Below are 71274 nucleotides of genomic sequence, written 5' to 3'. Positions count from 1 at the left end.
CTATGCTGGAGTAGGACATCCCCGCTGAAATGCCGTGCTCCAGGGGCAGGTGGCTACTGGCCAAAAGCTCCACATGAAGCAACCCGTCCTGTCTGGACCAGCTCCGAATGGAAAGTGGAACCAGATGACTTAGCTATTTCCTTAAAAAAAATAAATAAATAAAATTGGCCAGCAGTGTTCACTGATAGGACTTTGCATCAAAATATGCAAAGAAAGCTCAAGGTAAGATTGAAGTTCAAGGAGGCGCCCTGTGAGTGAAGATTCTAGCGGGCATACGGCTCACACATTTTAAATAATTGCTGTTTCTTATTGATCTGGTCAGTAGCAATATCACACACGCTGAGTTTCAGAGAGCGTCTTATTTAAAATCTTGCCTTCTGTGGCTCCATGGGGGAAATCTTATTGTCTAAATTGTGTTATTTATTATTATTTGTAAACTAATAAAGTCATTGCTAATGCTGGCCTCTCCTTGGAGGTCTAGTGGCATGGGTAGATGTGGAAGATATGTTTCTGACTCTCTGGATGGACTGTGGGCCTGGGGATGATTTGCAGTGCCTTCCCTGTCTCCGCAGCCAAGCAGGCTCCTGACCCCCCTGATGGTATCGCCAGGCTTTGACTGGGTGGGGCTCATGGGTAGAGCCTTTGCCCACATGTGTGCCAACTGGGTTTGTTCTTCAGGATGGAGAAAAATTAAAGTGTTCGGGTTCTGTGTGTCTCAGTGACTTTTCTATTGTGGTGACAAAAAGCCCACAACCAAGGCAACTTATGAAAAAGAAAGCTTTCCATCGGAGGCTCACACAGTTCCAGACGGCTAGAACCCGTGGCCATCAGAACAAGGAATGTGGCAGCAAGCAGGTGGGCATGAACGATGTTCGTAACATCTTGTGTTTGTGCACATTCACATGTTCATGTGTGTGCAGGCATCAGTGTGTTGACTGCTTGCGTGTATGGGCCAAGTGTCAATTTGAGTGCAGGCCCTGCTCACCTTGGTTTTTGAGGCAGGGTCTCTTGCTGGCCTAAGAAACAAGCTGACCAGTGGACCCCAGGGATCCGCTGGTTTCTGCCTTATCAGCACTGAGATTACAAGTAACATCGTCACATCTAGTTTCTTCTCTCTCTCTCCCTCTCTGTCTCTGTCTCTGTCTCTCTCTCTCTCTCTCTCTCTCTCTCTCCCTCTCCCTCTCTCTCTTGAGACAGGGTTTCTCTTTAGCTCTGACTGTTCTGGTCCCAGAACTCACTCTGTAGACCAGACACCAGGCCAGCCTCGAACTCACAGAATAAGAAATCCATCCACCTGCATCTGTCTCCTGAGTGTTGGGATTAAAGGCATGCACTACCACCACCTGGTATATTTTTCTGATTTTTATACACCATAGAGGCCACGATAGCCAACCAATAAAAACATTATTTGGGGAGAACAGGCATTGGCTGTTGTGATGGTCAGTGCTGGTTGTCAATTTCAGACTCTGGAACCACTCGGGAGATGGGAATCATGTTAATTTTGTTTTCTGATGTGTGAAAACATCTTAAATGTAGGCAGGACCCTTCCTTGGACAACAGATCCTAGACTGTATAAAGTGGCCTGAGAGCTGGCCTGCATGCATTTGGTTGCTGTCTCTTGACTGTGGGTTCGGTGTGACCCCATCTATGATGGACAGCAGCCTAGAACTATGAGCCTAGTAAACCCTTCTGAACTGGGTTGCTGTTGTTGGGCTATTTTACAACAGCTATGAGAACCCAAGATATGTGCTTCTAAAGGAAACACAGGGCCTTTCATGTCAGTCTCTCTGTGTGTATCCAGTTAGTCGCAGTTGCCACTTCCTCTACAACTGACCCAGGCTCTGGGCTCAGTGCAGCCCGTTTCCTGATGGTGCCTTGTGTAAGGACTCAGGCACTATGCCGGCCTGCCCGTCACCTGGCAGAATGCACTCAGGCAGGACCCTGGTCAGCCCAGGTGCAAAGGACCCCTTTAAAAGAAAGACCCCCCCCCCCCCCCGGCCTGCATGGAATTGGCCAAGGTCCCTCTAGCGTTATCCGTAACACCTTGTAGCTGCTGGAACAAGAACCCCACGCTGGCTTAAAGGGAAAGACCTCCCCAGTTGTCTTCACTCACAGGCGATGCCTAGAGTTTCCCACGCAGAAGCGATCAGCTTTCCCTCAGCCCCTTTTATCACAAGTGCTAACGAAAAGTTTCCCCATCACTTGACCTGAGGTTTTCCAAGTATTGCCTGAAGACAGCAACTTCATCAAAGAAGCCTTTGGTTGTGGAGTGTGTGATGGGGAACTGACCCTCCGTCACATGTCCGGCTTCCCCGGAGGAGAGCATGAGTCTCCATCCTGCTAAATGGCGGCAGTTTGGTTGGCAAGCCCATCCATCGCGTGAGGGTGATGCTGCCTCCCTCTCTGATACGGCTTGAAATCTTTTCAGTTTGTACGCCTTGGAGAAACTAAACCAGCAGCGCTGTCAAACAAGTTTCATTGACAGCGCTCCCTCTTTAGGGCCGAGGCCTGTGGGTCTGGTCTGGGGATGTGGTGCCCTTGGTGCCATTGGTTAAGTAGAGTAGTCTAGCATGCGTCAGACCCTAGCACCGTATAGAGTACATGTAAACCCAGCACTTCGAGCTCTACAATCTCAAGGCCATTCTTCACTACATAGCAATTTTAAGGCTGGCCTGCATGAAGTAAGACCCTGTCTCCAAAAAAAAAAAAAAAAAAAAAAAAAAAAGCACAGAATGACAGGCATGACAGTGAGATGTCTTTGGTTTATGAAAACACGTTTCCTTTCTTTTTATAAAATCAAATCTTACATCCTTTTAGCCTCAATTAATAAAATTACCTCAGGGAAATTAATTATCTCCTTTTGGGCCACATTAAGAATGGAAGCCAAGGCGGGTGTTGGTGGGGTGGTGCACACCTTTTAATTCCAGCACTCAGGAGGCAGAAGCAGGCAGATCTCTGTGAGTTCAAGGCCAGCCTGTCTACAGAGTGAGTTTCAGGACAGCCTCCAAAGCTACACAGAGAAACCCGGTCTTAAATAAATAAATAAATAAATAAATAAATAAATAAATAAATAAATGGAAGTCAAGGGCAGGCAAAATGGCTCAGTGGGTAAGGTGCTTGCCACCAAACCTGACAACCTGAGTTTGGTCGCCAGGACCATAGGAAAGAGAGAGCCAACACCTCCAAATTATTCTCTGACCTCCATGGCATACAGGCCACCAGTGGGCCCGCGTGCACACACACACACTGGTACACACGGGGACTCCATGCACAATACACACTTGGACACACAGGCAGCCATGCACACATACACACTGGTACACACAGGCCCCATGCACACACACACACTGGTACACACGGGCACTCCATGCACACACACACACACTGGTACACACGGGCCCCATGCACACACACACACGGGTACACACGGGCCCCATGCACACACACACACACTGGTACACACGGGGCCCCATGCACACACACACGGGTACACACGGGCCCCCATGCACACAGGCACCTGTATGTCCCCATCATACATGCACAAAACAAATATTTACGGTATTTTTTTAAAGTGAAGGTTTAGGGCTGGTGGGCTCCTGGGGGCCCTGTCTCTAAGCAGCTGGTGTCAGAAAACTTGTGTCACACTCCGCTAACGGGAAGGGAAGCTGAGCTACAGAACCAGGGCTGTATCTTCAGCATCCCTGTCTATGCCACATTCTCTGCCTGCTGGCTCTGTCCAGACTGCAGATGCGGCATAAGAGGCTCCAGAAGGTGACATCACTGTCCCTCTCTATGTCTCCCAGGGTGGCTTTTCCCAAAAGCCCCAAGGCAGACATCTACCTTAGGAGAATTATATTTAACTTTAACTTTATTTTATGTCACAGGCATCAGATCCTCCGGAACTAGAGGTCCAGACAGATGTGGGTGCTGGGAATTGAACCGGGGTCATTTGGAAGAGCAGCTGGTGTTCTTAAGCACTGAGCCGCCTCTGCAGCCGCCTAGGAGGATTGTTACAATGTTCTAAATCAGTCCGTGGCTGGTGAACCGCGTGATTGCTAGAACACTGAGGTCCAGAACTCAACCGCTGGCAGCTGTAGCCCTGGGAGTAGGCTCCAACGCGAAGTGCGGTTCTATTAGGATGAACAAGCAGAGAAATTGGCTGTTGATAGGGCCAACACCATGGCCATTTTGTGATGTGGGACTGGGAACTGTGGGAATGTCACAAATGTAATAAGCTACTAGGGTAGGGTGGCAACACCCTGTGGTACCAGCACGCACGAGGCCCAGGAGGAAATCGCTGCAAGTTCGAGGCCAGTCTTGGTGTCCTAGATTGCATTCTGCTATTGTGATAAAATATCATGACAGAAAGCAACTGGGGAACGAAAGCGTTTGCTTGATTTATAGGAAGGAAAGGGTTTGTTTGACTTACACAGCTCACACATGGTCCACCGTGAAGGGAAGTCAGGGCAGGACCCTGGAGACAGGAACTGAAGCTCGGGCCGAGAAGGAGCACTGCTCACTTGCTGGCTCAGCCTGCTTTCTTACACAAGTCAGGACCACCTTCCCAAGGATGGCAGCAGCCACAGTCACTAATGAAGGAAACACCTCACAGGTTGGCTGACAAGCCAGTTTGATGGAGGCATTGACTCAGCTCAGGGTCCCTCACCCTAGCTGACCCCAGCTAGCTGACCCCAGCTTGTGCCAAGTTGATAAAAACCTAACGTGCATTGCACTGAGCTGCGAAGTAGTCCTGGGCTACATAACATCTGCCTCGAAAGAACAAAATGAACCCAAGCGGATGATTCTGCAGACAGAATACAATTTACAAAAAAAAAAAAAAAAAAAAAAAAAAAAAGTTAATGCGTGTGTAGATATTTAATGTTTTATCATTTGGTGCTGGGAGTAGCTTATATGAGCCCCAGTTTCTCTGTGCTATCCTGGTCTGGTGGCTATGTTTTATGGATTCGTTTATATATGCAGATAATATTTGTTTTCCATAAGCTTCACGCTGGATTGAGACCAGCTTTTGTTTTTGTAGGGAGCTCCTGGGAAATAGGAGGCTTGCTTGGTCTCTGCTGCTTTTATCTAGCCCTGCATGGTGAACACAGAATGTTCCCGAGCCTGTGACATGACATCACTGCCCATTACACCTTTGCAAATAGTTCTCACATTATCAAATGGAAGCAGAAAAATGAAAAGAGGGAGAACAATCGCACGGACCCATCTTGCTAGCAAACCGGCCGCGACTTTTTCAAAGAATTATATTTGCTTTTCCATTTGAAATGGAAACGTTTTGATTGTCAAAGCCTTGGAGCCGGTTTTTATAACAGATCATCTGTGGAGGTCCTCAGTGTTTATAGAGATGACATTCGCTTCGATGTTTTATACAGAGAAGCATAAAGTGAATTTATTTCCTATTGTCCATTGGTAATTACCCCTTGCTTATTTGGAGAAAAGCTCAAAGTAAATTCCCCAAGGGCTAGAAACAAAGGCCTTTGAGACCTGTGTCCTCTAGAAAAGCATCCAAACAGCAATTTCTACTTGCATGCAGACGTGTTAAAGCTGTACGACATCAAAGCAAGAAAGACTGTGCAGACCCACGGGAAATGTAAGAGCAGTCTCCACACTGATTCAGTTCTGTCCAGTTTGATTAAATAAATACATTGATGAGGTCACCAATGAAGAGAGCAGCTGTAAGACTAAGGGGAGAGTCGAGGAACGTCCCTGCCTAGGATGAGATAAGATCTCTTCCACAGAGCGTAAAAGTTCGTCAGAGCTGCCTTCCCCTTCCCCCCTGTTTCTGTCACCAAATGCCTTGTGAAGTTTCCTGTGTCCCTCACACCACAATGCCGTCTGCCCCAACATTTTGTTCTCCGTAGCCAAAATGTTTTTTAAAAAGTTTATAGTAAGCAAACATATATCCTTAGCCTGACATTCAACTTGTGTTTGTTCAGTGCTTTGTCGTAGTGATGGGAAAAGTCTTGAGCATACTTTCCTTTCTGTGTGTCACGGTAAAACGTAGTCACACATGGTCTCGCCAGCCACTTCAGCACAATGTTTGTGAGCTAGCGATAGATGAGTGTTTGTGAGTCTTTAGCTTCTTTTGGGTGGAATGTATCTATGGGCGGAGAGATTGCTCTGGGGTTAAGGACACACACACACTGCTCCTGCAGAGGACACAGCCTGGTGCCCAACACCCACACGGACACCGTAAACACCAGTTTCAGGGGATCCGACACTCTTCTGGACCCTCACACCCCTGTCCCCATGTGTGGACATATCTACACACAGACAGACACACACATGCATATCCACTCTCATGTTGACAGGCGCCTAAGCCGTTTCCAGTGCGTGGCTGTTGCTAATAAAGTTTGTCGCCCTTGCAGTATGTTTTCATTTTTCTTGGGTAAATAGTAGAGCTGTGAGGTCCTGGGGTAGATGTTCATTTAACTTTGTAAATATGTAAATCTTCTTATATACGGCTACCAAGGTGGTTCTTTTATTTTACATTTCCCTCGTGTGAGAGCTCTGGTTGCTCCTTGTGATATGGCAGAAATTCTCATGTCAGTTTTTCTAAGAAGTGTGCAGAGCTATCTTGGTGTGGTTGGACTTGAATTCTCCCAGGGGGTTAAAGCTGTTATGTGTTGTATATTTGTTTCCTTCCTTTCAGGATGTCTGTTCAAATCTTTACCTTTGTATTATAAAGTTATAGAAATCCATTATAACATTTTGCAATCCTTTGTCAAAAACTGTTAGCTTAAGTATTTTTTCTCCTGTCTTTGGTGTGACTACTGATTGTCTTTTGATTACTTTATGAGATGTTGAATCTTGTAAAGCTTAAATTACACAAATTTTCTTTCCTGGTTATCATTTTCCAGATCTTACTACGGGAAGCTTGCCTGTTTCCAGGCCCCAAAGACACTCTGTTTTCCTCTAGAAGTTCCATGAATTTGGCTTCTGTCCTCCCTTCCTTTCTGTTGCTGTGAGCAATTTAGGGGAAGGAAGAGTTCATTTGACTTATATGTCAGATTTTTACTGTCCGTTTGGGATTTCAGGCAGGAACTCAAGTAGAAACTTGAAGCAGAAGCCATGAAGATTGTGCCTGTTAGTTTTCTCATGATTAGCTAGCTTTCTTACATAGCCCAAGGACATTTCCCAGGGGGATGGAGCCTCCCACAGTGGGTTAGACCTTTCCACACCAGTTGACAATCAAGACAAGGGTTCCACCAGGCATGCTCGTGGGTCAGCTGATCTTGGCACGCCCTTAATTGAGCCTTCCTTCTCAGGTGACGCCATGTTCATAGTCAAAGCTCACTGGACAGGTTAATGTTGAGAACGTAACCCACTCGACTTATTTTCTGAGTATGAAGTGAGATAGAAAGTAAGACTCGTTTCTTTCCCAAAGCTATTTACTGGCAACAACTGCCTTTCCCAGAGGATTGCTCTGGTTCTTTGTGAAAAGGCAAGCCACCCTGCCAACAAGAATCTCTTGGTATTTACACTTCCAATATTTGTTTATTTTGTCTATTTATGACAGTAACACAATTGTAGTTTATAACAAGTCCAGAAACTCTGAATTATACGTGTTTTACTTTTTGCAAGTTTTCACTGTAATTCCGTTGTACTTCTTATACATTTTATATAGCCAAGTATTCATTTCTTTTCAAAAATTTACGTGATTATTATTTTAATATTATTGATTGATATGGGAGTTTTGTGTCTGCCTGAAGGTTTTGTGCTGTTGTTTTGTTTGTCTTAATCTGTGTGTGTTTTGTAAAGGCTTTCTTAGCATCATTGTTAAACCCCAGTTAATGGAACTGTTCAGGAAAGATTAGGAGGTATAGCCCTTGTGAAGGAGGCATGGCCTTGTAGAGGAGGAGTGGCCTTGGGAGGTGGCGTGGCCTTGTGGGGGAGGCGTGGCCTTGTGGAGATGTGTCACTGAGGGCTTTGACTTTTCAGAAGACTCATTTTCAGATCAGGGATGAGTGTCTTATTCAATATCATCCAGTAGAATAATTGATACACACTAAGCTACCTTTAATTTTGTATTCATTAAAATCCTCATTTCAAGTTTACTGTGTACCAGAAAATATATCTTATCTGGGGAACTTAGAAACAAACCTGATGGGATGTCCTTCTGTATGCTGTGAATATGTTTCTCTTATTGGTTGATGAATAAAGCTGCTTCAGCCAATGGACAGGCAGGCTTTGCTTTAGCCAGGCAGGAATCCAAACAGGGATAAAGTAGTCAGAGTCAGGAAGGCACCATGTGGCTGCCAGCGAAGCAAGAGACTCCAGGCATCACTGGTAAGCATCACTTGGAGATACACAGATTAAAAGAAATGGGTTAATAATTAAGAGAGAGCTAGCCAATAAGAAGCCTGAGCCATTGGCCTAACAGTTTGTAATGAACGTAAGCCTCTGTGTGCTTATTTGGTACTAAAGGGCTGCAGGGCTTAAGTCTATACAAACCCATACCGCTAAAAGAATAAAACTATCACAGATTGGGCCTAAAGAGATGGCTGCTCTTACAGAGAACCTGGGTTCCATTCCCACAACCCATTTGACTGCTCATAACCCTCTGTAACTCCAGTTCCAGGGAACCAAGTGCCCTCTTCTGACGTCTATGGGCACTGGGTACATAGGTGATGCACATACATAAATGCAGACAACATTCATACACATAAAACTTTTAAAATCTAAAACAACAGTAATCACAGACGATGTCAAAAATGAGGAGCTAAAACTAGGAGTAGAGGGCACCGGACAAAGGAGCATCGACTTCAGTTCCAGTGGCTCTTAGACTGAGCACGAGACAGCTAAACTGAAAGGTAAGGTAACAACAGAACACCCCTAAGGAATGTGGGGAACAGAGTCTTACGCACCAAAGACACAGGAGACGTAGAGTCCTGAGGTGAAATCGAGCTCAGAACATGGAAGGAAGTTATTGAGCAATTAAGTGTGCCTGGCAAAGAAAGCGTTCGGGAAAGCTTCACTGAGCCAACACTTGAGATAATGAGGGGGTGTCATTCTGTCAGTGAAGCCAGAGGGGAAAATGTTCTAGGCTAAATAAGGCAGAGAGGAATAGACAGCAGAGGGGGCGAGCAGTCGCAGAGGGAGGAGTCAGCATGCAGATCTTGGGGAGAGGGTGTTGCCATAAAAAGGTGTAGGATGGGCATTCATTGTGACTGAAAGGAGAGTCAGTGAGGACCCCAGATATCAGAGTAGGCACTGCGTGGATGAGATGGAGCTTGGAGAGCAGCCAAGGTGGCCTAGACATCCTCAGAGAAGGGGTGACTGATTGGAAAGGGTCTAGGACAGTTGTGTGTAGATCCGGGTAGGGGGTGGAGACAGCTGCCATGCTTTCTGACTTGGATGCATGCTGGTACCTTTCGCTGGGAGGAGGTGCACACGTGGGCACTAAGAGCAAGGAGGAAGGGAGGAAAAGCTTGTTACGTTTGCAAGAAGAAGAGGTGTAAGGAGAAAGATTGGGTGGACAACTCTGCAGCCCAGAAGAAGGGTCAGAAGTGGATGCATGAGGAGCCACAGTGTGTGGCAGGCATCCAAACCCATGGGCTGGAGGACGACAGAGGGACAGGAAGGGCCCAGGAAGGCGGAGCTTCAGTGCCCAGGAATCCTAGGAAGACGGGTCAGATCCAGGAGGAAGCTTTGGAGTGGCAGACTTACCTGCTGGCCTCACTGATAAGCTGTTTTAATAGCACGCATTCACAGATGTTTGACCATAGTGGAGAGAGGAGAACAAGATGAGTGACAGCAGGGAGCATCAGCAACTTCTAAAAGCTGCCCCGAGGTGCAACCTGCAGTCCCGAGACAGGGTCAACGGCGGCGAAGGGACTGGGCCGCTCACAAGAGCTCACAGGTCGGGGTGTGCACAACTGTTTTCTTGTTTGTTTGCTTGTTCGTTTTTTCCTGGTCCCATCTTTCCTTTAAGTTTACTGTGCACTCTTTCTGAGTGCTGCAAATATTGAGATACAGTAGGGCTTAGTGATAAAGCAATGTTACTCTGTAGCAAACTTTCAGTGGCCAGCAAGCCCCAGGTACCCTCCTGCCTCTGCCTCTGCCTCTGCCTCTGCCTCCGCAGCCCGCCCATGCCCAGCACCAGCTTTTATGTGAGTCCCGAGCCCATGCGCAGCACGCTTGGGCCCTTTACTGACTGTATGCCGTGTTAATGTGGAGAGGAACACACGTGACCTTAGTCCGCGTCTTTGCAATTTACCATAAATCTTAAACCATCTTAAGAAGTTGGAAAATTATGAATATACCAATATCTCCATCATGAGATTTCAGGAAAATTAAGTGATTTTTACATGTGTGTGAAAAGTTTTTAGAGCAATACCTCGCATACACTAGGCACTATATTAAATGTGCCTGTTGTTGCGCAAAGGCTACTTCCATTATATCTGACTTATTTTTTATTTTTATGCATTTATTCCCCAGGGACAATCAAGTATCTCTTGCTTATTTGTTTAAAATATTTTAGATTTACTTTATCATATGTGTTTGAGTGTTAGCCCGAGTGTATGTCTGTGTGCCAGGTGTGTGTCTGGCGACTGCAAAGACCAGAAGAAGGCGTCAGAGCCCCTGGAACTGGGGTTATAGATGGCTGTGATTCGCTATGTGGGTGCTGGGAACTGAACCCGGGTCCTGTGCAAGAGCAGCCAGCGTCCTGCTTGCTGAACACTTTCTCCAGCTCCATATTTAATAGTTAGACGCAGTATGAGTAGCTCAGATGTATCTGCAGATATGCTTGCTGTTTGTAGTTTAGAATAGTGTTGGGTCCGAATACTTGCTCTACGAATGTTCATGTGATATCTTGCTTGTACAAATAAACACATTCCTGTAACAGTCTCCCGACCTTATGTAACCAGGGCACGTTTGTCCAAACCATCAACCGAACTCTGCACTGATGTCCCCCCTGATGTTGTTCCCTGGTCCACAGGACACTCTCGTCATGTCTTCTGGCTCCTCCCCTCCCGAGTCTTTCCGTGACTCTTATGACCTCCATGGCTACGAAGAGGATAGGACAGGTTCCGTAGTGCGTCCCTCGTGAGGTCTGGCTGATGTTTTCACATAATCTGGCAGAATCAGTGGGAAAGAAACCCACGGAATGAAGGACCATCGTCATCAGGTGGCACCAGAGTGTACACACAGATACGTGGCCCTCACCCACAGATACGTGGCCATGGTGTCTCCAGCGCCGTTTCTTCACTGTAAATTATCTTTTTCTTTCCAACTTATTTTTCTTTTCAAGCTGTGAGAGAAAGTCACTGTTTGTAGCCCATACACAGGAGAAGTAAGCTCCACCTCCGATGCAGGGATAAATACACACACACACAAACACACACACATCCATGTAATTCTCATGCATGTGTATATGTATATGCATGTGTTGTTGCTGTTTCTTAGACAGGGCTTTGAGCTTGCCATTGGGTCAGAGATGACTGAGCATGTGATGCTCCTGTCTCCTTCCTGAGTGCTGGTGTGTGCCAGCAATTCAGCGTTCGCAGTGCAGAAAATAGACCTTGTGCACGGTAGGTGGGCACTCTGATGGGGGAGGTCCTTCTGTATATGTGTTTCTCTTATTGGTTGATGAATAAAACACTGTTTGGCCAATAGAGGCGGGAAGATAGGCGGGACTAGGAGACGAGGAGAATTCTGGGAAAGGTGGGCAGAGAGACTGCGGGGAGATGTCAATATAGGGGAGGAAGAAGTAACAGGTCCAGACCCTTCTGTGGTAAGATAGGACCACATGGAAATACTTGGATTAATAGAAACGGGTTAATAATTAAGACAGAGCTAGCTGATAAGAAGCCCTAGCCATCGGGCAACAGCATTATATTAATATCAGACTTCGTGTGCTTACTTTGGGGCTGAAGGGGCTGTGGAGGCAGGCAGGACAAGAAAACTCCAGTAACAGTACTCTACCGACTGAGCCATAGTCCCAGCTCTGTGAGAAGCCACTCTTAGGAATTGTGTTGTAGCTTGCTGTGGTTTTTCCTCAAGTGTTCATGTGTCGGAAGATGGGCTGGGTGGTGGTGGGAGAGGTGTGGACCCTTGAGAGGTGGGGCCTAGAGCGGTTGCGTAGAAAGATCTGAGGTGATTCCCTCATCACTTCTCAGTCTGTTTCCTCAAAGCCCTGGAATAATGATCGAGCTTTATCTGGTGTCGAGCGCTATCGCCTCGCCTGCAAGAATGATGCTCAACAACAGGATTCTTCTGTAGCGTAGCTTTATTGTGCGGCTCTTACCGCGAGATGAAGAAGGACCCCGAGGAGGAAAAAGGGCTCTGCTTATATACGCTCAGAGGAGTCGTGTCCGTTACTGATTGGTGCAGCCCACGATGATACTCGTGACAAACACCCCATGACGTGTGTTATGCGTGCGCATTGCTATCCTTCGGGTGGAAAACAACCGCGCCTTGCTGGCTCATGGTGGGGCCAGGCGCCCTGCGAGCCAAGCTGGTGTTGGTACTGTGTGTTAGGCCTTAAACCCAGACACCCGTAAGGTGCTTACTAACATACCAAAGTGGCCGCTGGCCACCTAATGTGACAGCCATCTGGGCCATGACACGCTCTTGGTTCCCAGCTCCCTCTTGGTGTCCTGGCCTCTAGGCCTTACGTCTCTTCCCTCCCCAGCCTTCTCTGTCCTCTCATCGCCAACTGGTTCAGTCGTCCAGCAAGGTCCAGTCTGGACTCTGCAGACACCTACCCCTCTAATGCTGCCCCACATGTCTGTAATAAGCTCCTCCATACGTGAGGAGTCATGTCCTTCCCTTTTTCTCATCCACTGTGCCCTCTGAAACTGTGACCCTAACAAGGTCACTCTTCACAAATGTCCCAGTCTCAGGCAACAGATGACAATGACATCCACAAGAGACGGTGCGAGACCCAAGGCTTTGACCGTGCTGGCCGTCCCTCCCCACGCTCCGAGGCACATGGCTTCCGCTACCCTGGGCAGATGAGCCGACTCACACCATATCCGCGGTACAAGATGCTTCCGAGTTAGATGTAGCGATCCCTGCTGGCCACAAAGCTCAAGCTGAAGAACCACAGGCTTTCCTGAGGTGACGGAAGTTGTTATGCATGACACCAAGCAGTTAAAGTCATCTGATGTTTCTCTGTTACCCTCCATCCATCTTTGACGGCACGTTCCTTTTTCAGTAGTGAGCTGCACTCTCCTGCATGAGTTCACCCTTCTGTACCAAAAGGAAGGTGGCTGAGGTCCGTTGTCCCGTCAGTGAACATTTTTATCATACCCTGACTCTCTTCTATGTGCGTATGCCCATGTTACCTATACACATATGTAAATACATATTACACACAAACACATTTATACATACATATCTATATGAAGATATATACATGTTTATGTATATATCTTTCCTCTTAGAATATTACAGAGCGATGGCAGCTAGATAAATGACAGGTAGAGAGTAGATAATAAACACGATGCATAGATAAATGAGATAGATAGATGACGATATGTGTAGATTGATGATAATAGGTCAGTGGTAAACAGCCAATTCGGATAACCTGGTAAATGTTCTCAGATCTCAGCGCCTTCAGGGCTCTGTGTATATGTCTATGACACCCATACTGCTGTTCCAGCATCCTGTCATTCAGAACCAACACTGGCGTTTTGAGCCGTTTGCCATTTGCACAACTATCGGATGAAAATGATACATAGCTCACAACCTTTACACTTGGCAGGCAGATGGAAGAGCTTTCTCTTTCATGGCAGACGCTGTCCCTGACGGAGAGAACAGTCAGATTTAGTGAAAGAAAACAGAACCGCGAGGACAGTACCAACCACAGTGCCCACCTGTGAGAATTGTAGGTGTCTGATCTTATAGGCCGTTTACATGTGTTCCAAAATTCCTCCCTTTCTCTGGGAATAACACTGAGTACTTTGGAAAATCTCTGCTTTGAACTCTAAGTGGTTCTGATTAGAACAACGAAACCCAGTCAGTGGCGTGACCACACGTGTCATCTGACCGAGCCTTCCCTCCAGGTCCTCCTGATGAGAATTAAGGTTGGGGGAAGCTGGCACACTTGGAACTGGTGACATGTGGCTCCTGTCGTTAGCGTTAGGTGGCAGAGCGTACGAAGACACTAAGGTTCCTATCACAGTTTCTTGATTGGTCACTAAAGAAGTAGCTGCCGGCCATCTTATAAAGACACTCAAGCAGCTCCATGGAGAAGCTCTTATGGAAGGCGACCAAGGCCGTGTGCCTGCAGCAAGTACCCATGTCACCATGTGAGCGATCCACCTTAGATGCGGTCTTCCAATGTACATGGGCCCTTTGGATGTCCCCGTGCCCATGAGAGACTTGGTCAATAACCAACTGTATGGCCATTTCCAAAGTCTGTACTCTTTAATTCCTGTGAACTGGAGTTACAGGTGGTCATGAGCTGCCATGTGGACGCTGGGACCCAATCCCAGGTCCTATGGCAGAGCGTGCATGGCTGGTCCCTGGTGGCAGTGGCTGGTCCACTGATCCTGATTTGGGGCAGAGTGTTAGAACCAACATGCCCGTGTTCTCATGCCCCAGCCTTAGCTCTGGTGTGGTTCTTCATACGTTCTCTGTGTTTGATTTCCTCACCTACCAAATAAAAACCTTAAGTATAATACTAAAATGATATGACATTTGAGCAAGCCATTGAATTTTGAGTCTTCAAGTATGGGCTGCTGTGGTTTGAATATGAAATTAAATCACCCATAGGCTCACATGTCAGAACACTTGGTCCCCTGCTGGGAACCTTCCCAGTGGGACTTTCAGAAGGTGAGGGAGGGGTCCCTGGGGACAGGCTGTGTCTCTCTGTGTCTCTCTGCCCACTGACACCCCGCTTTCTGAGTGCCTTCATCTCTGCCATCACAGCCTCCCTCGTGGAGGCCCACCGCGGCAGCTTCCACACGGCCACAGGCCAGATCCCTCCCATAGCTGGAAGCCAGAATGAATTCCTGCCAAACTTCATTCTTGTTAGTGTATTGTATCACAGCAGTGATACATCAGTCTTACCAATTGGCAAGTGAGTAGGATCGCCAACACACGCATGCAAAGGCAAGAGACGTTTAGTCATGTCTGGGGTTTGATATCAAGGTGGGTTTCATGTGATGATTTCATTGCTGGAAAGAATCTGAAAGGAAAACCTTATCAATCAGATAAAATTAGTGTTCTCACATGCTCTTTAGAAAGAGGACAGAGAAGCCTGGAGTGACTCATAATTATAAAAATGATGATACTTCACATTTGAAGAGCAAGAATGCTTTTCAGGGAATTATAATTATAATCACAATTGAATTACATATTAGATAATATGTGTGAATAATCCATGAGGTAATGTCTCCTCCTTATCTCCTTAATCCCTCGATTATACAATTAAAAAAACAAAGTCCAAAACACTGGATGTTTACAACAAAATCAAGTTCAATGTCTGTAATATGTAGGAATATCTGTATGGCAAATCACTGTGCGCAAATGCAGACATCTCAGTTGGCAGTTTTACCTGTGTATGTGATGAAAGCTCCCTCTTTAAGTCAGAAATGAAGGATCAATCCATGACCAGACATGTTCATTGGACAGGAATTAGCATATGCCTTTATCCTGAGATGCAGCCTGCTGTATTTCTTTATATCCGTACATCAGACTTATGAAAGAGCTCCCACCACCCCAATTGTTCAAACGAGGAAAGACTGAAAAAGAAAATAATGAAGATAGAGCAAGAGCTGGGATTTGAGATTCTGTCTCTAATAAGAGTTTTAAGCTCTCTTAGGGTCCTCCTTGTATCCAAGTTTCTCTGGCAGTGTGGATTGTAGGCTTGTGACCCTTTCTTTGCTCTATGTCTAAAATCCATACGTGAGTGAGTATATACCATGTTCCTCATACCAAGTTACCTCACAGAAGGGGGAAGGAACAAGATCTTCTGAGCATATTGGGAGGGGAGGCAGTGAGTGGGGGAGAGGGGGTTGGGAGAAAGAGAAGGGGAGGAGAGCATGTGGGACCAGGAAGATTGAGTCGGGGGACAAATAGACGAGAGCAAAAAAAGAGACATCATAATCGAGGGAGTCATTATAGGTTTGAAGAGAAAACTGACTCTAGAGAAATGCCCAGAGACCTCCAAGACTGACCCCAACTAACATTTGAACAACAGTGGAAAGGCTACCTTAAATGCCCTTCCCCGATAATGAGATTGATGACTGAATTATCTGCCATCATAGAGCCTTCATTCAGTAGCTGATGGAAACAGAAGCAGATACCCACAGTGTGTCCTTGGTGCACGAAAGGACACTCCCTTAGCCTAGAGGCAGGAGGGAGGGCATAGACCCTACTCCAGATGACTTGACAGATTTTGATGATCCCTCCTGGAGGGAGGGGGTGGGGAATGGGATGGGAGGCAGAAGGAACTGGGATCAGTATTGTAAAAAAAAATAATACATTTTAAAAAAAGAGTTTTAAACTCTTTGTTACACTAAGGGCTCTTTCTCTAAAACATACCGGTGAACATACAAACTGGAGCACAGAATCGCTGGGCTCTCTGAGGAGCTGGTTTTGCTGTTTTTATCCTGGTGCTGTTTCTGCTTTCCAAAACTTCCCTGCAGCTTCCGGGCTGGGAAACTAACAAGGTATTTCATGGTCCCCTCTCATTCTAGGTTTCCTGAGTCAGCCATCTTCCTTCAGTGCCCATTCCAAACCACTCTCCCCTAACAAGGCAGCTTGGCCGAGCTGGCTCGCTTTCCGAAGGCTTTACCAGCCAAGCTGTAGACTCTTCCGTGTCAGGTAGATTCGGTGCTGGTGATGACCACGGAAGTGAAACTGTGAGAGCAAGCACAGGGAACATACATTAACACTGGGTGTGTTTGGTTTCAAAGCTGAGCAGTCAAGCTGCACAGCCCTGCAGGCTGAGCTCCATTGGTCCTAGCAGTGTGCGGCGCTACGGTGGAAAGCATCTTGCTGAGACGGTCCAGTCCCTATAGGTGTACCGCTCTGTTCCTGCCGTTGTTTGGTCTGCTAGTTGGACAGGGAATGGGCAGGACCTGAAGACTGAAGGCTGGTGATGAGGCACTTTCTTCTGCCTTGCGTAGGCAACATCCTGGGAGGGTCACCCCTGGGTAAATGCGGAAGTGGAGGGGAGGAAGACAGGAAGCAGAAGCCATGAGTAAGCAAAGCCACAAAACAGAGAGAAAGTGTGGGGAGTCGGTGGTAGTAATTGGAAAATAAGCAGGTGGAGGGAAGCAGCCTGAGTCATGGGTGTGGCAGGGAGCCAAGGTCTCCTGTGATGTCATGCCAGGGGGCTGACACCATTCCCTGGAGCTGCTCCTCAGGGCTCTCCCCACGATGGCTAAGCCAGCGCGAGGCCTTCATCTGTTTAAGCAAGCCCACCAGGTGATTGTTTTTGCGCCCTCAAAGGACCAAGTTACAACACCGGATTAAAAGAAGCCTTCTCAGGGCCCGGAACAGAGTAGGCACTCCGTACGCTGTGACCTGGGAGTTTGCAAAGAGCTCCTACAAGCAAAACCAAAACCTCCAGGCGAATTCTCAAATCAAAGGCCACAGTTGCTTTGGAGTTTGGGTTTGGGGACTTCTCTCTCAAGTGTGAGGAAGTGTGGCGAAGTGAGTGTGGGTGCTTGCTTGCTTTTACAGAGAAATCTGCCTTTTTTCCTTCTAGGCAAAGCCCCAAACTTTGTAAATTTAGGTATGGAAGTAAGACACACATTCTAACAAATTGGAGGGTGGATAGATCTGTTGGGATTTGGAGTTTCAGAAAATACTTTAAAGTACTTTTCCAATATTATGGGCTGGGTAAAACAAAACAAAACCAAAAACCGAACCCAACCTGTGCTGCTTTAATAATAGTAGAAAATACTTCTTAGAGTTCAAATGGTCTGGTGGGGGGGGGATGTGATATACTTATTTCCGATTCATTTCGCTTAACTGCGTTGTTTAATAAGAGCTGATTGTTGTGTAAAGGCTAAGGGTTTGAACTAGGATGCATCTCTGTTTGGTGAAACCGCCTTTTGATCTGACAATCTCCCCCACTCCAGCTGAAAACAAAACAAAACAAAAAAAAAAAAAAAAACAAAAAAAAAAGATGTCCTAGGAAAGGAAAACTACATCTTAATCAGGTACAAAAAGAAAAGGGGGAAATTGAAGGAGACAGGGAGGGAGAAGGTGGAAGAGAAACGTGCTGCTGAAGGATTGTGGGTTTGTGCATTAATGGCATACATAGTCAAGAGCCCGCTTTTCCTGGCCTTCACTGGCTCATATGGCTGCTTCCATCAAACCATGCTTGGTCTCGGCTCGGCTCGGTTAGGCTAGGGTGGTGATCCATGTCTGCCTTTATTTCTGACAATCGATACAGTCGTGACGGCTGATACCCTGACAGCAAAGGTATTCCTACCTGCGGTCATCCCCGGAGAACTTAGTAAAACCTCATTAGCAGACACTGTTGGGTCTAAAGACAGAGGTTCCGGAAGCAGGCCCAGGCACATGACCACCTACACAGAGGACACGATGGGCCTGAAGGGCAAACACGCTTGCAGCCTTTGGTGGTACACTGCTGCGATCCAGAAAACCTTACCTTAAAAAATAGTAACGAGGAGTCCCCCGCAACATGGAGTCTGAGCAGATTTCGAAATGAGGAAGATTCTTTAAAAATAGAAGTAGAAGGAAAGTAGATTTTGCTTTCGGCTCTTGGTGGTGCTGTGTGTCTCTCTGTTGAGTTTTCAGCACCCCCTGAAGCCTCAGGCTGGTGAAACTTTCTGATTCCCGGTTGGTTAGCTGGCTGACTCTTCTCACACCAGCAAGTCATCTGATCTTACTCATTTCTCGGTGAATTCGGCCAGCATGGGGGACAGAGCACGCCAGGGGTAGGGGGCGGGAGGGGGTGGGATTGGGGGAGTGGGAGGGTGGGGGGGAATATGAAGCATCGGATTCTCTCTTCCCCCAGCCTCTTCTAAAGTGCCAGCTTTCTTTAAAGTGGCCACAAGTTCATGGTGACACAGTCAGTAATTCCTAGAGTAAGAACTTTCCTTTTCTAACCCTGGCACAACTCTTACATAATCTGGGCCCTGTAGGGGTGTGGTCGCTGCTGAAAATGCTCTTGGACTGATGACCCCACAGACACTGTGGGGTCACAAATGACTTCCCTGTCCATCCAGGAGTGACAGGCAGCCTTCAACCAAACCCAGTCTCAGCTGGGGACAAGAATAAGGGTTTAATAAAGTTATTACAGCAGACCCATAAAACAGCTCTGTGTATCAAGTCTCCCTTTCACAGACGAGGGCATTGAAAGCTAAGTAGGCTAAGTCAAGTGTTCAAAGATTACCCAGTGGAGACATGTCTGCAGTTGTTTACTTTGCAGTATGTGGGAACTGAACCCTGGGCCCTGTGCTAGGGAATCAAACACTCTACCACTGAGCTATATCCTACGGCTCTTATGTAAATTTAGAACTGTTCTAAAACAAATTAAATCTAAAACAAAAGAAATCCAATTAAATCAGACACAGGGAGGAGACTCAGCGGGGACCAGAGAGATGGTTCAGAGGGGTAAGCGTGAGTTCGAATCCCCAGCCCCCGTATAACAAGCCAGACATGGCTGCCTGTATCTGTGACTCCAGCACTGGGGGCAGAGACAGGTGGATCCTGGGAGCTTGCTGCTTGGCCAACCCAGCCAAAACTGGGATCTTCAGGTTCAGTGAGAGATGTGTTCCAAGGCAATAGAGTAGAAAGTGATGGGGAGAGACATCGGATGTGCCCGCTCTGGCCCCACGCCCAGGTACATAGACAAGGCAGACACTCAGAATCTGAAAAGCAAACTCACTGTGTAGCATTTTGTGGCTTGGAACTGGGAAGACTAAAGCCGTTATGTAAAGGGGAGGGGCTTCTAATTTTCTGGTGGAATTTGCCCGCTTGCTCTTTGTCCCTCGATCCCACTAAGACGAAAGCATACACAGTTAATGTGTCGAATGAATGACCAGAAGACCCTTTTTCCCGGAGGCCTGTGGGAAGCTCATCAATTACTTGATGATAAATAGTAATTGGCCACGTTTCTCATGAGTGTGACCAAATAGCTGATGGGAAGCAGTTTTAGGAGGAAGGGCTTCTTTTGGCTCACATTTTGAGGGGACACAGTCTGCCACAGTGAGGAAGGCGGTAGAAGTGTTGGTGGATCAGAGAGCAGAGAGACCCGGATGCTGGTGCTCAGCTGCCTTTCTGTGTTGTCCAGCCTGGGGCTCTGCCCTAGGCTCCGGCTGCCCACGTTCATGCAAGTCTCATGTGATCCCCTCTGGAAACTTCTTCTTCACAGGCATCCCAAAGGTTTTCCCTGAAGATGAGTTTCTGTTCCGCCTGGTCCCGCAGCTGTTTGGATCCAAATAAACACACAGAGGCTTGTATTAATTACAAAGTGTCGGACCAATGGCTCAGACTTCTTATTTGGCTAGCTCTCCCTTAATTATTACGCCATAACTATTAATCTATATATTTCCACGTGGCCTTATCTTACCTGAAAATGCCCAGGAATCCTATCTCCTAGTAGCTACCCAGCAGCTCCCTGCCTTTCCTCTTCCCAGAATTCTCCTAGTCTGGAAGCTCCGCCCGTACTTCCTGCCTGGCTACTGACCAATCAGCATTTATTCATCAGCCAATAAGAGAAACATGTATTCTCAGCACACAGAAAGACATCCCCCAGCAGGTCCTCATGAAGGACCCAGGTGATTATTAATCTAGTCGGGTTTATCACTGAAGTTAACCATCACCCCAGGTATCATGTGCTCTCTGGTCTTCAGCCCGCACATCACACAGGGGTTATTGTCGCGCTGGTGATTGGAGAGCAAGTTGAGGGATACAGGGAGTGAGTCATCACAGCACCCACACACTGGCCTTTTAACCTTCTCTCCGTTTACTAGCCATATAGCCTAACATGCACCACTTAAAAAAAAAAATGCTCCTTCAAATGGGTAAATATTTATTTATGGAAGGCAATGGAGAGTCCTTACTGCACTGTTAGAGTCAGGGTGAGAGAGAACATTAACACAGGGCCTGTGACGGTTGAGAGGCTCCCGTGGGAGCCCAGACTGTGGTGGGAAGGACGGCGAAGATCCTCTGTCATTCGGAACGCCCTGTGGTGTGAGACGAAGCCAGGCCTCTCGGTGGCCAAGATGGCGATGCTCTTTTCCTAGTTCAGCTCTAGCAGAGATGAGCTCCGTCCCGTTCAGGCACACCTTGAGCTAATGGGATCTACTCCAAGTAGGTGCTCAGGAAACGGCTATGGCTTGAAAGAGCAAGCCAAGTATCTTCCAAGAATTTTATTTCTAAACACTCTGGGAAGGAAGAAAAAGGCATTGAAGGAGGGGAGGGCCCTGGGCTTTCTCACTCTTGGTGTCCTTTGTGCCGTCTGTTTTTATAAGCATATGCTGTCTTATTGTTAAAAAGTTATCAGAAGCCTTTCTGTCTTGAGTATGTACACACGTGTGTGCGTGAGCGTGTGTACACATGACTATGCTATGTAAGTGCATGCGTGTGTGTGTGTGTGTGTGTGTCTGTGTGTAAACACCAGAGCAGTGTTTCGGATGTCTCCTGTCCTTTTCTGTGTGACTGTCTTGAGATGGGTCTCAAGCTTGCCATTTGAGCTTGGCTGTCCGTCCAGTGAACCCCCTGTCTCTGGTCAGAACAAGTGCAGCCTTGCCCAGCTTTGTATGTGCTGTGAATTTGAACACTGGCCCTGATACTCTGGCAGTACTCTCAAGCACTGAGTTCTTCATTTCCCGACCCACGGTTAATCACTTGGAGTCCAAGAAATAGCCTTCTAAACATTTTCCTATGTACATATGGAAATATATATCTATTACAAACATGGGACCATAGGATCTGATAATTTCCATTTAATAATGTTACAAAAAATAATATCTTTCTCTAACCCTGTATGACAGTTGTAATTAGTGACACTATGTCAAACACTAAAAAGCTCTAGGGTCTGGTTTGTGCAACAACAAATAGTACTAAATCTGTGTCCTATTAAAAAAAAAAAAAACAAACAGTTAAGGTTATGGCTTTCTTTGCTTGAGACAGGGTTTTCTCTGTGTAGCTTTGGAGCCTGTCCAGGAACTCACTCTGTAGACCAGGCTGGCCTCGAACTCACAGAGATCCGCCTGCGTCTGCCTTCCGAGTGCTGGGATTAAAGGCGTGCGTCTCCACTGCCTGGCTGGATTATGGTTTTTAATATGATCTTAATTAGTTCTTTGAGAATGACATACATGCATATAATGTGTTTTGCTCATCCCCCGCCCATTCTTTCCCCAACTCCATCAGGGTCCACCCCTCACCCCCCCCCCCCAAGTCCAGTTAGTGCTATGGGATCCGTAGTGCTGTGCTCTCTGTCCTGTGGGGCAGGGCTTAAATAGAATCAGAAAGAGCAGCGTCCGCCTGTGCACCCCTGAAGGGCAAGGAAAAGAAAATAATGCAGAAAGTTTAAACTGATTGCCGCAGCTGGCAATTCTGAAGCTACAGGCTCTAGGCCCTTCACAAGGGCTCCTAATTTGGGTGTGGTGGCTCATTTCTATAATCCCAGCAGTCAGGAAGGTAGAATTGCCTCAATTCAAGGCCAGCTTGGCCTACCGAGTGAGACCCCCAAGAGCCTGTGACCCACCCCTCACCTGAGTCTTGGCCAGAAGGCCCACCACAGAGCCCCTTTGCCCCAGCTGCGTCCTGTTCATCATTACTAGATTCCTGTGCTTCTTGCTTTAGGGAAACCTCATTATGCATTATTCATCTGCCCCTTGGTCCTTTCTTCTCTAGCCAGAAGACGTAATTCTGACAGGCAGGCCCCCATCACTTCAAGAGTGTTTGTGTATCTCTCTGTGGCCCACCTGGTTACGGCCAGCACACTGGCTTTGGGCCAGCCTCCCATGGGCTCACACAGTTAGTTGTTGAGAGAGGGCTGTCAGGAGGCCCTGGGAAGAGCCCTCTCGGCCCGCGGGAGGCTCCACCTCTGCTCCGCCGAAATGCCGAGCACCTTAGACATGCTGTGGGTGTGCTTAGCAGACAAGGCTACACGCCTCCTGCTCACCACGTGCGGCTCACCACATCTTTCTCCTTTCAAGCCTCCTGTTACCCTTGAGTGCCTTTCTAACTCTAGGAACATGGCTCTAGCTGCTATCTGCTACTGTTACAGAAGGCTGAAGGTGGGTAAACGTATAAATGAAGGGGTTCATTCCGCTCACAGATTGTAGACCGATAGAACAATTGTCCCTGTCTGTGTGACCTCTGGTGACAGAAACAGCTAGGAGTAGAAGGGGTCACATCTGTCGGTCAGAGTTGGTTATAACTCACTTCTGTGTGAGGGAAGCTTCTCCACCACCTAATTGTCTAGTGCCAGCTACTGCTCCCTTTAAATTATCACTCCATCAATCTCCCCACACCAGGGACTCAGTGTCTAGCCCATAACACTTTGGGAGATGCTCTGTAGCCAAATGAGCATCTCCACTAAACGCAGACAAGTTCTGATTCTGTGCTATAACCATGTCCTGGGCCATCAGGCCCTGAATGAGGGCCTGATGTAAAAGTGTTAGGGAATGAAAACATAGGGGCAGAGACATGCGTGTGAAAGACACACGGTCAGGCACGTCAGAAAAGAAACAGGGCACAGCTTCCTGGCTGGTAACCTCTGTGAGGGCAGGAGTCTTATTTTTATTGTTTTAATTTTTTTTATCTTACTGCTAGACACATAGTTCTTTACACAGTGACAAACACCGTAGGCATCTTGTTGATATTTACTGAATGAATGAATGACAGAATAAGGCTCTTTGGGGCCGGACGTGTAGCTAACTTGGTAGAGCTCTTGCCTAGTACACAGGGGTCCTGAGTTCAGTACATGCGCTGCATAAACTGAGGTCGTAGCGCCCAGCCTCAGTCTCCTCACTCTTGGGGTAGAAGCGGGGCGATCAGAAGTTCAAGGGAAGCCCGGCTACATTGAGCCTTCTAAGGCTAACCCAGGCTCCACCAAAGCCTGTCCTAAAAGAGTAACCTACAAATGAAAACCGCGTGGCGATGGATAAGTCCTGCGGGAGCAGACTAGGACCAAGGCCCAGTCTTGAGGTGAGGTTTCGTGTGTTTGGTTCACCCCAGGCTGCGGTAAGAGGGGTACCAGTCTGTGAGGAGACTGGACTCTGTTCAGTGCAGTCTGCTGCTGGGGTGTGGGACTTAAGCATCCCTTCAGGACCGGGTCTTTAAAATGGCCGTTTCCATGTCAAAATCCATCAGTCAACCCCTGTTATAAATTACCACAGATTATTTAAACATTCAATTTCCTTTAAAACAAACAAAACAAAACAAAAAAGCCACTGGTGTGAACATGGTCCATTTGGTTTCGGTGAGGTAGCCAGGGAAACACGCCAGCATAGAATCTCGGGAACTCCAAACCTGAGGAGGGCGTGTGCAGCTCCCTCTCACTAAGGGCGTGTGGGTTCTGAAACTGCTCCTACTTGAGGGGGATTTCCTGTCAGAGAACAAAGTGGAAATGAAAGGTAAGGGTCATCACACCCTTGAATCTTCCTTCCCTGGTGACGTGAGTGCAGAGCCGCCTGGGTCGTCAGCTGGGCCTTCTTTATACTTTGTAAAATGATTGGCGTGGTGCTGAGACACTCCATTGGTCCAGTCCCCCAAAAGGTAAGTCCATTGTTTTAAGAGAGAAAAATCATCTCCTGAAATAAAAGCGAAGCGTGCCGCCCAGCACGGGGCTGTGGGTCCTCGTTCTCGCGTGGAAGGGACACTGTTGGCTTGTTGGTTTTGTTTTTCTTTTCAGGAATAGTTTGCAGTGAGAAGAGTGGCCGTGGCTGTAAGCGTGTGCCAGCTCCCACGGGTCCCTTTGGGAGGGAGGCACAGACGGTGAGAATGACATTCTTGGATTGTCCTCTGATTGCAGAGGCTGGTTGCACACAGTGACAGGGTTGGGTCTGCAACTAATGGGTGAGCGTTTTGTAGTCACACAGAATGCCATCAAGGCTATTTACGTTTTCATGATGGAAAATGCTGGCCTGTAAGTAAAGCTGGGGTAAAGAAGTCGGTCTCTATTCACGGTACAGAAGCCTCACAACAGAGACTTGCTCAGTACATGGAGGCTAGTGTTGGCCATACCAGACACAAGGACTCATGCCACAGAAGCCAGTGTTCCCACGGCTGATGAAACATGCCATACGGAAACTGAAATCAATGCAGAACGTGAGAGCTGGTGGCTGTGGGCTGGAGAGATGGTTGAGAGCATCAGGGGTTAAGAGCACTGGTTGTTACTGGCCGGCCCAAGTTCAGTTCCCAGCACCCATGCCAGGCAGCTCACAGCACAGCCACCCTTAATTCCTGCTCCCGGGAATATGTTGCCCTCTTCTGGATGCCAAGGAAACCGGCACTCGTGTGCATATCCATGAGCACAGGCATGGGCACACGCGCACACACACACACACTTTAGTGTTTAAAACATTTTTTTTTTCCTGAAAAGCTGTGGCTTTTATGTGGAAGCAGTCACTTTGCAGAACATTTATGTCTCCTGTAGAGAAGCACGTATCCATTTCTTTAATTTTAGAATGCTTAAGAATGCTTCAAGCCTAAACATGGGCTGGAGTGGTTTGATACGACCATGAACATTTGCTTACTGAGTGTGAAGCAGCCATGCTCTTTGTTTTAGTTCAAGCCCCCTTGCCGCTAAGGGAAACCAAATCCAGTGTCTGATGGAATGCCTTTCACACACACACACACACACACACACACACACACACACACACACACACACACACTCCCCCCCCCACAGACACACACTCCCTACACACACTGAAGTAATCAGGAACGAAAAGCTATGACGTCATTTCTTTTAGGGTAAAATCATCCATGGATGACAAGTGATTTGAAAGCATAATGGCGTTTTTACATACGTATTTTGTGCTTCTGTGAACCTATCTTTGCGATGTGTGTTCAGGACAGTTATTACTAACGGAGCTGTGCTCACAGGAAACCTGTTAGGCAAAGTTCACTTCTGGATAATTTGTGTTAGAGACGGAAACTTTACAAACGAGACACAGCTTGGTGGGCGAGGCCAAGGGTGAGCCTTCTTAAGTGAGGAAACTGTTCCTCAGAAAGATTGCATTCTGGACATTAAGAGCAAAAAAATGTTTCCTGACATAAGCATAGGACCTAAGCATGTTTCCTAGCCATGCAAGCTAGGAGATCTAAGGAGACGGAACAACACGTTACTCAGAGAAAAGTAAACTAGGGCTTCATTTCCTAAAAATGTCATCTATACTTTCATGTGCCCAGCTGCATGGTCCCCACGTCAGCCAGACTAGAAACTCCTCACAAGGTCTTTGTACAAGCCTGTCTCCTGTCTTCATGACACCTCCTCGTTCTGTGGACTGTGATCGGAGCACCACCAGTTTGCCGTTTGTGGAATCTGGCCTTTGAATGAGTTGCAAAGCTACTAAAGGCTTTGAACCCAGTAAGGAGGTCTCGGGATTGTCTTAAACACCAGTGGACGGGACAGAATCTCAGTCTGAAGGGACACAGGTGACACTTTCTGAAGAGCCAAGGGTTAGGATCAGATAACTCTGGGCAGTTTTATGGTGTTGGCACTTCAGCAAATGCATAAGAAATGCTAAGGAAGGGGGACAGGAAAGGAGGAGGGAGAATAAAGGAAGGATGGGAAGGAGGGAGGGAGGAAACATATAAAAAGAAAAGAATGAAGACGGCAGCCATCATGTCCCTGTCACGGCACTGTGGCCTGCCCTGGTCCTGGTAAACTGGAAGAGCCCAGAGACCACAGAGCATCTACGGTCAAAACACGTCTTTGCTTTTACTCACAGCCCTCTTCAAGCCGGCGGAAGATCTGTCCCCGTTTGTCAGTTAAATGCTCTTCAGCGTCCACAGCGATTTCATCTGGGAAAGTGTTACCAACACCCGGGAAGCTGAGCCGATGTTCGTGAAGCTCTTAAAGGTCATCGCTATCCCAAGACTGATCTAGTGAAAGAGTGCAAGCATATCATCTGCATGTCTGTGTTCTCTGGTGCTTTATTTTACTGGTACATTTTTCTGGTCACCATTGTCCACAGATGCTATGTAACGAGGGGCCAACCTTTTGGAAGTTTGGGAAGGCTCACTATTGTCAAGTCTGGCCCCGTGGCAGTACTAAACAGGTCAGTACACTGTCTTCTGCATAGAAGTCTTCCAATTATAGCGTAGGCACTCTAGAAATTCTAGAACCTTTGCAGGGGGTTCGAGAAGTCAAGACTATCCAGGCCTCATCAGGATATGGAAGTATGCTCCTGCTCCATTTTCATATGTCTTACGAATGGATAACCTACTTTTCCAGGGGCTATGGGTGACGTCTAAATAGGTAGAATGTGGGCATCTAGGTTCTTACACTGAGCAAGGCTTCACAGTGATTTGCAAGCTAGTTAAGACAGTGCCATTCTTCAAAAGACCCAAAGAGATGATTACATTAGCTGTCACAAGTGCAAAGTTTAGTTTATTGAGTTTTAAAGATGAGATTTTGAATTTTTAAGATAGATGTTTTCCTCCATAAGGAATGGGCTCCAAAAAGCCAGTTCATCCACTAGAAATAAATACTGGTTCCCCTGCCAGGAGCCCCATAGACTGCCCAAGCCCACCAACTGTCATCCATATTCAGGGGGCCTGGTTCGGTCCTATGCAGGGTTTCTCCAGCCTGGTCTTGACCCCTTTGCTCATCACTTCTCCCTCTCTGTGACTGGATTCCAGGAGTTCAGCTCAGTGTTCAGCTGTGGGTGTCTGCTTCTGCTTCCATCAGCTACTGGATGAGGGCTCTAGGATGGCAGATAAGGTAGTTGTCAATCTCATTATAGGGGAAGGGCATTTAAAACACCCTCTCCACTATTGCTTAGGTTCTTTGTTGGGGTCATCCTGAGGATTCCTGGGAATTCCCTAGTGCTAGATTTCTCATTAACCCCGTAACGGCTCCTCTGTCAAGGTTTCTCTTTCCTTACTCTCCGTCTCTGTCCTTCCCAGTCTCTCATGTTCCCATCGCCTCCTTCTCTCTCCACTCTCCCACAAACTTCGCCTTCCCAATTTAGTGATACGGGGGAGGGCCTCGGTCCTGCCCCAAATGGTGTGATAGACTTTGACGATTCCCCATGAGAGACCTCATCCTTTCTGAGCAGTGGATGAGGGAAGGGGTAGGAAGATGGTGGGGTGGAGGTGGGGACCGGAGGACAGGAGGGAGAGGGACCTAGGATTAGTATGTAAAATAAGATCCTTTTTAAGAAACTTTTTAAGAAATAGGTGTTTTCTTATGTTGTTTGTTTTGGGTTTTGTTTTTGGGTTTTTTTTTTTTTTTTTGTCTTTTTTGTTTGTTTGGTGTGTGTGTGTGTTTAGGTTACCATCCAAAACAATGGGTTTCTTTGGATAGGGTTATTTTATGCAAGCATTATAATTACTCATGGAAAGCATTCAGAATAAAGAAAAATTGTTATTTATCTCCATTTCCATTTGACAATCACAATGATCTTCCAGATAGTCTAGAAGGGTTTATCAGGGGGAAAAAAGAAAAAAAAAAGAGGCTTGCTTCATTCAGCTGAGGACACATGGATCCTAAATTATTTCATGCTGCTGGAGTCCAGCCTGTAAACTGAGGCACAGGACTATGCCCCACAGGGGCCAGTGAGATGGCTCAGTGAGTAAACTGCCATCACTTGTAGAAATATGTAGATTAGTAGCTTTGGGTTAATAATTAAGAGAGCTAGCCAGTAAGAAGCCTGAGCCATTGGTTAACAGTTCTATAATATAGTGTCTGTGTGTTTATTTGGGGAATCCCAGGATCCTTATCATGGAAGCTCAGAACTAAGTCCAACAAGTTGTCTTCTGACCTCCACATACATGCAATGGCATGAGCGTGCGTGTTCACACACAATACATGAGTAAATGATTACAAACAGGAAGAAAACCCCACATTCTGAGGGCCATCTCACGTCTGAGCATGGTAGAGTTCACTGACACAGACCTAGGTATAGCTTACTATATATTCCTCCACTCTGGTGCATGCCATCATGTATGCAGGCCACTGTTAGCCAAACATCCTACGTACACATGGCTGTGTTTGAGTACTCGGTGCCACACATGGCCCAGAAGACATGAAAACTAGGAGATCGGGCCTGTAGTCAGTAGATGAACTTGGGGGAAGGTAAAAAGAAACGATATCTTACTTTAGTTTGGTTTTTCGAGACAGCATTTCTCTGTGTAGCCTGGCTGTCCTAGAACTTGCTGTGTAGACCAGGCTGGCCTTGAACTCAGAGTTCCATCTGTGCCTGCCTCCACCTCCCGAGTGCTGGGATTAAAGGCGGCCACCACCGCCGCCCAGGTCAGGAAACAATTTTTACATGCTTCTGAGGATTTTACATATTCTTAAAGATAATCTGAATGCTGACTATGATAGCATTCCTTAGGTAGACTGGACTGAACAAAAAGCAAGACTCCCAGGCTTGCAGAGCCCCCAGGAGTATTATTATTAGTGTTATTTCCCTCATCACACTTCTCAACAACTTTCTTCACTTGGAGAATATTTATTAATTTTTGTAAGCAATCCTACACAGATAAACTTGACATGCTTAACGCAGTGCATGAGCCCTGTACTAATGGGAGGAAATGAAGCTTAAATGTTTCTAGACCAATCCACCTGCTCACCTCTGCGCAGCACCAGCCAGTCTCGGTAAACGGTAGCAGCGTGCCCCGCGTCAATAGCAGCAGCCACATCTTTTCCAGGTTCTGCAATCACTGGGGCAAAATTGGGAAGATACCCAGCGCACTCCATTAGAAAAAGAAAAATCAAAACCAAACCCCCAGAAAACAGCACAATTTTGTCCCTGTTGTGGTCCCCAACACCATCTTTTTTAATTAGCTTCTCAACCATCACCTGCGAAGAAAGCCCCACCAGCAACATTAGTCAGAACAGCCCCATTAGACCCCAGTCACCACCTCCAATGACCAAGCAAGTCCAGGAGCAACACAGTTTAGTGGAGCGACTTCTGCTCACCAGCTTCTCCCTGGACCTCGAGGGCTCAGCGGTCGCTGATTCGTGAAATTTATATTTCACAGGAGGAAGCAAACAAGCCATCAAAGTAATGTCAGACGTGAAGACCATGAATTAAAAGGACAAAGCAGGATGCAGTGTTAAAAGGAGATCAATCGCAGTGGCTGGGTAGAGACCAGAGTGGGCAGGGCTGGTTTAGACAGGGTGTTGGGCTCATTCTGTGACGTGGTGGCAGAGTCATGGCAGAGGGAAACAAGCCCACTGGCAGGAGCCATCCCACCTCCAGCCCCCAGAGAAAATAACTGCATGGACAGATTTGTTCTAGCTCACAGGTCTAGGAGGAGGGTGTGCTTGGTGTGCCCTGGGAAAGGAAGGGGGCTGTTAGCATCTGAGTCTAGGGAGGCCTAAGGTCATACCCTATGTGGTTAGAGCAGGCAGAAACTAGGTCATGGAAGGGCTTGGGTTTGGGATCTCGTTTCCGGTCCCTTGCGAAGTCACCGGAGTGCTGGCTTTGGACACGTGCAACCCATGTTGCGTTTGTAGGACTCAGTCTAGCTTCTTCTCTATGGGGACGGGGCTGTCATAGGATGAGCCAGTGCGGCCAGGTCACCGTGCCTGCTGCCACCGGGCACGCTGTTGCCGTCTTCAGAATGCTTTACCCCAGGTCATTTTCCCTTCTCATCTTTCTGCTTGTAACTGCCATCCTAATCTCCCGCAAACACTGCTTCCATCGTGTTTACCTTGCTGATAAGCACACGCGTGTATTCATGGAGCTGTTGGGCAATGGTAGTGAGCTAGTTTGGTTTGGTGGGTGTGGTCCACACACCTGGGATACAGCGCTTATTTCCTCCAGGATTTTATGAGAATTTACCTGGATAGATGCTATTAGAACAGGAAACATCGGAATGGGAAGCCAGGCGGACCATAGAGTTAGTGAAGCTAAGCTTGTTACACATCTTGAATGAAAGAAAATTTTAGCAGTGAGGGCAAAGGGCCCTGGTAAGAAAAAGAAAGGCGTATGCTACCTTGTTTTCAAGGGGTGGGGTGGGGTGGGGGGGGAGGAAGATAAATGGGAGAGGCCACGTTAAGAGAGAGGAACATCTGTTTTGACTGTTTGGAAACCAAAGTCACAGGGTGAGGGGGTGTTGGACTACAGATGCCCTCAAAGCTGGGTACCAAGGCTTCGGAGTGGATTCCCCAGGATGTAAGAAGTCATTACAGATTTGCAAGGCAGATTAAGACTCAGCGAAGCAATTATTTCCCTCTGTGATTTTTTTTAGGTATTTATCATCTTTAACTAGTCATTACAGACCGCGCATGTAACTTCTGGACTTAAACGATAAACCCCTGTCTGTGTGCAGCCTCTGTAGGGGCTGGTGATGGCGGCGGTGAGCGATAGGCATTAGGAAGACAAATATGACAGTCTGGGTGGGAAAGAGCACATCTGGGAGGTGAAGAGTGGAGTCAGCAAGGAAGATGTCCCTGAAATGCATGAAGGAAGAAATATGGGAGTGAGGACGTGCTTTGAAAAGTAGAGTCTGGAGAGATGGTTCTGCGGTAAAGAGCGTGTACTCCTCTTGTTTAGTTCCCAACAACCATTTGGATGCTCACAACTACCTGTCATTCCAGCTCAAGGAGATCTGATGTACTCTCCTGGCTTTTACACACACACACACACACACACACACACACACACACACACACACACACTTAAAAATAAAGAATATACAAAAGTAACTCTTTTAAAATATAATTGAAGGAGCTGTAACCACTTTGAATGGGAAAATGTGATAAACATTGGGGTTTCAAGCCCACTGCTTTGGAAAGTCCGGATGCCATCAGTCCGGATGCCATCAGGTAAGACGAGAGGAAGCGGCAGGGAAGAAGTTCAGAGAGAGACGGACTTGGCTTGGGTGTCCCGATTACATTTCTCATCAGAAACTACGTGAGGGAGGACAGGGTTATCTTGGACCATGGTTTAAGGAGACAGAACTCATCATGGAGGGAAGACCTAGCAGCCCACGGGGGCCGAAGCTGGCAGTGGAGTTGGTTATATTTCGGCTGATCAGGAGAGGGTCAGCAGGAGCCAAGGCCTGAAAACAGTTGTGTGAGTGAGGCACCAGCTAGGCCTTACCTCTGAAGGCTTCACCAACTCCCCGGTTCCATCAGCTGGGGACCGGGTGTCCAAGCCTGGGAGCCCGTGAGCTCTGGCTGGCAGGGCGTGGCCTAAGAGACTGACTCAGTGGAAACAACATGATTCTGAAAAAACAGCTACAGCTCCATCATAGTTCATTCACCGCAGCAAGTGCACACGGAATCATCTGCTCAGAGAGCAGTGAGGTCTGGTTTTGATGATGTCGTAACCCAGTGAGGAAAGCAGAGAAGGCAAACGGAAATCAGTCTCACGGAAGTGTGTTAGGGGACAGTGTGCTGACCAAGTGACTTAGACAGGCTGTACACCCCTGGGGGGAAACTCCTGAGCCCAGGGGGGCATCACAGGCATCTCCGTGTGTTCATGTTTCCTGTGTCAGGTCATCTTCCCCTGGCCAAACTGTCTACACACAAACAAAGGTTACAGGTCCTTTAGTCCATATAAAGATGGCCAGATACTCATCAGAAAAACCCCCGCAGTTTCTGTCATCATTGCTTACAAGTGACAGACACAGCGCGGCACAGGCAGACCCTTTCCCTGCGAGGTTGCTTTGAATGTCAGGGTGGACGCCAGAAGCAAAGACAGCAGCAGAAGAAACCTAGAAAGGCTGGCTCATGACTAGAATTACCAGAGTTACAGGAAATAGATGCCTCCCCAGGAAGGCTGGCTAAGGCTTTCCACTCCACCATTGAACCACAAGAAGCACAGTTGTTCCTGGATGGAACAATAGTTTTCTGGCTGACCACATGATTTGTTGTTGTTGTTGTTTGTTTGTTTGTTTTTCTTTTTTTGATATAGGGTCTTTGTAGCCTAGGCTGGCCCAAAGCTCACAATCTCCCATTTCAGTCCTGGGATTAAGGGAGAACCTAGCTGATACGATTTTCACAGATGTCCTTATTTAGAATAAATCCCTAACATTTGTGGTGTAGTGTCCTAGAATTCCACACCCTCTAAAGTCCTAAGAAACACACGACACTCCTGTTGCTGGGCTTTGATTCTGTGTGCAGAGAGGATGACCCATGGAGAGAGGTCAGGTGACCATCAGAAGACGGATCAAAAGGCTGTGTGAGTGCTCAGGTGCAACTCCTTCTCCAGAAGTGTCTAACAGCAGAGGGCAGAAACCAGTTACAGCTCGCAGCAAGCCACTGTAACACGTCTTTCTCTGTCCTGCCAGCCAGCTCCCAAATAATGACATGGAGTCTTATTATTAATTATGAAAGCTTGGCCTTTAGCTTACGCTTGTTTTCAACTACCTCTTATAACTTGAGTTACGTGTGTGTGTGTGCGCGCGCGCGCGCAATTAATCTACATTCTACCACGTGGCTTTTTACCTCTATCCCATTCTGTGTCTGACTTGTTCCTTGTCTGGCTTTCTTCTTCCCAGAGTCCTTTGTGTCCCTGGAAGCCCTGCATAACTTCTTCCTGCCTAGCTACTGGCCATTCAGTTCTTTATTGAACCAGTCGGAAGGAGCCCGGGCAAAGCTTCACAGTGTAAACAAATATTCCTCAACAGCCCATGGCGCCATTCATGCCCATTGCCATCCTGTCTTCCTTTCCCCGTGCGGTCCCGGTGCCTGCCTGAGTGCATGTTCTCAGGACGAGCCCGGGAACGCAGAGGTGACTATCTGGTGCAGCCACTAGGCTTGAAGGGACGCAACCCCAGAAGATAGTTGTAGAAAGATGGCTGCCAAGGAGTCGAGTGTCAGTGTGCTGATGGCTAACTGCCACGTGGGGATCATTTGATTTGTTAAAAGTGAAGATTTCTGATCCACCTCATTAATTGCATGCCGTACCTGGTGTGTGTATGGGGACGGGGATAGAAATGTGAATTTCGGTAAGCATAGCTGATGATTTTGGAAGCACCCCAATCTCATACCCCACCTCCGCCCCCACCTGTCTTGGGCCCTGCCACTGTCAACTCTGTGGTATCGGGGAAATCACAGAGCAGTGGGAAGGGGCAGCCGCTAAGAAAGCTCCAGAGCGTGGGTGGGGGGAGAGGCCTGGCATGGTTTCTGTAGGAAGTGTGAGTGAATGAGAGGGGAGGCCTCTGTGAGGTGAAGCCGGAGAGCGAGTGCACATGACCAACAGTTGTCAACTTGGAACAGCATAGTCACCTGAGAGGCAAGCCTCCACTGAGGGACGATGACCCAGCTCAGACTGAGGTTGGAGGAGGTAGGAGGTTCCAGCCCACTGTGGGCGACATCATTCCTAGTCAGGAGTGAGCCAGCCAGCAGGCAGTCTGCCCTCAGGCTTCTGCCTCAAGCTCCGGCTTGAGTTCCAGGTCTGATGTCCCTCTTTTCCCTCCTTAGTAGGTTTTTGTCGGATCGTTGTATCACAGCAACAGAAACGAAACTAGAACAGGAATTTTGGGAACTGTGAGCCAAGATGGTAACTGTGACCCTCTGGATGGATTAGATCTCTGCTGCCGCCAGAATTTTTATAATCACCATCAAAAAGCTCCGCGCAGCACTGCAGTCCTCTTATGATTAACCGAGTACCAATTGCAGAGGAGGGTTCTGCACCGGGGACTGAGAGAACAGCGCTCACTATGGACTGAAATAGCGCAGGCTGCAGCTGTGATTTGACACAAAACAATGTTCCAATAAGCACAAGCTAATTTAACAAATTCACAGTGCTCCTTATGCAGCCTCTGGTTTTCTAGGATGTGGTTGCTTCATCAGAAGGTGACCTCAGTCTGTGTAAAAGCGGATTTCAGGCGGTGACAAAGGCAGACATTGACAGGCTTAAGGAGCACTAAGCAAGGATTTAGTCTCCGTTTCAGAAGGAGATGCCTAAAGTGTCCATTCAGCATTTCCCGTCGTTACTGAATGTCTTATTTGTGTCAGCACCGGGACAGGGACTAGAGCTTCAGTGATCAACAAAACATTAAAATCCTTGCTCTCATAGTTTATACTTGGATGGGGGAAAAGAGGAGAGTCAGGAAAGTCAAGGACAGCTGGACGTAGTGCCACACGCCTTTAACCCCGCAGTCAGGCCGCAGAGGCAGGAGGAGCTCTGTGAGTTTGAGGCTGGCCTGGTCTCCACAGAAATCCTGTCTCGGGAGGGAGGGAGGGAGGGAGGGAGGGAGGGAGGGAGGGAGGGAGGAAGGAAGTACTAAGATAGATCGGATGATGCTAAGTTTTCTGGAGGAGAATAAAGAGGGTCACTGCAGTATCAGAGATGTTCTTTAAGGGAGATCTCATTGAAGGAAAAGGAGACATTTAAACAGCGCAGGAGGGAGCAAGGAGGCAGCGGGCAGTGGCAGCCCGGGAGAGGGGCGAGGAGGGCAGCTTCAGAGCAAGAAGGCAGCCTCCCCCTTCAAAGCGCAGTCCATGTCAGCGTGAACACATGACCGTAGCAAAGGGAGAAGGTGGCAGCCTGTCAGTCATCTAAGGCGGCAGCCTGTCAGTCATCTAAGGGGGCAGCCTGTCAGTCATCTAAGGCAGCAGCCTGTCAGTCATCTAAGGCGGCAGCCTGTCAGTCATCTAAGGCGGCAGCCTGTCAGTCATCTAAGGCGGCAGCCTGTCAGTCATCTAAGGCGGCAGCCTGTCAGTCATCTAAGGCGGCAGCCTGTCAGTCATCTAAGGCGGCAGCCTGTCAGTCATCTAAGGCGGCAGCCTGTCAGTCATCTAAGGGGGCAGCCTGTCAGTCATCTAAGGCGGCAGCCTGTCAGTCATCTAAGGGGGCAGCCTGTCAGTCATCTAAGGGGGCAGCCTGTCAGTCATCTAAGGCGGCAGCCTGTCAGTCATCTAAGGGGGCAGCCTGTCAGTCATCTAAGGGGGCAGCCTGTCAGTCATCTAAGGCGGGCCAGAGTTTTAGGAGGACTCTGCTTTCAGGGTCAGCAGAGTGTGAGCCCATGGCAGCTCAAGGCGGCCGGAGCTGCTCTGACAGGCAGGGCACCCAGTGTAGCAGTGTGAGCGTGGACTGCATTTCTTCCCTACTCTCTTCAGTAGTGGAGGGGACTCCAACTCGTGGGGGAGTTGTGATCGCTGAGCAGCAAAGTTTGTGCAAAACGTGTAGCAGCTACTTGGCGCGGAGTGGGCCTCTTCTTCCCGGGGCCTCCCACCCGGTGCTGGGAGGGGGAGGCGGGCTACCAAGAGTGACAGCTGGCCGGCTGACGTCACTCCAGGGCTCTCAAGGAACAGTGTCGCGGGCTGCTGGTGTGCTGGGTGGGTGGGCAGTGACTTGGGCCCAGGCCCTGGCTGTCCTGTCCGGGCCTGGATCGGTGGGGTTTTCTCCAGGGCGCCTCAGTGCAGTCCCCGGGAATGCGCGTCTAACCCTCCCGGCTTAACTCTGGGTGTTACCGATGAATGAATGAATGAATGAATGAATGAATGAATGAATGTCTTCTGCCTCGCGGCCCGAGGGGAGGTGTGGGGTGTCCTCAGATCCGTCCTGCGGAGCAAGCAAGGCCGTTCTTGCAAAGCAGCTCTGCTCGAGGTTTCGGGGGCAGAGAGCCAGCCTGGTCCACACAGCCAGACCCTGCCGGGGGAGGAGGCGGGGGCGGGGGGGGGGGGGGAGCGGCGGGCGGGGGGGGGAGCGGAGGGCGGGGGGGGGGGCGGAGGGCGGGGGGGAGCGGAGGGCGGGGGGGGAGCGGAGGGCGGGGGGGAGCGGAGGGCGGGGGGGAGCGGAGGGGGGGGAGCGGAGGGCGGGGGGGGAGCGGAGGGCGGGGGGGAGCGGAGGGCGGGGGGAGCGGAGGGGGGCGGGGGGAGCGGAGGGCGGGGGGGAGCGGAGGGCGGGGGGGGAGCGGAGGGCGGGGGGGGGAGCGGAGGGGGGGGAGCGGAGGGCGGGGGGGGGAGCGGAGGGCGGGGGGGAGCGGAGGGGGGGGAGCGGAGGGGGGAGCGGAGGGCGGGGGGGGAGCGGCGGGCGGCCGCGTGCGGGGCGGGGCGGGGCGGGGCGGGGCGGGGCGGGGCGGGGCGGGGCGGGGCGGGGCGGGGCGGGGGCGGGGCGGGGCGGGGCGGGGCGGGGCGGCCTGGAGCGCCAGCCGGGCCGGGGTCCGCGGGCGACACCGCCTCCTGGGCGCCACCCACCCTGCGGGCCGCCGCTCCGTCCTCCTCCCTGCTCCTCCCTCCTCCTCCCTGCTCCTCCCTCCTCCTCCCTGCTCCTCCCTCCTCCTCCCTGCTCCTCCTCCCTCCTCCCTCTCCCTTCTCTCTGCTCCTTCCTCCTCCCTGCTCCTCCTCTCTGCTCCTCCTCCCCCCTGCTCCCAGCTCCTCCCTCCCGCGCGCGCGGCCGAGGCAGCGCGGAGCGCCGAGCGCGTCGATCGCCGTGCTCTGCGCCCGCCCGCCTCTCCCTGGCTCCCGCCCGCGGGCCCATCGCGCGCTCGGGGCTCGATTGGGCAGGCAGCGCTGTGGCGGCGGCGGCCGAGGCGGCGGCGGCGGCGGCGGCGGCGGCGGCGGAGGAGGAGGAGGAGGAGGAGGAAGGCGGCTGCTCGGCCCCGATCCGGCCCCCGCGCCATTCCGGACCCGGAGCGAGCGCGGCGCGGGCCTGAGGGCGGCGGCTCCGGCGCGGAGGGAGGTAGGGCGGGCGGGCTCGTGGGCCGCCGGGCGGGCGGGCGGGCGGGCGGGCGCGCGGCGCTGAATGAGGCGGGCGCGGGGCGCACAGGCCGGGCGGACGCCGCTGCTCGGCCCGGGGACCGCGCTTCCTCCCCGGCCCGGCCCGCCCGCCGCCCCGGCCTCGGCGGAGCCCGGAGCCCGGAGCCCGGCGGCTCTACTGGGCGGGCGGGCGGGCGGGCGGCGCCCCCACCCGGCCCGGCGCGAGCCCCCGGCGGCGGCCGCGGGCCGGGCAGGGCCGGGCAGGGCCGGGCAGGGCAGGGCAGGGCCGGGCAGGGCAGGGCCGGGCAGGGCAGGGCCGGGCAGGGCAGGGCCGGGCAGGGCAGGGCTGGGCGCCCCGGGCCTCGGCGGACCGGGTGGGGGCGCGGCCGCCCCCGCCGCGAGTTCGCGGCCGCCCCTCCCCCACGCTCGGCCGTGGGTGACATTGCCGCGGCCACAAAGGAGGAGGCGGAGGCACACGGGGGTGGCCGAACAGGTGGCCCACGCCCTCCCGGCCCCCGCGCGGACGGGGCGGCCACCCGCGGCGAAGGGCAGCAAAGTTAGGGCGGCGCGTCCGTGAGGCTTTGTGTAGGGAGGGCGCCGAGGCAGGGGGCTGCCCCCGAGCGAGTGGACCTGGACTCCTGCCGGCCGCCTGCCCCCCAGCCTGGCGGGCTGGTCCCTGCCCCGTCCAAACCGACTCCGGAGTTCATGGTAGCCTTCGGGCGGACCCCGGTGAAATCCTCCCGGGCGGGCCGCCGCCTTACAGCCCAAGTCCCCGGCCGGCCTGGTTAGGTGCAGCCTGATCCTCAGCAAGGCAAGGCTAGGGGCTAGAAACGCGACGACACGCTGCGTTTGTCTTGGGAAAGCCATCGAGAAGACGCGCTGAAAGAAAAAGTCTGTTTATAATAATCACTTGGGAATGAACCGAATGACCGGTGTCCGTCCGTCCAACAGGAAGGGCCAGACTGCTGACCCCACATGTGATAGACAATAGACATCCAATACGCTTGGTGTCGATATACTTATTTTCTTTGAAACGGTAGCCATCCTCAAACATCCTTGGTTTTAAGAGATGGCAGTAATTTAATTTTACACCTTGTTGGTGTTGTTAGTAAAATTGTTGGAACCTCGTCCCTGTCACCCCCTTCTCTGTCTTTTGTAACTGGTCGGGAGGGGACCTCTCTCTGGCTTAATATCTTCCCGAATAAGACTTTTATTTTTTATTTTTCTCTAGTGGGCATAAATATTACTAGGTTTTAAAGACCTGACTTGAGGATTTTTATTTTCTGCTAAAACTAGTGTGTAAAGAAGTACCCGGAGATGTCTCCCGCCACACACTTGATCCGGTATCTGTCCATGGTGTGCCCTACATTAGCCAACACTTGAGTCTGTAGGACTTCTTTACACCCTTAAACAATTTGCGAGGGTCTCAGAAGTCCTTTGTGGGGGGACATACCAGTGACTACAACATTAGAAGTAACCATTCTTATTTCCCGGTTCATTGACAACTAGAAATAGCATGGCTGTTGGTAACAGGAATGCAATTTTAATGGGAAGTAACTTCTACAAAGCGCATCAGAGTGCCATTGTTTTACTGTGTTCTCGCCTACTTGCATCTGCGGTCTCTGTATTGGGATCAGAGCGCAGACAGCCACTTGCTTTTAGCCTCTTTCCTCACCACTCAGTCTTGGGAGCCCATTGGGTTCCTCCAGCGCTCTTGTAAGCTAGCCACACTGTTTGTGGGAGGGAAGGGCAAAGGTCACATTTTTCATCTGCCCCATCTGCCGTGGCCTACATTTGTTATAAAGCTCAAGGCAAACAGGTAAGTTATGTTCGTAATGGCTCCCAGGACGCCCCAACAAGCATCAAGTAAGGCTAGGTGGGGCGAAGCAGGGCAGGGAGTTGGATGATGTCTGCAACAGTGGTTGTCTGACCTTGCGCTACAGTTCCTGAGGGGCTGAGGTACAAGGTGAGGAGGGCAGGAAAAACAGTCTGCCTGGGTGAGTGGTTCTTGGTTATCAATAAATAGACTGTGCGCTTTGTGCTTATTTACACTGCGTACACATATATTGACCTAGAACTATTTATAACTGTGGTTTTATTGCCACTCTTTTACATCCCCCCTTTTTTGCAATGATATCTATTATATGAGGGAAAGGAGATAAAATGAATATATTCACTTTATTAAAAAAAACTTTGCAATAGCGACTAAAACAGTAAGAGATTTTCTCCTATTTGGGGGCTGTTAACTGAATTCCCAGTACTTGCTGCACCTGTTAGGAGCCGCCCTGCCGTAAGCAGAGTAAAAGTGGCAGGGTTACTGAGAAACTCTTACATCCTTCTCAGCTTTTCCTTGCCAAAAGTACAGTTTATCTCTGAGCTTTACTCAGTTCCATTTTCCTTGTGCGGAGGTACTGGTTTTTAGTACACGTATAGGATTATATGTTACAATTGATCCCAAACCCTTAAAACCCTTCTACTTTTTACCTTTGCTCTCCCTGCAGGTTCCTTAAAGATTAAAATGTCACCAGATATCAGGTTTTTCTTTCCTGACAACAATTCAGTTTTGATACCAGACTCTATTTTGTTGCCTATTTCAGGAGAACTGCTATGATGACTTTAAAACAGATTTCTACAATTGTTTGCTCCGACAAAGATGCTCTTAGGCTACCTACTTGTAACTTTTAATATCCAGTGGTCAAGGAATACTGCAAGGGTGGGTGTGGGGTTAGCTGTCAGCAGGCTTTTGCGGGTGTGTCCACAGGGTACAGAGCACTGTGCAGGGCACTTGAGCTTAGTTAGGTCATGATACATTCCTTTGAGAGCCATTAGCTGCTACAGAACAGCAGTCTGGCTGTTAGATCAAACGGGCTGAATGGTTACAGGACGAAAGAACTGGTTTCCCCATGTGGTTATGTGTGTGAGGGGAGTTGTAAATAAGTACAGTTTACTCCTGTGTGCACCTGCGGTCGCTAATCTCTGAATACCTTAGAGTTATATTTACAGGGTACTCGAGTGTTAAAGTATTGATTAGAGCATATGATGATCTTTCGTGAGACATGTTCTAATTTAGTTACATTTTCATTATTTTTATTATAAGGCCCGCTGAAAATGACTGAGTATAAACTTGTGGTAGTTGGAGCTGGTGGCGTAGGCAAGAGCGCCTTGACGATACAGCTAATTCAGAATCACTTTGTGGATGAATATGATCCTACGATAGAGGTAAATCTTGTTTTCTCTTCTTCATATGATTTGTGCAAGACACTCATCCTTTGCATAGAAAGATGTATCTGGTATTTTTTAATTTATTAGAAAATTACAGTGGAAGTTATTTCCATTATATGTGAAGTCCTTTAGTTTCAAGGCTTTAAACTAAGTGGTAACCACATGAGATGCAAGGCTCTGAAGAGAAGAGTGAGGCCCAAGGCGCCCACTGTGCCCTGGCGTTTGCAGTCTGATGAGTATACTTCATGCTTTTCTGAGAGTTTGAGTTGAGAATATAGCTTTGCATTTGGTAGGTACCTATGGGTGTTTTGTTTTGTTTTGTTTTGTTTTTTTTTGTTGCTTTGGTATTTTTGAGTCAGGTTTTCAGGATGTAACTGACTATTCTAGAACACACTACTCACCCACCATATAGACCAAGCTAGCTTTGAATTCACAGAGACCCATCTACCCCCCCTTGCCTCCCAAATGCTAGGATTAAATATGTGTACCACTATGCCCAGTGCAGGTTATTCTTTTGAATGCATTTTATTTTAATGGGTTTCTTAGAATTTTGATGCGACAGAGAAAATTTGATTATACTAGAAAAATACAATCATTTGATGGTGGAGGAGTAAGATCGTCAGGATTATTTTCAGACATTTTTTATTTCATAAAATCTTAGCCAATTAAAGGCTTACCGCTAAGTAATAAAATAAAAACCTGGAAGAGATTTTGAGAAATCAGGTGGTGAGTCCTATTGCTGACGATAGGTTCAAGTTTTGCAGAGGAGAAGGGTTTGTTCACCCTCCGAGGCCAGCAGGAGGGGCTGTTCCTGAACTGCTTGTCCACAGTTTTCACAAGGCTGTTCACACAGTTGTGTGTGATCTAAGTACATGAAATGTCCCATCAGTGAAGCAACAAACGAGTGTTACCTTGCCTTTGAAGTAGCCTTCATTAGGGTTAGGTTGTCTCCTAGACAGCTTTACTGCCATGTAAAGACGTCCCAGGCCCTAGCTTTTACTTTTCGGTCTAATTTTCCACTTTAGTTTATTGAGGTAGGCCTCCAGGGAGCTGAGGCCTAGCATGAAGTCCTGGTCCTCCAGCTTCTGCCTCTTGAGTGGTCTGTGTGCCTCTGCGCTCATGCTAGGCTGTGCTGGGGAGTCAAGCCCGCTCTTTTGATGTGCTATGCTAGGCAGTCCTCTACTCTATACACTATAGTGCACCGATTTAAAGAAAAAAATCAGTTCTGAAGAATTTTCTAGAGCTTTGGAATCCGTAGCTATGAAATCTTAAATAGGTCACAGTGCCCTGTTAGCCGTCTCTGTGTCTTGAAGAAACACTGAGATGGGTTTTGAAGGCATTGGTGTGCTTGGGAAAATGTTTATGTAACTTAGACCACTGAAGGTTGATTAAATAACTGTTAGGAAATGTCAGATAATTTTAGTAGTGCATCATCCTCCAAAATGTAGAGCAGAGTGCTTATTTATGAAGATCTGACTTAAGCATAGGCAGACTTGATTGGTGAAGTGCAACTCCTGTGTCCTGTTGTTTACACGATTATTTGACAAGTCAGTTCAGTGATGTACATAGTTCTGCTTTCTTTGAGGAAGATCAAAAAGTCCACAGTTACTTGGTATGTCCTACCATTCAAATCAAATATAAAATGCATGCGAAGCGTGGAAGTTTCCCTCTTCCTTGAAAATCTAAGCAATACCCCATGTGTCAGGTCATAAAGCTTCATGAGTATATATATACGGCATGAGGTCAGAAATGCAGAGTGAAATTGCTTAGGAAACCTTTAGCTCGAACTTGCTAAAGTGTAATATACTCCTAGCAAACCATTATGTGTAAGGGAGGCAGAAAAGTTTATAAATTTAAATTTCTAACTCTGATTATGATTTCTGCCAAACCAGAAGACTGGATTCTGGGGAGCTGTGACCTGTGAACTTTGAAACTGACATTCCCTCAGGTAGTGTAGCCTCCTGGAGAAAAGTCAGAGATTACCTCTTATCTCTGCGCTGAGATCTCCCAGGAAACTGACATGGGAGTTTTCTTGGGGTAGTTCACCTATAAGAAAGGCAAAAGAGCTTAAAGAGACTTGATTAAATGAAAATGCCAACTTCACACAAGTAGAAACAGTTTTAATTGATGAAAAATGTGGTCAGAGGGAAAATTCTTGGGGGCTGGGTCTGGTAGCAGATACTAACTACTCTGAGGCTTCCAGTTCAAGGCCTGCCTGGGTTACAGATGAGGACAAGGGCAGCCTTGGCTACTTAGTGAGACCCTGTCCTAAAGTCAGAAGTAAAAAAGGGCTGGGGCTGTAGTCTGTTGGTAAAGTGCTTGTACTTTGGAATTTCTTTAGTTTCTCTACATTAAAAAATGGGAAAAGGTTTTTTAAAAATTTAAATAATAACAGTAAATTTTATTTTAGTGACAGAAGTTGTGAAAAATTTGTTTTTTAGCTATAAACTTGTGAGATGTTCTGACTGTCATAAGGATATTTAGCTAACTAGTGGTAAAACTGAATTTAAAATTTAAAATTTCTGAAAACAAGTGGCATTTCCACTATTGTATTTTTGTTGTTGTTATGTTACTTTTGCCCCCCCCACAGAGTTTTAAAAAAATCTCAAATGTGTTGTTTTTTGTATTTTAAGCTATAGGTATCACCTGAGATTATATAAGTTTATAAATCTATATGCACAGGGCTTCTTTCTGTCCTGAAATTTGCTCTGAAGACCAGGCTGGCCTTGAACTCAGAGATCCACCTACCTTTGCCTCTGGAGTGCTGGGATTGGGTGTGTGCCACTGTTGCATGACCATTATGGTATTTTTTAAAAGTGAGAAAGTAACTGTCTTTCAAACTAAGGAAATGTTTAATAATCCTCTGCACTATTATTCATCAGTGTTCTGTGACTTGAATCTAATTTAATAATGACTGCTTTATGGCAGATACATAGTAGAGGACTACCTAGGTGACCCTAGAACATGTTAACATTAGGGGCAGTGTACATGAGAATCATCTTGACCTTGGTTCTGAAATAGTTTTATCTTTTATGAAGTCCATAAAGTTTTTCAAAGAAATAATTTGTTTGTGAGAGAGGGCTATAACACTCTCATAGGAAGTCCTCAAACGGTACTCAACTAGAACAAAGAATGAGCCGGTCAGAGTATCAGTAGTTCTGAGGTTAAATAAACCCTTATGTGCTGCATTATACTTTAAACATTGCTCAGATTCTCACATTTCTACCCCAGTGGTGACTCATTTTGGTTTTAAAGTATGACATGGATTTAGTTCACCTTTTGTGAAGGCTGCTCTGTATTGTGTCATCTTACTCTACTGTTGTACTGAAACATTTGACTTGAAAATGGTCTTATTTTAAAAGCAACTTTGAAGGAAACTGTTATGCAGCCTTCCTTAAAGCTGTGACCGGGTCTTCTCCCTTTTGTGAGTGCCCTCTACTGGTAACTTACTGGCATTTATCATACTAACAATGAAAACTCAAGTTTGATGGTTTTTGTATTTTAAGCTATAGATACAACCTGTGATTATATCAGTTTATAAATCTGTCAACTTTAATTGGGTGTCTTATATGTAATTAATAGCTTCACATTTTTAGATGGCTTTTACTCTGCTAATGTTGACACAGAGATTACCATGTGTATTACTTAGGCCTGGCTAGGTAGATGAAATATGTTTGAAAGGAAAGGAGGCAGAGCAGAACAGCCTGCATTTCCTAGTGACCACTGGTGGGTTTGTTAGCTTGTTGGATGCAAGGACTAAACGCTGCAGTGTACTCTGATTTGTTGCTTGTGTTGTAGGGCCACTGCATGGACTTTGAGGCCTTGAATGTCAACACAGGATTCTAGGAAGGGCTTGTTCAAAATGGCAAGGTGAAGGTTCCCATTTGTAGACTAGTTGTCTATTAGAGAAAGACCAAAATTCAGGCAGTGTATTTACATCAGTGTTGAGTATTTATTTAGATCTGACTTTTAAAAACTTCCTGGGCATGTATGAGATTTTTATGACTAGGTTTTAACAAAACCTGGAATTCCTTAATTTATAAAATATTATTTAAAGCTCACTTTGTCCCATGACGTCTTCCCGAGGATTGGAGAAACATTGAAGAACCAAAAGGCTGGACCCTTCCCTTCGTGATGCCTGCTCACCTTAGGTGTATTTTTAGAAGCAGAATTTAAGTTAGCGATCCAAGGCTTTATACTTTGAGAGCATTAATTTCTTACTCTGTGCTGGGAGTGTAGCTCCTGGTAGAGTCCTTACCTGGCATGGGGCAGGAACTGAACTTTGGTCTTCTGCATGGCCAGTATGTGCTATTAACTGCTGAGCAACCCAGGCCCTATCTTGTGATCTTAATTGAATAAAGTTAGTGGGAATGAATAATGGTAAATACTGAGAGAATTAGGGATGGATATAGCAACTGCCTTAGGTAATGTTTTCAACTTTCAGTTTTAACAATCTGCGATCAGTGAAGTCCATCCTGAAGGGAAGACAGGGCAGGAACCCAGGCAGGAACTGAAGTCCGGGTCAGGGGGGATGCTGCTTACTGGCCTGCTCTCCATGTGGCTAAGCCTACCTGCTTATTCAGTTCAGGACTGCCTGCCCGTGCGTGCTCTGGTATATGTAACTTCATTAAACTCTTCATCGGTCAGTTTGCCATTATGTACCAAAGTATAAACTCCATTAATTCCATTGCTCAGAAATTAATTATCCTGTGGATTTAATTGCTAAATGTTTAAAATACATCTTTTAAGCAAGAATGTTTACTGTACCAGGTGAATACACATACATACATATGCCTCAAAAGTAAGTAAGTTCTGTTGGAGCTGAGGGGCCATAAATACTGATTTGAAGTAGAGCAATGAAGTTTTAAATTATCAGATTGTTACAACTAGAGTGCCCTCTTTTTAAAGTTACAGTGACTTTTAGAATATGGATGTACTCTTGGTTTAAGGAACAATACATCCAGACCAGTTAAAGAGAGTTCTGTAAAACAGGAGAACTCCATTGGCATCTGTAATTATTAAGACTGGCCACATGGTCATTTCAGCCCCATAATCTTACCTGTCACAAACAATAGTTGTTGGGAGAAGTTGTTGGGTGACTTCAGAAGGTTATAGAAGTATACTGTCTAAGACTTCTGGGTTCAAAACCCTGTTTCCTTGACTTTATTCAGCTATTTGAACCAATGTTTTATCTCTTAGAAGCAGTACATATTTTATTTTATTATAATTTAAAGTGTTATCTAATCCTAGGAATTTGGAAAGTAAGTTTTTGTTTTCTTTATCTCAACTTTTAAAGAATTTTGTAATCTCACATTGTCTTGAACACAAGGTTTTTTCATATCTTTGTCAGTCAAAATAGAAACCCTGAACTGTTGGTTTTAGTTCTCCTTCCTTGGACTTGTTCAGACCTATTGTGTTTTGATATGGTAACTGGAATTGCAAAAATCAAAAGATCATTCTAAGTACAGATGTCTTATAATTTTATAAGGACAAGATGTGCTTTTGGACAGCATGCTTGATATGTTATATAGAAGGATCATAATTAACTTTTTATGAAGTAATTTTTGTTTTTAATTTGTCCTGCATATGATTATATCCTTTTTTTTTTTAATCGCTGAAAGAACAGTGGCTCAGAGTAGATGGGAGATGAAGTAGTTTGCCAATACCACAGGGGAGGAAATTTCTGTAGCTGCTGTAGCTAAAGATTCCAGGCCTGTCTCTGTAGATTTCTGTTCTGATCACTGAGACCTGCTTTCAGGATGCCTGTGTGTCAGACTCAGTAAGGCAGCCTGTGAACATCGGGAATTAAAATTATACCCATCTTTTCTACACTTCAGCTCTGTTTCTGTCTTTAAAACATTGAGGCTAAAAATGACATAGCACAGAATAACCTTTGAAGTGTGTAGTCAGTGGTGACTGGTCCTTTGTCGGGTTGCAGCCATCACTGCTGTCTAGGTCCCGGATATTTTCATCACACCGTAAAGGAGTCATTCCTCAACCCTCCTTGTGTTCCCTGGCAACCACTAACTGCTTTCTGTCCACATGTGCATATTCTTGATATGTCATGTAAGTGGGATCTTACAGCGTAGCTCTTGGTGTCTGGTTTTTTACATGTTTTCAGGGTTTAGCCTTGTTACAGTATTACCACTTTTATGGCAGGGTCGGACTCTATTATGGACGTACTGTATTTTGTTTATCCATTCATCAATTAATGGACATTTGGATTTGGCTTCTCCTTCAGGGCTGTGTTGAATAATATTTCTGTTGTACATTACGTACAGATTTTGGTGTTCTCTTGAGACTGGCCTGGGTGTAACTTTGTGAGGACCTGTCAAGTTACTGTTGACAGCTGCTGGGCCACTTCTGTATTCCTACCGGCCGCCTGTGAGGACAGCTGTGCCGTTACACCAGCGAAGACTTGTCCCAGGCAGGTGGCTTTCTTGTCCCCTCTGTGTCCACCTTAGAAATGGACTTATGAATATTTTTTACAATTATTGAAGTCAGAAGTGCACTAGATATTTCCACATTGAGAACTTCATATGGAGAATTAGTGAAGTAGGCATCAGAAAACTCAAAAGCAAAAACGCAACACTGAGGTGATATGCTAACATTGAGAAGTGGCTGCCATCCCTGGTCATCAGAATTGTTACAAAGATTAGGATGTGCCCAGTGGTGCACAGGGTTCACCTGTAACTATTGCTGGTACCTTTGAGTTTGTGTGCTGAGTGAAGCAGTGTCTGGAAGGAAAACACAAAAAACAAACCGTCTTTATACAGTTTGTTAAAATGCTTGGAGTTAGGATGGAGAATCTTAAGTGCCCCTTCCTACCTAACAGCATTTCAGTGACGATTGCACAGCATAAATACAGGGCAGTGTCTCCTAAGTGACTTGTGCAGGACTCTGCACCCTGGCTTTTGCTTGGTTGCCCTGTTTCAATCCCTGCTGTTTACTCTTACTCCCGCTAAGCTAAGATGTATTGGACTCTCTGAATCCGTGGTGCTCAGCACAGTATGTTTTCTCTGCTCCTGTCTGCAGTGGCCTCCTCCCCGACGTCTTTTTTGAGTCATCTAGGTAAACTTCATCTCTTGTATGGCACCATTGCACTTTGTCCTGTTTAATGGTAACATTTCCATTTCCTTAATTGCCGACGTTAATTTCTTTTCCTTGGAGAGACTTCCTTCATTATAGGCTGAGCTGGTTGAGCTGGTATACACCTGTAGTGCTGTCACTTAGGGACTGAGGCAGGAGAATTTTTAATTTGAGGTCACTCTGGACTACATAATGATACTGGCTCAGAAAAACACACCAGGCAGTCTTGATAGTTCATGCCTTTAATCCCAACACTTGCCGCAGAGGTAGGCCATCTGTCTAAATTCTAGGACAGTCTGTTCTACATAGCAACTACCTGTTTAGGGGCTGGGGATGGGGAGCCCCCCCCCCAAAAAAAAAGGAAGGGAAAGATAACAGAACCTTTTTTTTTTTTAATCTTACATGAAATGCTTGAAACCAGAAGTGTTCCATGGACTTTTCTTTGGGCCACCAGCCCTGGAAAAAGATGACACGGACACTTGTTGTGAAAGCTCAGCCCTGCGCTTAGGCTTGTCCCACTAGTGCTTATAATTTAACCCATTTCTATTCATCTGTTTTGCCCTGTGACTTTTTACCGACCTTTCTTCTTGTACCTCTTGTGTCCATTCTGTGTCCCTGGGAGTCTCTCCCATGTCTAGATTGATCTCCTCTCGCTCTGTGCAGACGTCCTACCTAACCTCTTCCTGCCTAGCTGTTAGCCATTCAGCTCTTTATTAAAGCAATCAGAAGGTGTCTTGGCAAAGACACATTTTTACAGTGTACAAAAAGATGATTCTACAACAGTTTCAAATTTCAGTTTCTAGGATTTTTGGAATGTTTGTGCATATTTTACTGGTTGAACATCCAATACTTTGGACTTAAGAACATTTCTGGTTTTAGATTAAGAAGCTGCAATGTAGGTCAGAAAAATGTGATCTTTAGGATTGAAATGACTGTTCCTGGAGTACAGCAGAGTAGTAGGTAGGAATGAATTTATAGACCTATTTACATACTGTAATTCCCCTTCCCTGCAATTGTTTTCTTTTTTTACAAGACTCTGTAGCTTACGCTGCCCTTGAACTGAACTCAGTAGACTCTGGCCTCTGACTCCTGATCCTTGTGCCACAGCCTCCTAATGAGTTGTGGGATTACAGACATGTGCTACTCAGGCCCAGCCTTCCCTAGTTGTATTCTGTTAGTAGGTATACCAAGCTGCTGTGCAATATGGAAGACATCATTCTTTAAGGGATTCAAATCTTGAGAAAGGTAATAATATAGAGTGCTTGACTGTTAACAGAGTAAGTAAATTTCATAATTTTCCCTGTGGATGTTACTAAGCAGTGAAAAGTATTTGTAATACATGTGAAGAAAACAGCAAACCACTATAGAAATAAATCCCCAAATAATACTTGAGCTGATATCTCAGCAATTCTAGACAAAGGCATCGCCTGAAGGTGGAGATTGATAGATGGGATAGTGCCTGCAATGTGTTTGTCACAATGTCCTGCCTCTAAGTGAGGGCTCAGTAATGTGGGCTGCTGAAATTACTGTTGATAGGAGTAGGAGTTTTCCAGTGAAAATTCCATTAGCCTAAGTTTTCTGTTTACCTTTGCCTGTTGCCCTAGTCGATTGTTCTATGCAATGAGCATGCAGAATATAATTGAGCTACACTAGAAACCACAAACTGTTCTTTCTGGTCAGAGTTTGCTTTGTCTTGAGTGACTTATCCCTCCCCACCCCAGTACTCTTAATGGTTCCACAGATTAGTTTATATTCATGAAAACCTTAAGGCACACGGCCCTGCACCTTCACTCCCAGCACTCAGGAGGCAGAGGCAGGTGGAGCTCTGAGTTCCAGGACAGCCAAGGCTACACAGAGAAACCCTGTTTTGAAAAAGAAAAAAAAGAAAGAAAACGTCATACAGCAGCAACAACAACAAAAAGATATGAAGGAAGAAACCAAGACATGGCGGAAGTAGGAAGATATAAATCTAACTTCATTCCTCGAAGAGACGCATCATAAGACTTGTTAGTGATGGATGGGCATCCTCTCGCTGTTGTCTGGGAAAGCGATGCATTATATCCTTTGTGCACCAGCTCTCTCTCTCTCTCTCTCTCTCTCTCTCCCTCCCTCCCTCTCTCTCCCTCTCTCTCTTTCTCTCCTCTCTCTCCCTCCCTTCCTCCCTCTCTCCCTCCCTCTCCCTCTCTCTCTCCTCTCTCTCTCCCTTCCTCTCTCCTCTCTCTCCCTCTCTCTCTCTCTCTTTTTGATACTAAGTTTTCCCAAGTAGCCCAGGCTACCGTTAAACTCACGGTGTAATAGTCAGGTTGGCTGCCTCCCTCCCTGGAATTACAGATGTGTACCTTAAAACCTGGTAGTTTTGTCATACCTTAACATTTTTACCTTATTGACTTAGCTCTTCATGGTCCAAAATTTAAGATAGTTGGAAAACTCATGTTGTTAGACTTTTCCATATCATGAATGTTCTAAAATAGTACATATTATTCTGATTGTTGTTTTGATGAAGTCTACATTATTTATGGTTTGAATGAAAATACTATGTATTAAATTTCTTAGTATCTCATAATTAAAAATGACTTCATTATCTTATTAAAATTTTTAGCTTTTAAAAATTTATCTTAAATTTATATTTGGTTTTAGAAGACAGTTTAAACATCAGAAAAGGATTTAAAACTACTATTGATTTAAAAAAGTCTTAGTGTAAGTCAACACATTGGAAGTGATAGTTTTCGTGTGGTCTCATTTCAGGTATGCAGTATATTCAGCATAGAGTATTTGAGAGAGGCTGGTACAATTGTCAAAACTTTTTGTTAATGTTGGCATAACTGTAGGTTTTTGTATTTGTATATATTTGTATTAAATAGATGCATCCATTCAACAGATAATTTATTGATTCCTGCAATGTTTATGACTTAGCACTGATATGTCACGGTGAGCAAAGTAGTTGTAGTCCTGCTAATTTCAAGTTCAAAGCCTGGTGGGGGATGGGCAGGCATGAACTTAAATAAACATACAGTTAAAACACACAGCACAAGAAAACATGGAGAGTTCTTCAGATTTTAAGGCAGGAGGCAATAATATTGGGAGACTAAGCAAATGGCATGATCGACACTTAACGAACAGTCCTCTGCTTTCTTGAAGAAAACAGATCCTATGAGTACAGGAAGGATATCTGCTAGGAACCATTGGCTGCCTCAGACAGGGCACCTCCCATGGACTAAGGGTGTCTGAATCTGTGTCTGTATGTGTACTAGGGGACAGCTAATGGGGGGTGGGGCCTGGATTATGGTGTATTGGTGCTTTGCTTCACCATTAACTAATCCTTGTAGAATCTACTTTTAAATTAAATTGGCTGAACTTTGGTATTGTGTACTTTGATAATATGTTGATTATTTTTAAGTAAGGAAATAACAAAGTTATTTTAGTGACTCACCCACAGGGATTGGCAGAATTTTCTGAAAGGGCTAGCTAGCTACATGGGTCTTTGTCACATCAAGCTTAGGGACTCTTGACTTGTTAGGTTTTGTTTCTTTGGGTGGCGGGGACATTGAGGCGGGTTCTTACTGTAGACCTGACTGGCTTGGAACTTACTGTGTAGTCTGCTGGCCTCTCCCCAGCGTGCTTGCCAGTGGCCATCGTGATGGGAGCTAAAAGGCCTCTCGCGGTTTAGATCTGCACCACTCTCCATGGCGCCTTCAGCTGCGCGTTGGGCGCTTGTCTGCTTTAGAGATTATCTCAAATGCCCATTTTGAGTGGGGAAATCTGTTGCTGAGTTAGGTATGTCCACCTTTTAAAAGATGCACTGTAATAACCCGACTGTTTCTACCTTCTCAGGACTCCTACAGGAAACAAGTAGTAATTGATGGAGAAACCTGTCTCTTGGACATTCTCGACACAGCAGGTCAAGAGGAGTACAGTGCAATGAGGGACCAGTACATGAGGACTGGGGAGGGCTTTCTTTGTGTATTTGCCATAAATAATACTAAATCATTTGAAGATATTCACCATTATAGGTGGGTTTATTTTGAATATGAAAGTGGGCATTGAAAATTGATGATGATTTCATTCATTGCTTCTCTGCTAATTGTTATCCTGTATGATCTGTTTAAATTGGAAAACATTTGTGTCAGGTGTGCAGAATTCTCATTTCACAAATGCAGCAGCTGCATCATCTGCCCCTGTTTGTGGGTAGTGGTGGTGCTGGCCGAGAGCAGGGCTTTTGTACCCTTATTACCCTATGTGGGAGGGGCAAGAGCACCAGCCAGAGATGGGACGTGGAAACATGGTCTTAAAAATAATCATTTTATTTCACAATTTCATGGGCTGCATAAGCACTGGCCTTATGTAGTTCTTTAAAAAAAAAAAAAAAAAGCACATTTAGGTGGTATAAGAAGTTGAAGAATTAGAGCGGTTACTGGTTTTTATTTTAGGAGTCTGACAAATGTACCTAAGATTACTTAATCACATGAAATGTATTTTACATTCTTTCCTTGAAAGTCTACAGTATCCATTACACTGCTTATTAAGCAACGCCCCCTTCCTGGCTGTGCCACATAACTGTGTACCAGCTAAGTTAGAGTGCTTGCCTGGTGACAGGGATGGCGTGACTGGAGTGCATTTCTATAGTGCTGCAGGGTGAAGTTTGAGATAGAGGGCATCCGGGGATATGAACCATTTTAGGCACTCACAGGAAATTGTGAAGGAGTACAATTTTATTTCAAATTTAGGATTTATTTGTAGGCTACATTGACAGCCCCATATGAAAAGGACTTTTAGCAGAATATACATTGTAGTTTCTTTAGGGTTGCTTTTTTAAGAAGACCCATCTTCAGGGCTGAAGAGATGGCTTAAGGTTACTGACATATGTTGCTTTTCTAGAGGACCCAAATGAATTCCCAGTATCATGTTATTCATCTCATAGCCATTACAGCTCTGTAGAATCCAGTACTTGTGACCACCACTGGCACCTGAACTCACATGCTCAGACCTGTCAGTACACAGAAATACACATACACATGACTTAAAACCTGTCTTTCCAATGGTTATCTCTCTCTCTTGAGCAGTATAGTAGTCCTATCCATAGTTCTTTGACATTTTACTCATGTCCATCTAAGTCTGACAATACTAAATAGAAATTTCTAGAAATAAAGGATTCCTAAGTCTTAAATAACTTTTATTACATATCGTTACAATTTTTGTTTTATTAGCTTCTTACTATACGTGCACCACCATACCCTGTGGACGAACTCATTTTCCTCATTTTCAGTCATGTTTCTAAGACAATTTTATACGTAGCACTCCTGGTTTGGAACTTTCCAGTATGTTTCTTAAATCCTTTCTGTTGAGTTGAGATTGTATCAGTAGTGAACAAATATGTAAGATTTTTGTCTTGAATAAATAAGTAAGAAAACAAGGAAAATTTGATATGGTGGAAACTAGGAATTACATGAAGAAATAAATCATTCCGTAAAGTTCTTTAGGGTGGAAGTTGAGGTCAGATTTGAAGTATTTTTGTGTTGCTTATGCTTCTGTTTGCTTTTTTCCCCAGAGAACAAATTAAAAGAGTAAAAGACTCTGAAGATGTGCCTATGGTCCTAGTAGGGAATAAATGTGATTTGCCTTCTAGAACAGTAGACACAAAACAGGCTCAGGACTTAGCAAGAAGTTACGGGATTCCATTTATTGAAACTTCAGCAAAGACCAGACAGGTAAGTAACCCAGAATCAATGTGAGTTATTGAGGGTATGAATGCTAGAATAACTGTTGTTGTATGTTAATCATTTAGTGTGACTTACCAGTCTTTCTATTATCCTGAAATAGACTTAATAAAATCATGGTTATTTGGCAAATATCTTCTCTTGAGTGGACAGTACTTTCTACCCAGGGACCACGATACTACTTTGGGCTCTCTCTCTCTCTCTCTCTCTCTCTCTCTCTCTCTCTCTCTCTCTCTCTCTCTCTCTCTCTTTCCCCCCCCTCCCCCGTGTGTGTGTTTGTGGGGGGTGATGATTGAAAGGAGGTCTCTCGTCCCTCAGCCTGGGCTTGAACTCTCAATCTCTCAACTCTTGTCTTCCAGGTATTGGAATTAGAAGTGTGCTCCACTATGCTGGCTATTTTTTTCTTTTCATATTGAAAATTTTTCTTCCACTTAGAGTACATTTTACATTTAGGATTCAAGAAAGGTAGAAAAGTTTTCCCACTTAAATAATAAATACAGAACAGTAGAATAAAATTTGAGTTTCTTATTTTGGAAGCAATTTTTAAGAATTTATGTTTTAGCTGGGATTGGTGACACACACCTTTAATCCTAGCACTGAGGAGGCAGGGGCAAGAGGATCTCTGTGAGTTCAAGGCCAGCCTGGTCTACAGAGCGAGTTCTAAGACAGTCAGGCCCACACAGAGAAACCCTGTCAATTCATGTTTCTAGATTAAATGTTGTGCTCTTAGAAGAATTATATTTAGGCAGAAAGTTTTTGAGGATCTCTTTCATTAGGGAGAAAGTTGTAGTTAAAATAAGGGAGTATTTAGAAAGTGAATAGACATTCTTAAATTATTCACTGCATTGTTCTGACAAATGTATATGTCAGATAAAGCCTGAATTTTGTTTCAAAATCATTTTCCTTTTAAAAGTAACTTTAAACTTCAACTGATAATTACATCATTTGTTTGTTTGCAGAAGTTTAGCAAATAGGAAAAAGAGTCCTAGAAATGAGTTCGTAAAGACTTGCTGGAGAACAGTTAGTTTCATGTACTGAATAATTTGTTAATTTATAGTTCATAAGTTTATTTGGAGCTTTTATGGGAACCCCCATAAAATGATTTTGTAAAGTTTGACTTCTCATGACTGTAAGTGTGCAAGAGTCATCCTAGAAATGTTTACTGAATTTTGTGAAGGATATAAAAATTTAAACAAATTTCAAATGTACAGATGGCTGGATAAATACAAAAAAAAATTCTCGAGGAGGTTGTAGCTACCTCTTGTTTGTGCAAACAGGGTGCGTGTTGAAAGAAAACAGTGAATTCTGTTTGATGTCTTTGTTAGGATTAAGAAGTGAGTCTCTGTCACACGGGTGTCTCTCCGTCCTGGGGACCAGTTTGTTCATAGCTGACTTAGAATTTACAGATCTGCTGTGCATCGTTTGGCTTCACAGTAGAGGAGCTATTTCATTCATTCACAGCCACCCTGCATTCTATTTCCTGGCCTATGACCAGTCTCAGAAACAGCTCAGAAAACATAAATTAATAGCTGCTAGTTTCTTCTTCTATGTTAGAAACATTTCTTTTGAAAGAATTCAAATATGAAATGTAAGAATTTTATTTAAAATGTATTATATATAATTTACCATTGGCATTTTACTGCTTGCATTGTTTAAACTTACAAAGAAAGATACCTTTCATACTGGTGATCATTGTAGCTGATTATTTTACAAAGAAAAGGAAAAGCCCGAGGCTGGGTTGCAACGCAGAAGAGCCTCTCATACATGAATGTGCACACAAATCAACTGAACTTATTAACGTCAAAGTCCAGACTTTAATCCCGTGTGCTTGTGTTGAAGCCTGTGTTGAAGCATTCCTCTGTACTTTGAGGTAGTGCTGGTTTGGGAGGTGGGCCACAGTCTGAGTAGAAAGACCATCATCGGGCATAGTGAAAGGGGGCTCTTGGTTACCCTCTTCACTTGTCACTTGGGAAGAGCCTAAAATAACTGCATTTAATACATCATTTCTGTTTGACAGAAATGCTTTAGTGTACTGTGGTTCATAATTGATGAGAATACTACCTGGTTTCCTTTTAATAGCCTCTTAGCTTTAACAGTGTTCTCTCTCTCAAACACGCACACTTAAGCCTTTCAAAATTGTTTTGCTTTGTTCATTTTTGTTTGGTTTTTAGTGTTTTTACTGTTGTGTAGTCCAGTCAAATCCCAAACCCATTATGTAGAAGATGCTGGCCTTGAACTCTTGCTTCTGGGATTACAGGCATGTACCAGTGTGCCCAGCTTACTTTGTCAGTTCAAAGGCATATGGTACGGAAATAGATTAACATAATTTGCTTTTTAGATAGTGTGAGTCATCTAACATTTATAGAGGTAAGATACACAAGAGCTGTTTCAGAGGTACTTAACCCTTGTAATTATACCCTAGTCTATTGGTCTCTTTTATATGACAATATGTTGCTAAACTATAACTTAGATATTCACTTTTCAGTGGACTTGATGGTTTATTTAGAAGCTAATTTAGAATTTATTTATTTAGAAATTTGCTTCGGAGAAGAATCAATCATTAATGTTTCTTGAAATCAATGTGATATATATAAAGTTTTGGAAGATTCTAAAGAGCTACTCCACATAATTTTAGTAATGTATGACATACAGTGTACATTTTAATAAATTTTACATCTCCAGTTGTTACAAAAATTTGAAGCTCCTTTTTGGGAACCATTTTGTTACTATCTTTTATTCACTTATTTGTTATTTTAATTAAGTATACATGTCCCTATTGTATTTTCTTAGCAACTTGTTCATGAGCTTAGCAAAAGCACCCCCCACCCAAAAAAAAAAAAAATCTATGGTTATAAGAACTGAGCACTCATTCAAAAGTTTTCAAAGGTATAAGTCAAGGCATGGAAAGAATTTTTTTTACAGAAGCCCAGATAGTAAAGTAGTATCTTACACATAATTTTCCCTCAGAAGCTTAGAAAAATGTAAAACTCCTTGTCAACTGATACCAGAACAGTTGTGACCCTACCTAGACTTGGCCTGTAGGTTGTAACATGCTAATCTCAACCTCCCTAGATGTCAGTTGATGAGACTCCAGTAGTTACACCAGACCTTCAACCAAAAATTTACAGGCTGATCTTTCCATTTTAAAGCAAATTTTGTGTATTTAGTATTTTATTACTTTTTCAGATGACAGTTACAGAATACATATTTTTACTAATGCATTACTTGCTAACTTTATAATACACATTACCTTACCAGTATATAATGATAGGTAGAAGATGGATAGATGATAGGTAAATAGATAGATGATACATAGGTAGGTAGGAAGAAATGAAAGGGAGAGAGGGAGGGAGGGAGGACAGACTGACGGACGGACAGACGGATGGGCGGGCGGGCGAAAGAACACCATCTTGTTGTGTTGCCCAGAAGGTTCTGGAACTCACAGGCTCAAGTGATCCCCCTGCCTCCTTATCCCCTGTCCCTGGATCTACAGATGTGTGCATTGTGCTTAATTGTTTTTGTGTCTTTATCTGAAAGGGTAAAGGAGCTAAATTAAATTTGCTGGTGTGTTATTATGTGGCCCCAATATTCCTGGTCTATAAAAGTACTACTTCATATTTCTCAAGACACTTAGAAGTTGACAGATTCTTCTGATTCCTTTGGCTAGCACATCAGAAAAGGCTATTAAGACTGAGACCCTGAACACTTGAGGATTAGCTGTGAGTTTGCCAGGCAAAAGTCAGAATGAGTGGGTGTCAGATGGGTGACAAGCAGGGTCTTGGATTAGCCCATCTAGCTTTTTTATATTTAGTGTCTTTATTTGAGCAGTGTAAAAGTCACTTTCCAAGCTTAAACATTGCCCAGTACTCACTAATTTCTTGGTGTGTTACTAATTTTTAGATATGTAAAATTAGTTGATAGCCTCTCTGAAAGAAAGCTTATCATAAAGCTGTTTAAGAAAGCAAACATTTTAAAACGTCAGGTGCAGTATCTAATAATTGTTCTTTCCCCATGAGAGCAGTGCCTTGAACTTTGAGTTAGAAGTGTTGTAGACCTGAGATTGGGGTTATCGCTTGGCAGGGTTCTTAAGGGCAGTCAGGGATGTGAGGTTGGGACTGGGAAATATGTCTGGTTTCTCTGTTCCCTCCCCAAGAAGGCCAGTGTTGTTGCTTCTGTATATTCCTAGTTCATGCTACATATGTGTCCTTCCCATGCCAGAATGCTGCAAGTTGTTTTGCAGATTCACCAAGGATGAATACAGTTGATAAAAATGTAATGTCTTACTGAGAGCAAATGAAGAATTGTATTTGTTAATAGGTCTCTAGGGGGATGCTCTGTTTCTATAATCTCTTCTGCTTTAAGCTCAACACATTGTCAGATCTCTCTGTTTACAAAAGGACTTACTTACATATTTAAACTTGCATACTTTTGTTTATACATGGATATTTTCATTTGTTCTTAGTGTTCACTAAGTGACATTTTAAAGTAAGCAAATGTGTCAATAAGTTATACCCTTGGCAAATCACTGTGCATTGTAGGGGTTTAGCAAGTAGTTGTAACTACCTTATTTTTAATAGTACTTCAAAGTTCACAACTTATAAATCAATGTTCTATACTATAGTCATATACCATATGTAGTATTTAAAACTAAGAGAGTGCTGGTGGTAGGGTTAGGATAAATAACAATTTTCTCAAATTCTCTTGATGTCAATATAACTTGGAAGTGTATTTTCAGGGAATAACCAAGTATGGAAAATGTGGTAAATAACCTTTTTAAATGAATTTAAATTTTGTATTTGTAAAACTAAGAAATGGAAAGTTTTTCTGTAGTAACTATTTCTTGGTGTTAATTATCTTGGCCACTGAGATCCTAACACTGAATTCCTGGTGATGGGTAGTTGTCTCTGTAATTATTGGCTTCCGATTCTCTCTGCATTGCTGGAAACAGAAATCATGTATTCTCGTATTGGTGATGGGGATGCTCACACTAAAAAGCAGACACATCAGAACTGTTGCTATCAAGTTCTGCTACTGTTAAATTGGAGGGCAAACGCTTTCTTTTTCATGCCTTCACAGTACACTGACCTCTTCATTGACATTACAACTGTTTTAAAGGAAGGGATGAAGATTTACATTCTGTAAGATTTTGAGAAAATATGAGCTTTTGCCTGGTTTTGTCTCTTTGTATGTGAAAATAAATGTATAGATACATGGAGAATTTCCTTCATTGGCTTTTAAGTTAGAAGAGAATAGTTATTTATGAAAATATAAATTGACCAGTCATACTTTACATTTTAAATGCTTTGCAAGCCATTTATCTTAAAAAACTTACTTTATATAGTATGAACATTTCTGATATATTTTTGAATAATAATAAGTAAAACTTTTGCCTTGAGGATAGATGATAGAACTGCAAAAAGCTAGTACATGCAGATACAAGTTGGGGTTTCATTTTAACTGCCACATGCAGTGATTATTAAAAGTTGAAAATGTTTCTTCCTCTGTGGCTTAAGTAGTCAGTTGATTAAATTGATTCCATTGAAGTAAGATTGAGTTGGGGAGCCGGAGAGATGGCTTGGGGTTCAAGAGTGCTTGCTACAGTGGGCAGTGGTGGCACAAGCCTTTCATACTAGCACTCAGGAGGCAGAAGCAGGTGGATCTTAGAGGTCCAGGACAGGCCCAGGTAGGGCTGTAACTCAAAGAAACCCTGTCTTGAAAAACCAAAAAAAAAAAAAAGACTTTAGTTCATTCCTCACACTTGGGTTGCTAGCAGCCACCTGTAACTCTAGCTCTGGTCCTCAGTATGGCCTCCAAAGGCACCTGTACACACATGTACACAAAACTAAAATATTTTTTGAAAAGGATTTTTCCTAAAGCTGTAATAATTTTTACTATTACATTATTTTATAAAGTATTTTATCACTGAATGACACGGTATTAGTTGGAAATACATATTTTAATATGGAATCACTATTTAAATGCCTGCCTCTTTACTGAAACCCAATGTTATGAATTTTAAAGGTAAATTACTGAATGTCACTGAAGCAGTTCTTAATACATTTTTGAGATTTGTAAAATTTAATGTGTCCTAAATTACTGAAGTATCTTTTTCTTAACGGTTGAAGGCAGCAAATTTCTTACATGTGCGAAAGTCAGGCCCTAGTTGTTGGCTTGTTCCCCTCAATTCTGCGTGCTTGGCTCTCTGGGTCAGATTGAATTTAGATGATAAATTGGTTTGGTGTACTAGTGTTAGGTACACTCATAATGTTCAGTTCAATGGAAACATTGCTTTTTACCAGTTGTAGTAAACTAAAGAGTGCATCAGTGCCCTATGTAAGCAATTCATTATCAAAATGAAATAAGTTTAAAATTAAATATGTAAGAAAATTTACGCCAGCTTTCCTAAGTATTTACTTTACTTTTAGAAGAATGAGCATAAGTATTACATCTCAGGTTGACTTTATTACACGCATGTGAAGTTTCCAGACATTTCTCTTGGATAGGCTTCTACGTTGGTGGTACATTTTTGAAGAACTAAGCATTACAGTTATAAGTACTTTGTGCCTGTCAAGTTACTGCCTAATTTTCTGTTTTGAGAAAGTTAAAAACCTCTTTCTCCATAAAGGCTCTTTATGAGTCTCCTTGTGGTATCGTTATACCACAGCCTTAAACCAGAAAAAAACCTGTTCAAGGGGCTGGGGCTATGGCTTAGCAGTTAGGGGCACTGACTGTTGCTGCAGGGGTTCTGGGTTCAGTTCCCAGGAGCCATATGGCGGCTCACAGCCCCCTGCCGCTATCCTAGTCTAGGCCATCTGTTCATCCTGGCCTTAAAGGCTCCAGGCACTGTTGTCTGGGCAGTTGCTCTGCAGGCTGTTTGAGACTTGTATAAGGATACAAATGTGTTACTCTTATATTTCAAATGGCTTATGAGGCTTTCTTGTTTTGGTAAACGGCCCCTATTTAACTTACTATTTAAATACTATAATTACCCATGCACTGGGCCCCTATTTAACTTACTATTTAAATACTATAATTACCCATGCACTGTGGTACTCGTAGCAGATGGACTTTGGGACCTAGAAATTGACTAGAAAGTTTCTAATTGAAGATGAATCTGGAGGTTCCCGTATCTGGGCTCATTTTGTTTGGGACATGGATTTTGGGTTTGGTTTTAGCAGAGCTTCATGTCCCTAGTGTGCATCTCGCCCTCTGCTTGCCCACTGGGTGGAAGGTGACATCAGTGATGTATGTCCAAGGAAAGGTCAGGCCTAAAACTGCAGTTCCTCAAACTTCAACTATTGTATCAAGAAACAGACATATAATTAGGCTTTTCACAATCTCCTCTCATTCCTAGCTAAAATTTTAAACTCTTAATTACGATTAAAAAAAAAAAAAAGTACGTTTGAGAACAAACCAGGCTCTAGCTCATGTTTTAAAACCACATCCTCAATTTTATTCAATCTGATGTCTGCTTTAAAAATATTTTTTCAACTGTAAAGCTCATAATTCAAACTTCTTACACATGGCTATCCCAGTAAATTACTCTTCCAAATGAAACGAACTTTAAAGAAGTTGTGTTTTACAATGCAGAGAGTGGAGGATGCTTTTTATACATTGGTGAGAGAGATCCGACAGTACAGAGTGAAAAAAATCAGCAAAGAAGAAGAGACTCCTGGCTGTGTGAAAATTAAAAAATGCATTGTAATGTAATCTGGTAAGTTCAGCACACTCACTTTGGTACAAAGCAGATGTCTTTCAAAGGTAACAAAGCAGTCAGAACTACTTAGAGATGGTATTCTGCTTTGACAGTTTAAGACCTAAGAAACTTGTCATTTGTTTTTATAATGAGTACATTCATCTTAAAAGTGATTAATATAATTGATGGCTAAGATAGACTAATCTGCATTTGCCATAAACTCTAATGACTTCATTAGTTTTAAGTAAGCTCAGCATTTGGGAACTAGTAACTTATTTTTAAGGGAAATGAGACTTAAGATAACCACCAGCTTTTGAGTGAGAAATGTGTAATAATAATGTGATCCAGAGGAGGGGAAGGGCCTACATGTAACAGGCTCCCCCTGTGCCCTGTGCCAGTGAGCTGTGGGCACATTGCGTGCTCACGCACCCACTTAGAAGAGCCCTCTCCTAGTGCTGTCACGGCACCCAGGCCTCCTGGTGTTTACTACACTTCTCTTGTAGCTGCCAACCTCACTGTGCAGGCTGCTTTAAAGAAACGCACAGTGAACACACAACTCTACACATCCCTTATACGGTCCTTAACTCTCTCTCTTTCTCCAGCCTTTGGAACTTTATACCTGAAAATACCATCTTGCCAGAGTTTTGCCTGTCTGCAGACACCATGTCACCCCACCCCACCCCGCCTTCCCTTCGCTTGTCTCTTGTTTGGATCACCAGTTCTCATCCCTAGTTTGATCAACCAGCTAACATGTGACTCCCGGTCTCTAAGAATCTCTTCGCCCCTTAAAGTGAGCACCTGTTGCTTTGTGTATTTCCAGTGCCCTTTTTAACTATGGCTTCCTATATTGCATTGAAATAGCTTATGTCTTATTCTTTTATTAGACAATAGAATTCCAGAGCTCAGCCATACATTTTAATCTTTGTGTGCCCATGGTGTACTAAAATTCTTGATACATAGGTTCTTCCTAGTAAATGCCAAGTGGACCCTTTGACCCTCTCATGTAAACTAACCCAGATTATATTTTGTCTAGATCAGAAAATTCTTCACTCAGTGAGTGAGGAGGATGTTGTCACATAGTGTTCCTTGAGGACATGAAACAAAGTTAGTGTTTAAGACTAAGAGATTTAAACTCAGAAACAAAGCAATACTTGGATGGATTTCTAATGGGATTATAAACTTTTAGAATTTGTGTCATTGTGTAAAGCCATACTTCAGTTTTAGGAATTATGGTATAATTTGACATTAAAAATGAAATTTGAGAAGTTAACCTTTGGAATAATTGTCATGACCATATTTAAGTGGTGATTTTATCTTTATTTCCCTCTCTACAGCCTCACCCTTATTTTAAAATAAAACAATATTTAGAGTATGTGGTATACTTAACATATTCAAAACAAAGGCAGAACCACATACTTCTGTAAATGTCTAAAAGATGCAGTTACTGGGGTGAATGTTAATAGTTGATTCTATGAACTGAATCATTGTGATTTTAGTGCATATAGCACTTTCTATATAAAGGAAGGATACTTCATTAATGATTTTTAAGATTATAGTTAAGTAGGTAAAATTTTTATTTAATAATGATAAATATGTACACATTAGTTGTTCACAGTCCTAGAAAAGGATAAATGTAAACAAAATATTAGAATATGAGATGTGGCTTTATGAATTAGTTCCCACAAATACAGGGAGTTCACTGTCCTCTGCACATTAGCTATGGCGTTTTCCTAACCTTGAAGTCATCTAATTAGAATTAATGCAGCTAGAGGGTAACCGACTGTCAGGGCCTGAGAAGAGGGTAAAGGTAGATGCTGGTAAATTCTCTCCTCCTCGTCTCTGAAGTGCTTTATTTTACTCCACCGGAAAAGGCTTCTTACAGCCGCCGCCCCTCAGGGCCTATTGCACCAGTTTTAGTATCAGCCATTGTCCATGGTAAAATAGTTTGAGCGTCACTGGGATGGCTGCCAAGGCCGCCTTTGACCCTTCAGATCTACTTGATGGGAGGACAGACCTGCAAGTCGTCCTCTGACTTCCCTGTGTGTGCCGTGGCATGTGCACGTGCACACACACACACACACGAATGTGATGTTAAAAAGAAATCGAAGTAGACAGCATATGACCAAAGGGAATCCATGAGGTTAAAGGGAGTTGGGTAAGACCCCCTCTCCTCCCGATAGTGGCTCAGTGAATGCTGCCCATGTTTGTTGTACTAGCATGAGCACCTGAGTTCTAGTTGCTACAGATCACACACAAAGCTGGTCAGGTTACACCTGTAATTCCAGCGACAGGGTAGAATTAGCTGGCCACCAGCATCTCTGAGATGCTTTGCCTCGTGGGAAGAGAGTGGAGTGGTAAAACGGCTCCCGGTGTCCTTCTCTGGCCTCGAATGCACAGGTATTGCGCGCACGCATGAGTGCGCACGCACACACGCACGCACGCATACACATGCATATGCAGACAAAAAGATGCAGTCCAGTTCCAAGGGTCTGGAATAGTAAATTAAGGGCAGCATGGAAGGATGTATCTGAGTGGATCTTGGTATCTAAGTAACCCTTGGCGGCATTGCTTGTGTTGTGTCAGGAATGGTTTTCAGGAGGTGAAACACACTGGTGAGTGCAGATAGGTTTTGGGCACTATATATTTATTCACTTGTATTGAAGTAGATGATACTAACACTGTCCTATTCCTATTTGTTAAGTGTGAGCAAGCTTTGCTGCTCTGCCTTTTTAACTGTACTGGTCATGCTTTCCCAAGCTAGAGATTAGTTGTCAAAATGAGTCAGGTAACTTGAAAGAATACAAGTGGCTTAAATTTGGGGGTACTTGTTTTCCAGACTCTCTGTTGTCTAGGTTTGTAAGCGTTATTAGGTTAGGATTTCTTCCTGGATTTCCCACTAGGATGAGCAGATGAAATAAATCATGACCACCTTTTTCTTCAGCTTCTCTTTCGACACAGATAAGGCAAGGGCTGAGTCCAATGGGAACGTTCATATTGAAGGTCTAAAAGCAGATCTACTTTGAGAATGCACTGTTTCTGCCAGGGTTAGGAGGTGGGAATTACTCTGACTTAGTCAACTTTGGTCACAACTGATTTATGTGTTTTGCTTTAATTACAATAGCTGTAGGCCTTAATGACTAATGTTGAATGTTCTTTGAAGATGAACATTTATATGACAAGTTTTGAGTGGCTAAACAATAAAACAGCCAGAGAATCCTCCGCAGTGGTCAGGTACATCATGTCTCTGGTGCCGTGGCCACCGGCAGAGGTCAGCAGCATCACAGCCTTAAGGCAGCAGTGGGTTACAGTCTAAAGTCCAGAGACCGTAATGGAGGCCAGCATTGGGAATTGAGGGAAGAGTCAGTAGAAAATCAAGTCCTTTGGGGGGAAAGGGGTCATTTCTTAAGCTTATGTAAGATTCTATGCTAATTACTATCATTGCATGCTGTGAAATCAGAGTTTCTATTTCTGTGGAATACCAGGGCTGGAGAGATGGCTCAGTGGCTAAGAGCACTGACTGTCCTTCCAGAGGACTCAGCCTCCCAGCACCCACAGGGCAGCTCACAATTGACAGCGAGTCCTGATCCTGGGGATCTGATGCCCTTTGCTGGCCTCTGTTGCGCACTGTACTCACGTGATGTACAGACACACATGCACACAAGATACTCATCTACATTAAGTTGTTTTAAATGCACAACATTTTAAAATAATAATTTAATTTTTTTAAATGTCAGAGTATCCATGAAGAGATACTTAACCCTAACATTATGGCCCGTTCAGCTGGCAGAACATCAACATGAACTGGACTTTAATTCTTTGTCCATACTAAAGTTTCCATTAGCAATGAAAGTCTATCACTGGGTACCTCAGACCATCATATGCATTAACATTTAATTCTTTTTTATATATTTCAGGGTGTTGATGATGCCTTCTATACATTAGTCCGAGAAATTCGAAAACATAAAGAAAAGATGAGCAAAGATGGTAAAAAGAAGAAAAAGAAGTCAAAGACAAAGTGTATAATTATGTAAATACAATTTGTACTTTTTTCTTAAGGCATACTTAAGTAAAAGTGGTAATTTTTGTACATTACACTAAATTATTAGCATTTGTTTTAGCATTACCTAATTTTTTTTTTTTTCTGTTCGTGCAAACTGTCAGCTTTTATCTTAAATCTTATTTTAAAGTGACAGTGGAAACTCTTTTCTCTGAGTGCCAGTACTCCCTGGGTTTGGACTAAACTAGCAGTGCCTCTGGGAGAGACTGGAGGCCTGGGGCTCGGCCCTGGGATTTGGTGCATGCAGTTGATTCCAGGCTAATTCTCTGAGCAGCTGTGAGCATTGTGTGAGCCCAAGTAATGAAGCTTTTGAACCATTCCTGCTCTGTGGCACCTAGTCATTCGGTGACTTAGTTAGTAATTACAGCTCCATTTGAGACCTTGTGGTTGGTTTTACTAAGACTGAAGAATAGATTTATGGGCTTCCCTTTGGTTCACTTCTAGCATGTCCTCGAGTTTGTCAACCTTCCTAAATATAGTTAGACTGTTCACAAAGGCTTTCTCCTGCTTTCCACTGCTATTAGTCATGGTCACTCCCCAGAATAGTATATTTTTTCTAGAAAAGGGAAAAATGGGGGGAAAAAAGCCAATGGAAAATAGTGAATAAAAGTCCATTCTGTGTTGGATAAATTACTGTAAGATTCCAAATAGCTTTTCCTAGTAAGGCAGACCCACTAAGAAATAGTAACCGTTGGGCCATATTTACATGCTACTAAATTTTTGTAATAATTAAAAATTTTTAACATATATAAAAAATTCTCATAGTATAATACCCCTGTGTCAGAGTGTTCTTAGCTTAACTTTTAAGGTTTTTTTTTTGAACGTATGTCCTTGGAAGTAGTTTTAAGTCTGGTTGGGAAACTGAAGATGACTTGAGACAGTTACAGCTTAGCAGGTGCTGAAGTCAAACTTGCACGCTGGGCCCTGATGACCCTGTGATGATTGTTACCAGGTTTAAGTGCTGCCACATTCCATGTGGGTGGAAATGGAGGACAAGGAAAGTTTGGACAGCTCAGTACAATGCATTCTCACCATGTAGCAGTCCTGCTGACAAATCAATATTTCTTTGTTTAAGATAATAAAATTTCAATGTTAGCTTCAAGGTTGAGATTTTTGGGGTAGGAGGCTACAAAGAGAGTAAATCTTTACAGTGCATGTTTGACTAGTCTCTGAACTCTGAACAAACATTTCTAAGGACTCCCCAAACCTGATATGTATTTAGAAATATCTAGTGCTTTAAGAATAGATAAGTTAACAGCAAAAACAATCCCTTCAATCCACCTAATGCATTCCTTCAAATGTCTGAAGTGATTAAAATCCACTGGACTATGAGGACTGGATGTCTGTCTTTTGGAAACCTGACTTTAGGCATATCACTTGATGTGAAATCATCTCAGAGACTCTTCTCAGCCATGTGGTTTACAGACCGTTTACACACTGCTACACCAGGTAGTCACGCTCAGCACAATCTGTAACTTTTTTACACGGATTGTCTTGGCAAATTGTGCAAGAGTTCGTTTGTATGTCACTATCCATTCTGCAGTTGCAGGGCTACCTTCTAACATACCCCTAACTTAGTGTCGTTTTCTTTTACTTCTGTAACGTCTCCCACTTCAAGTATTATTTCTGCAGTGAACAAACACATGAAATTTGCCCGCTACGGAGGGTACAACAAAGTTGCCTGTGACTTTCTTCCCCAGGGCTTAAAATAATAATCCAACAGAAGCCATAGTGGGATTTGAACTAATAGCTGGTTTTCAGGTGGCCACTACAGAAATTTGATCTTGATCCTTTGGACTTCATGCCTGCAGCTAAGTAGGAATTTCAGATTTAGTGTGCACAGAGAAAACACTGTCTATGGAAGAAAAGCTTGGTCATCATCTAGGTGTGATCCTGGGTAGTGATGGATTCCACATTGTTTAATAAAAATAACAATGAAAAACACTTTACAGTTTCAATCATGAAACTCATTTTTAAAGTCAGAATTTATTTACTCAGCATTTATTCAGTGCTTGTCTTATGCTAGGCACCACACAAGCCACTGGAGATGTGATGTGATAATTCCCAAAAAAGGGACACAATCTTTGCTGGCGGTGTGTAGCATGGCCTGTAAGACTTTAGTAAGGCATATGGCACATGACCTAGAAAGAATGGAATGCATGGTTTTGCAGAGAGGGGTTTGATCTCTTACAGTTTTCCCTCAATTCAGCAAGAATTGTTTGGTGTGATTCCAATGCAACTCTTTCATCAGCTACTTTGTATTCTTCTAAAGGAATAGACATTCCCTAATCTAGTTTTCACCTTATCTAAATAATTTTTAAAAACTTCCAAAAAGTAAATACCAACTTCTAAAATAGTTTTTATTTGGGTACAAGTAAACAGGAACCTGAGTTTATTTGCAGGAAAGTAAACAAAATCAGTATGATTTCTGAAATGTTCTAAACTATGCATATTTATAGAACAATCTGTCTGTGGATGTTAAGTCTTTTGGGTGGTGGTAGAGGGCATCTAAGAGTTCCTCTGCAGTCCTGGCTGTCCTGGAACTGGCTCTGTAGACCAGGCTGGCCTTGAACTCAAGAGATCCACCTGCCTCGGCCTCCCGAGTGCTGGGACTAAAGCCACCACTGCCCGGATAGTAAATCTTAACACAATTAGTAACACTTACTGTTTGCTTCTATATAGCACAGGTGGACTGCAGGAGCTGCAGTACATAATCAGATAGTATTGGACGCAGTTCAGTTTTTATAATGGGTCTGGGCAGGTGTTGAGGTAATGGTAATTACTATTATGTAATTTTGAATTGTTATCCTTTTGTTAACAAAAAGGTTTTGTAGAGTTTTTTTTTTTTTTTTTTAAGAAGGGAAGAAGTCCTAGCAACAAGTAAATGTTATACAGTTACTTTAGCCTTAAGTCCTGTTGAAGTTGAAAACCAGTGCTAAATCATAGTCATAGGTATTGACATGTTTGTGAGAAGAATATAGCAGCAAAATACAATTTGGTAAATAATCTTCAGTCAGGAATTCTAGGCTCTATTGACTGAGTCACACTGCATAGGAATCTAGATCCTAACTTTTTTAGGTTATTAAGACCCTTGTCACCATTGCACAATTTTGTCTTAAGTTCTGTGAGGCATGTCAAAAGTTACAGTTTGCACAAATTCATCTCATTTTGTATTCCACTGATTTTCCATTTTCCCCCAAAAAATACATATTTAGGAGGGGAGGGTTGTAGGCAATAAAAATTCAAACTCCATTTGTTAAAAAGTAGTGATCTGTTGATAATTGTGTAGTCATATTTTAAGACAAAGTTACTTTAAAGGTGAATTTATACTACTAATTTCTGTATAATACTGGGTAGCATGAATTCTGCTCTGAAAAAAAAATTGAACAGATACACCCAGTAGTTGTCAAACATGAAGATTATTTCTAAAGTACATTCATTTTCAAAGAATAGTTATTAGTTAGATTCAGATTTGTGGTTTAGTTTAACAGTTTGAAGTGCCTGTTTGGGATGGTAGGCATTGTAGATGAATTTGGGAAAAGTACTCTACAGGAATGTCAGTTTTAGACCCAGCCACCCCCAGCCAGCTGAGTGGGCCGTGTGCTGATTACCTCCAGGCCCCCAACTCCACTGTCCATGTCTTCGTGTTGGGAACACTTATGCATTTTTATTTCAGTGCCAATTTCTTACTAGTGCTATTTCTTAATGTAACATGTTTACCTGGGATGTATTTTAACTATTTTTGTATAGTGTAACTGAAACATGCACATTTTGTACATTGTGCTTTTCTCCCATTCTTTCTTATTTTCTTTTGTGTGTGTGTGTGGGACATATGCAGTGTGATCCAGTTGTTTTCCATCCTTTGGTTGTGCTGACCTAGGGAATGTTGGTCATATCAAACATTAAATTTAAAAATGACCACTCTTTTAATTAAAATTAACTTTTAAATGTTTATAGGAGTATGTGCTGTGAAGTGATCTGAAATTTGTAATATTTTTGTCATGAACTGTACTGCTCCTAATCATTGTAATGTAATAAAATAGTTACGGTGACTATGAAGTGTGTAACTCATCATTTTTAATTGTGCTTGAGGCTCAAGTCCCGATACTCACATTCATTAGGCAGGCATCCACGCTGAGCTACACCTCAGTCCAGACAATGGCTGTTTCTTGATGGAAATTTGCATCATCTGACAGGGAGCGGATATGGAATTCTTTAAGTAGGCACTTTTTGCAGCTCTAAGTTGGAAAGTTCTTTATTTATAAAGTTGCTAAGAATATTACATAAATGTTTTAAGTTTTTGCATTAACTTGCAGTTCTGACTGCTAGGTTCATTCCACATTAGTTGTCACGGCTAGACAAAGTATACCTGCTTTAATGATGGAAACAGCATCACCACCCCTCATGAAAGCTAGTCCAAGCAGGACAACTGATTTAGAAATTAAGGGAGCTGGCAGCACAAAGAATAATGGAAATGATGGCTACATAATGACAGTCAAAGTCACGTTCGTAGGGCTTATTTTGATAATGGCATTCAAATCATTTTGAGGAGGTATTTGTAGAGAGCCTTGAGTATGCACTTGTGTACACCGGATGAAGGGGAAACAAGGCTCACAAGCTAAAGGGTAACCCTGTCAGACACCATTTGCTAATTAGTCTCACCAGTAAATGGAAAAATAGACTAAGAATAATTGCCCATAGCATATTAGAAAATTAGGTGTGTTTTCTTCCAAAATTGTATTCTCATGAAATTTGCTAAAGTTACTATATTAATAAAATTTGAGCATAATGGATTATGAGTAAAGCTCACAGTATCAATGAGGTGGAAATGCATTTTAGTACAGTATGGCAACTCTGGTTTTTTAAACATTTATCTAGCCATTGTAAATTGGATTATTTTATAATAGCTGGTATATTGCTTGTCAGCCAGGCACTGGTGGCAAAGACTGGTTAATTGTTGGTATCCGAATAATAACGTTGTTTCATGGCTCTGTATTTCCTGAGGAAGTATAAGGCCTCTAGCTCCTTCATCACAAATTCTCCCCGTGCAATAAGCTCTTTGATCTTCTCTGGGTCCTTCACATCCTTGTTTTTAAGGAAAACATTCTTCAAACGCCGTTTAAAATAGTCTGCTCCTTTTGGATAGTCCCGTCCAAGATACAGCAGCTTTAAAGAGAAAGATGCGTCTCTAAGCAATCCATGTCATATAGTAACATTTGTAAAGTAGGCAGCATAATTACTTACATTTTTATAAAGAGCCAGTACTTCTCCTCGTAAAGAATTGGCCATTTTCATTTCACATGGAATTAATCCACTTTTATATATAACATACCTAAAGAAAAGGGAGATTTTTCTTTTCAGATAACTGCTATGTAATCTTAATCACAGATCTTACATATTGGGAAATGGTAAGCGTGTTTTTCATCTTTGAGTGCTGTGTGCACTTGCCGGTGTGCATGTCCAGGCCGTTACCTCAGGGCAGTTGTTCACTTCTTTTCCATAACCTTATTAGAAGTGGTCTTTGAACAGCTAGCCCTGCCCTTCAGGGATCCCTGCCTCTCCCTCCCATCTGCCTGCAGGCACACTGGGATTACAGACCCAAGTCTACACAGATCATCTTGCTTGTGTGAGTGCTTTACCCACTGAGACCTATCCCCAAGAATGGTGATTTGTGCTAAGAGCTTTTATAATCTAGGCACTCTTAATTCTGCTTCCTTACCAAAAGGAACACTGTCTACCCCGCCCACGAGGC

The 71274-nt window shown here is 44.7% G+C and overlaps 2 protein-coding genes across 3 annotated transcripts; one reads left to right on the top strand and one right to left on the bottom strand.

Moving 5' to 3' along the window:
• Window positions 1-40810: 40810 nt before the first annotated feature.
• Window positions 40811-69581, top strand: Kras (KRAS proto-oncogene, GTPase). 2 transcript variants are annotated; one of them, XM_051173320.1, is made up of 5 exons: window positions 40811-40963; window positions 51887-52065; window positions 53601-53760; window positions 61360-61483; window positions 65380-65524. In XM_051173320.1, the coding sequence occupies exons 1-4, from the start codon at window positions 40853-40855 to the stop codon at window positions 61477-61479; spliced, it is 570 nt and encodes a 189-aa protein (XP_051029277.1). In that variant the 5' UTR covers window positions 40811-40852; the 3' UTR covers window positions 61480-61483; window positions 65380-65524. The 2 variants fall into 2 exon arrangements, with proteins under 2 accessions (XP_051029277.1, XP_051029278.1); XM_051173321.1 differs by lacking the exon at window positions 61360-61483 and having other exon boundaries at window positions 40814-40963; window positions 65380-69581.
• Window positions 69582-69761: 180 nt separating this feature from the next.
• Window positions 69762-70864, bottom strand: Etfrf1 (electron transfer flavoprotein regulatory factor 1). The gene is made up of 2 exons (XM_051173313.1): window positions 70767-70864; window positions 69762-70688 (listed from the first exon to the last, which is right to left on the bottom strand). Exons 1-2 carry the CDS (start codon window positions 70815-70817, stop codon window positions 70473-70475), a joined length of 267 nt encoding a protein of 88 aa, XP_051029270.1. The 5' UTR covers window positions 70818-70864; the 3' UTR covers window positions 69762-70472.
• Window positions 70865-71274: the final 410 nt, after the last annotated feature.

This window comes from Phodopus roborovskii, unplaced genomic scaffold (assembly GCF_943737965.1).
Source record: "Phodopus roborovskii unplaced genomic scaffold, PHOROB, whole genome shotgun sequence".
NCBI classification, from domain to species: domain Eukaryota; kingdom Metazoa; phylum Chordata; class Mammalia; order Rodentia; family Cricetidae; genus Phodopus; species Phodopus roborovskii.
This window is presented reverse-complemented; position numbering and strand designations above follow the sequence as displayed.

What these genes read in the sequence shown, in the direction of transcription:
- Kras (XM_051173320.1), top strand. Translation starts at nt 40,853, where the DNA reads ATGACTGAGTATAAACTTGTGGTAGTTGGAGCTGGTGGCGTAGGCAAG. An exon ending in AATATGATCCTACGATAGAG is followed by an intron (nt 40,964 to 51,886) that starts GTAAATCTTGTT and finishes CTACCTTCTCAG; the next exon opens with GACTCCTACAGGAAACAAGT. An exon ending in GAAGATATTCACCATTATAG is followed by an intron (nt 52,066 to 53,600) that starts GTGGGTTTATTT and finishes TTTTTTCCCCAG; the next exon opens with AGAACAAATTAAAAGAGTAA.
- Etfrf1 (XM_051173313.1), bottom strand. Translation starts at nt 70,817, where the DNA reads ATGAAAATGGCCAATTCTTTACGAGGAGAAGTACTGGCTCTTTATAAA. An exon ending in TACTGGCTCTTTATAAAAAT is followed by an intron (nt 70,689 to 70,766) that starts GTAAGTAATTAT and finishes TTCTCTTTAAAG; the next exon opens with CTGCTGTATCTTGGACGGGA.